General features: G+C 38.8%; 2 protein-coding genes across 4 annotated transcripts; one reads left to right on the forward strand and one right to left on the reverse strand.

The window, feature by feature from the left end:
• Nucleotides 1-7,050: 7,050 nt before the first annotated feature.
• UBE2D1 (ubiquitin conjugating enzyme E2 D1) lies at nucleotides 7,051-44,748 on the reverse strand. Of its 3 annotated transcripts, XM_061402647.1 has the most exons (8): nucleotides 44,491-44,737; nucleotides 35,595-35,880; nucleotides 17,964-18,027; nucleotides 17,839-17,870; nucleotides 15,742-15,819; nucleotides 14,239-14,344; nucleotides 9,819-9,912; nucleotides 7,051-9,100 (listed from the first exon to the last, which is right to left on the reverse strand). In XM_061402647.1, exons 2-8 carry the CDS (start codon nucleotides 35,766-35,768, stop codon nucleotides 9,055-9,057), a joined length of 594 nt encoding a protein of 197 aa, XP_061258631.1. In that variant the 5' UTR covers nucleotides 35,769-35,880; nucleotides 44,491-44,737; the 3' UTR covers nucleotides 7,051-9,054. The 3 variants fall into 3 exon arrangements, with proteins under 3 accessions (XP_061258631.1, XP_061258632.1, XP_061258633.1); XM_061402648.1 differs by lacking the exon at nucleotides 35,595-35,880 and having other exon boundaries at nucleotides 44,491-44,748; XM_061402649.1 differs by lacking the exons at nucleotides 35,595-35,880; nucleotides 44,491-44,737 and adding an exon at nucleotides 38,397-38,583.
• Nucleotides 44,749-56,154: 11,406 nt separating this feature from the next.
• LOC133239648 (aldo-keto reductase family 1 member B1-like) lies at nucleotides 56,155-57,404 on the forward strand. Its single transcript, XM_061404004.1, has one exon. The coding sequence runs from the start codon at nucleotides 56,179-56,181 to the stop codon at nucleotides 57,127-57,129; it is 951 nt and encodes a 316-aa protein (XP_061259988.1). The 5' UTR covers nucleotides 56,155-56,178; the 3' UTR covers nucleotides 57,130-57,404.
• Nucleotides 57,405-72,089: the final 14,685 nt, after the last annotated feature.

Consider the following 72,089-nt stretch of genomic DNA (forward strand, 5'->3'; position numbering starts at 1 on the left):
CTTTTGAATATTCTATCTAGGTTGGTCATAACTTTCCTTCCAAAAAATAAACGTCTTTTAATATCATGGCTGCAATCACCAGCTACAGTGATTTTGGAGCCCCCCAAAAATAAAGTCTGACACTGTTTCCGCTGTTTCCCCATATATTTCCCATGAAATGATGGGACCAGATGCCATGATCTTCGTTTTCTGAATGTTGAGCTTTAGCCAACTTTTTCATTCTCCACTTTCACTTTCATCAAGAGGCTTTTTAGTTCCTCTTCACTTTCTGCCATAAGGGTGGTGTCATCTGCATATCTGAGGTTATTGATATTTCTCCCAGAAATCTTCATTCCAGCTTGTGCTTCTTCCAGCCCAGTGTTTCTCATGATGTACTCTGCATAGAAGTTAAATAAGCAGGGTGACAATATACAGCCTTGACGTACTCCTTTTCCTATTTGGAACCAGTCTGTTGTTCCATGTCCAGTTCTAACTGTTGCTTCCTGATCTGCATACAAATTTCTCAAGAGGCAGGTCAGGTGCTCTGGTATTCCCATCTCTTTCAGAATTTTCCACAGTTTATTGTGATCCACACAGTGAAAGGCTTTGGCATAGTCAATAAAGCAGAAATATATGTTTTCCTGGAACCCTCTTGCTTTTTCAGTGATCCAGCAGAAGTTGGCAATTTGATCTCTGGTTCCTCTGCCTTTTCTAAAATCAGCTTGAACATCTGGAAGTTCACGGTTCAGATATTGCTGAAGCCTGGCTTGGAGAATTTTGAGCATTACTTTACTAGCATGTGAGATGAGTGCAATTGTGCGGTAGTTTGAACATTCTTTGGCATTGCCTTTCTTTGGGATTGAAATGAAAACTGACCTTTTTCAGTCCTGTGGCCACTGCTGAGTTTTCCAAATGTGCTGGCATATTGAATGCAGCACTTTCACAGCATCATCTTTCAGGATTTGAAATAGCTCCACTGGAATTCCATCACCTCCACTAGCTTTGTTCGTAGTGATGCTTTCTAAGGCCCACTTGACTTCACATTCCAGGATGTCTGGCTCTAGGTGAGTGATCACACCATCATGATTATCTTGGTCATGAAGATCATTTTGTACAGTTCTTCTGTGTATTCTTGCCATCTCTTCTTAATATCTTCTGCTTCTGTTAGGTCCATACAATTTCTGTCCTTTATTGAGCCCATCTTTGCATGAAATATTCCCTTGATATCTCTAATTTTCTTGAAGAGATCTCCAGTATTTCCCATTCTGTTGTTTTTCTCTATTTCTTTGAATTGATCACTGAGGAAGGCTTTCTTATCTCTTCTTGCTATTCTTTGGAACTCTGCATGCTTATGTCTTTCCTTTTCTCCTTTGCCTTTTGCCTCTCTTCTTTTCACAGATATTTAAGGCCTCCTGAGACAGCCATTTTGCTTTTTTGCATTTCTTTCCCATGAGGCTGGTCTTGATCTCTGTCTCCTGTACAATGTCATGAACCTCCGTCCATAGTTCATCAGGCACTCTATCAGATCTAGTTCCTTAAATCTATTTCTCACTTCCACTGTATAATAATAAGGGATATGATTTAGGTCATACCTGAATGGCCTAGTGGTGGTCCCTACTTTCTTCAATTTAAGTCTGAATTTGGCAATAAGGAGTTCATGATCTGAGCCACAGTCAGCTTCCGGTCTTGTTTTTACTGACTGTATAGAGCTTCTCCATCTTTGGCTGCAAGAATATAATCAGTCTGATTTCAGTGTTGACCATCTGGTGATGTCCATGTAGAGAATTCTCTTGTGTTGTTGGAAGAGGGTGTTTGCTATGACCAGTGTGTTCTCTTGGCAAAACTCTATTAGCCTTTGCCCTGTTTCATTCTGTATTCCAAGGCCAAATTTGCCTGTTACCCCAGGTGTTTCTTGACTTCCTACTTTTGCATTCCAGTCCCCAAAGAATGTACTAGGAGTTAAAAGACTAATGTGGAGATCTAACACTAATGATCTACAGCCTCCCTTTTAACCTGGGGCACTTAATCTGGATGTGGTATAAGGCTGAGAATTCAGGCTTGATCTCTGAGAGTGGCTGTTCATAACAGAAAAGCTAGTAGTACTTTTGATGACTGTACTGAGCAGAAGTGACAAAATGGTAGATTTGAAAGACTTCAAACATATGGTTAGTCCTCCATCAAGATATTTGCCATATTCTGTAAATCTTAGAAGCAAGAGGCTAAACCTCTGAATCAAAAATACCATTGAAAAGCAGAATGAAATTTCTTGTAATTTCTCTGGTCTAAGGAAAGCAAGAGAATCCTAGAGGGTTGTGCACTATGCACAAGGGTAAACTAGACATAGACTGAATCTCATAAAACTGCAACCAGCTTCAACTAAGCACAGACCCTGATTGCCTTACAGTGATCATCTTTGCATACTATTTGTCTGGCAGAGGAGAGGGTGAGCCATCTCTTGTTGAAGAGAACAGTGTCTAGACTCTACAGTTTCTATACACAGTATATTGTTTCAATAAAAGCATGAAAGCACATTCACACAGGTGATTCATTTTCTTGAAGTTAACAAAGACTTAAAATAATGGTAATTAAGGACTTCAAAAACAGAAACATGGACAAAATAAACAATTTTGGAACAAAATAGAAAACTGAAATATGTTAAAAAATCAAATGATAGTTCTAGAACTGAGAAAGACAATCTGCAGTTAACTACAATATCTGAAATTGAGGAGATAGTTTTAAGAGCAGATTGATATGCAGGAGACAGGATTAGTGAACTGGAAAAGAAAAGATGAATACAAAATTTTGAAACAGAAACTCAAAGGAAAAAAAGAGAAAATATAGGGAAAAGGTTAGGAAACAGATCTAGTACATTTTATACTGGAGTCCTAAAGGGGAAAAATAGAATGGGACAGAGGCAATATTTGATGAAATAAAGGCCAAGATTTTGCAAAACTCATGAAAATGTATCAACCTATAGATCAAGAAGCTCTATGAACCTCAAGCAGAATAAGACAAAGAAAATTATATGTTGTAACATCACAATAAACCTCTTAAGTAAAAAATATATATATATATAATCTTAAAAGCAGTCAGAGAAATTAGATACTTTTTAAAGCAGCAACAATAAACCTAATAGCAGATTTCTCAACAGACTTGTGGGATCCGAAGACAATGGAATGATATCTTTAAAGTGCTGAAAGAAAATAGCAAGCTAAATCCTGCTTCCAAAGAAAATATCCTATATAAATTATAGCAAAACAAAAAAAAGAAAGAAAAAGAGTATTTGTCACCAGAAGACTCGCACTAAAAGCAATACTAAATGAAGTTCTTTAGTCAGAAAGCAAATGATCTCAGATAGAAACATGAAAATTCAAGAAGCAATGAGGACCACTGGAAAAGTATATATGGAGATCAGTATACTGGCAATAACACACACAAGAAGACTGTCTTGTGGAATTTAACATATATGTAGAATCAAACTTCATAATGATAATGCAAAATGTGGGAAAGGAGTTAACAGGGCCCAAATAGCTCTTACATTATGGGAAAATTGTATAAGTAATAATTTACATTAAACTGAGATAAGACAAAGATGGATCTTTTAATTCATGGTAATTACAAAAAAATAAAAGGATGTCTAATAAGTTATTAGAGGGAAAAATGGGAGTATTATAAAAACTGAAACAAAGGAGGACAAGAAAGGAGGAAAAAATAAAACATGATTTTAAATATATCAGGAACATGGGAATTCCCTGGCCATCCAGTGGCTGGGTGCTTTCACTGATGTGGCCTGGGTTCAATCCCTGGTGGGGAAGCTAAGATCCCACAAACTGAACAGCACGGCCAAAATATTAATTTATTTTAAAAAATCAGTAACATAGTAGGTAGAAACCAAACTATATCAAATGCAAAGGACTAAATATTTCAATTAAAATACTAAGATTGTCATGTTGGGGACTTCCCTGCTGGTCCAGTGGTTAAGACTCTCAGCTCCCAATGCAGGGGACCCAGGTTCGATCCCTGGTCAGGGAACTAGATCCCACATGCATGAATAAATAAAATAAATAAATAAAATTGTCATGTTGGATTAAAAACCAAATCAGAGAAAACAAAACTATAATTAGTACAGGAGACACACGTTTTTTTAAAAAGACACAGAAAGGCCCAAAATTAAATAACATAGAGATACACTACAAAACTAACCAAAAAGAAACTGTATTAATATTAAAGTAGACTTTAAGCTAAAAGCATTATTAGAGATAAAGACATTTCTTAATGAGAAAGGGATCATTCTGCCAGTAAAATATCATGACTTCACCTATGAGTGTAGTGTGTGTGTGTGTTTCCAACAATATGACTTCAAAATCTTTACAGCAAATATAAACTAAAAAATAGACAATTTCACAATCATAAAGGGGAAACTTGGGACTTCCCTGGTTAAGAATCTGCCTTCTAACTCAGGGGACATGGGTTCAATCCCTGGTCCCTGGTAGATGAACTAAGATTCCACCTTGCATGGGACAACTAAGCCTTCACTCCACAACTAGAGAGAAGAAACCAAAATGTGATGCAGTCAAATAAATATTTTTTTAAAAGAGGGGGTAAATTTGCACACATCACCCATAATGGCTGTGAGAACAAATATCATCAGCACAATTGACAAACTTGACCTTTCAAGAAGAAAGAACAGTCTTGTCAACAAATGGTGCACCAGGTTGGCCCTCAGCTGGCATCTAGCTTTTGAAACTCTTCCTATGCACTGTGAGGTTGTATCTGCTGTGCTGGCATCATTTCAGTGAACACCTGCTTACCTTCTGGGAGCCTAGAATTTTGGTGGGCCACGTATGCCTACATGGTTTAGCCCCCAGTAAAGCCCCTGAACACTGTGCCCATGTTCCTGCATTCACTGCTGGAGGAAGACTCCACTCTGTGTGGCCCCTTCAGAGGGAGCTTCATGGTTTCCTCTAGACTCTGATCTGTCTTTTCTCCTTACAGATGCAGCTGCATACCTCTTCTGTGTTGCTGAAACAAATCAACAAATCTTAGCTGTGAGTATGAGCATACGCTTCATCTTGTGAATTCTTCTATTGGCACATTGAATGTGTGGATGGTCATGGGACCAAGACGAGTGTATTGGAAGTGCTTACACAAACAGCATCACAACTGTTCCCCAAAATGTATATTAAGAGTTTACAATAAAATACTGTACACACTGCTCATAGTGTTATTTTGCACTAAAAAGATTTCAACAAAAGCAAGCAAAAGATATGAGGAAAGCATAGCTCAGAACTTGGACACATGACAGCATAATAAAAACAACTTCCTCCTGGGGTGAGAAAGGCATGCCCCTCCCTCTGCAACCACAGAACCTAAGAGAGTGCTGAAAGTAAGTTTTTAAATAAATATCCTATTATATGAAAATGCCTTCAACTGCTAGAACTTTTAGGTGAATATTCCCTCTTCCTATTAATATAAAACCACATTCTTACATAATGAGAGCAGAAATTTAAATGTAACATGATACAAATAAGTGATAGAACACTATTTTAGGTTATCACCCAGACACTATTGCATCACAAATTATTTCTAGAACCAAAAATGTCAGCTGTCCACAAATTTTCTACTAATTTCTACTACAAAATTATTACTACTACAAAATTATTACTATTAATGAAAAAATTCCTGGTCAAAGTGTATCAATATGAAGTTTAGGAGTTTGCAGATCTCAGTACAAAAAAAAATTTTTAGAAATGACTAGTTATGGGCTTCCTTAGTGGCTCAGATGGTAAGGAATCTGCCTGCAATGCAGGAGAGCTGTGTTCTATCCCTGGGTCAGGAAGATCCCCTAGAGAAGGGAACAGCAATGCACTCCAGTATTCTTACCTAGAGAACCCATGGACAGAGGAGCCTCATGGGCTACAGTCCGTAAGGTCGCAGAGTCACACATGACTGAGAGACTAAGCAGCAGCAGCAGCAGCAGCAATCTACACATAGGAATTTCTATTAGTGAAATCAAATGAATCTCTACCTGCTATCTTGTCTGTACAACACAACTGTCAGAGCAGTCAGAGAAGTACTATAAAAAAATGAGAACTGTCACAAATAATCGGCATCACATTTTAGGGCCATTAAACTGCAATTAAACTTCTGCTTTAAGAAAAATTTTTGGAAGTCATAGTTAACAGTTGATAGAGTGATGGAAATAAACTTTTAAAATCTGGATTTGTCATTATTTTATTATATTAATAGTCACTTCAATAGCTTCACCAAGAATCTCTCTTAATCCAAGGAGAAAATAAATTTCCCTAATCTTCCCACATTAAAAATACACAACTGTGACAGAGCAGGATTCTGTAAAACATCAATGACTGAATCATGTACAAAGCAGGTCATTGTGATAAAACAATAAAGGAAATGAAAAACTACATATGGTCATGTTTTTATCATTTTTTAAAAAGTTACTCTTTTGAATACTAACTCAGCACAAGTTACGCTTGTGCAGTTTGTTTCTCACCTAACCCATTTTGATTCTTTTGAAATTGACTAAGTAACTTTAAAAATTCCCCTAACAGAATTCATGGAGGGGTAGCAAAAATGAATAATCATATATGGTTCACACAGGCATGTGTAAAGCTTGTTCAGGAATCGTATGCTTTTGAGATAGTTGGGGGATAAGGGTTAGGTTATCCTGCATAGCCTGATAAATATACAATAAATCATGGATTTATTGTATATGGCAGTTGTCAGTGTCCAGAATCCAATTTCAATACGGTTTCTAACTGTCTCAAAGCACTGAGGACCTTAAAAGGTGGGATTCAAAAGACTACCCATTTTCCTCATTCCCAAGAAGTCCTTAAATTAATGGCTAATCTATGGAAGAAGGTCCTTGTCTTCAGATTTAGTTAGGTACTAATGTACTCTTTTTTAGAATTAAACACATCAATAAACCCAAAATAGTGATCTGACTGATCATTATGCTGCTTCTGACTTTTAATTAATGATGAGAATCTGTGCTCACTCAAGAGAGTGGCTGTACATTTCATATGTAAGCAAAGGCAAACAAGAGTTAGGCAAGCTTCAAAACTTTAATACAGAAAAAAAGACACTTCCAAAAATAAATGTCACACAAATAAAAGGTTTTTAAAAAGTGAAAGATTTCATGGAACAAAACCCTTTATTATCAAAATATACTAAATACTTAAATCTAATGATGTTGAGGGTTCAAATTCTGGGCCAGTGTAGCTTATAATAACATAGTAAAGTAGTGTTTTTCATGATAAGGCTGTTTTAAGACATCACTTAATATAGTTACTTTTTAAACGTATATTTTCTTAAACATCCATTTCACAATTCATTTATTTATTTTACATTCATTTGTAAAACACATTTGCTAACACTGGGTTATTTTGTGCTTAATAATAATGAACCATGGTAAAATACTTCAGTGATTTAAAATCTTTGCTAATGACTATACCCATTACAGATTTTTTGGATACTTATACAGCTACTGCAATAATCAGAAGACCTACAATTCTTCTTAAAAATGGCACTCAAGTTTGGTAAACATGCTAATAATTAGAGATGTATTTTTTTTCTAAGTTAGATCATCAGGATTTTCTAGTTTTTTTTTTTTTTAATCTGCAAAGATAATCTGCTCATTTAAGTCACTTTAAACTGACAAATTATAAAACAGAGGAAAGGTGTCATTTTAGAATTTTCTTTATAATTTCTATGGTTAAAACATGGATGTCCTCTTTCAAACTGTGATAGCACTAAAATTCTGTTTTTGAAATTCTAGATTTTAAAATGTTAAGAAATACAATGCTAGTTACATCTAGAGGGGTATTTTAATGAATTAACCTAATTACTCTTTAAGTCTATAAAGACTTTTTCTTCAATGTGGGTGACACTGCCTTATATTCATCTCAGTACTCTAGAAAATAATTCATTTTATATGTGATCCAAGACAAACTCCGACATATTCTAAATTCTATTCTATAACAAAGAACTAATGTATATCATCCTTTAGATTGACAATTTAGTAGACAGATACAAATCTAAAGCAAAATTTATATAATTAATGGTGCTTAAGTTGGACACAACTGAGAGACTAAGCACGCACTCAATACCAAGTACAACAGACTTCATCCTTACAATTTGGAATTAATTTTCATGCAAAATTTTATATAGAGTATTGATCCTTACTTGTAGATAAGGCAAATTTTTATCTTTCAAAGTAATCAAGACAAATAGTAGAAAAAGCATTTTATTTAAATGGAAAAAGCTACATTAAGATCTGTAAAAGGTGTCAATATAATATTGCCTATACAGAAAAAAATTCAGATGTGAATAGCAACAAATAAAAGTTATACAGCTTTCTACTTAGCAGTGCAATTAATTCACATTGTAATAAAGTTAAGTCAAGTATAACAAAATCAAAACGTTTTACCATAATCGGTATACTGAGAATTACAGTGTAAAGATCATTTCAGGTTTAAGAAATCTGCAATCAATCTACAGAATACCCCAAGACAAGGGAGACAGTTAATTCATTTCATTATCAGATGTTGGGTTTTTTCAATACTGTTCACAGGAAAAAAGTAACAAGTTGACATACATGTAAATAGAATATATTTAGTCTATACAGTAAAAAAATACAAATTATAAAGTGAGCTAACAAAGAATGAAATCTGAATACAGATTTATAAAACTGACAACATCTTAGATAACACATACAGTATTTTTCATGTAAAAACATCTAGTTTCAGCAAAAAATAATTTGGTTGCTTTTCAGATGCATTGTAGATCTTGTAAGCTGAAAACGCAGACGTCCACGTATCTTAAAAACCATAATAAATGTCTTTCTCAATGCATACAAAATGATAAATGCTCTCATCACAGTCTCAAGAATATTTTTGGAAGTTTGTTTTGTCTTGCTTCAGAAATACATTTAAAATGGGTAAAAATCAGGATTTCATGGTACAATGAAACAGTAAACAGTGCTCAATTTACTGCTAATGTTGAAAAAAACCTAGATTTTACAGTACTCTGGTATATATGAAATTTTTTTTGATTTTACATTGCATATTTCTGAGTCCATTCTCTTGCGTGTCTGTTGTATCTGTAGATATACAAAAGGGATACAGTAAAAACATACAAATTAAATGTTTTAGAAGATCTGTCTATGTAAAACTGTCTAACTTTTTACATTTAATCACAATAATCATACATATACCAATTATTGGGTCAATGTGACTTTGGTTCATACATAAATAAAACAGAAAACATAAGGGATTTCTTAAACTAATAGATCTCTTTACAACCTATATGAAAATGTACCTAAGTTATAAATAACAAAATAAAGAAATCAATTTCTAATACAAATCCATAAAAGCCAACCCTGAATGGCCATTATCTGTAAAATGCGTATGAATCAATGGTACCAGCAAGATGTAGGTCAGTTTAGGGGTAATTAGGGATAACTTCTCTTCCTGGAGAAAGTAAGGAATATGATATTCAGTAGTTTCCAATTACCAACTTCTTAAGTTTTAGATTTACTACTTAGAATTATATATAGCTTGACAGTTACTATCAAAAAACATGCATATTATGCAAAGGCAAAATAAGTACTATTAAACAGTAAAGGATGAAACAATAAGTGGGAAGGGGTGAGATTTTTTGTAAAAAGAGTAACAGTTTAAAAAGAAAGATTTACTCCTTTGGAAAGATAAACAACAAAAATACTAAGCGTAACTAAATGTACTTAAATACACTGATAATACTTATGTTTTGGCAGACTACATAGAAATGCATAGAAACCAATGTAAGCAAACACTTACTTTTCTTTGTCTGATTTATAGATTTGAGCAATATCTGGTACTAAGGGATCATCTGGATTAGGGTCACAAAGCAGAGAACATATGGACAATAAAACTAGATTTAAAAGAGAACACCATATTAGGTAATGAGTTTTCTACTTTATACAAAAGTACATATGTAAAAATAATTTTAATGAATACACAATAAACTTACAAAGAAAAAAAGCAAAATGAACACATTAAATTACATTTGAGATTAAAACATACAGACTCCAAATACACAGTTGGAAAATATTAGTGTAGCATCTTAACCTCAGATGTTTCTTAGAGATACTTTTTTACTTTAACAAGAAAACTGTCCACTTTTTATTCTATTTTAATGCAAAAAATCTGTGTTCTAATCAATTCAAGGTAAAACAATCAAATTATAGTTAATAGTTCAAACTATTTTGGGAGACTGAGCTCATGCACTTTTTATTTGAGCTTAGAGCTAAAGAGGGAAGATTTGTAAATTATTTTCAATGAAATTTTTTATTACATGTACAGTATTTGTATCAAATGCATTTAAAAATAATATGCACAGCTATCATTACATAACTTGTATATTTTACAATGTAAATTAAAATTGAAAAAATATAGTAGTTGTTTCTTGCCATGTTGAATCCAAATACTAATGCAAATAGCTATATTTTAAAAAGCAAAAACAAACCAACAAAAAAACTAAGTATCTGAAAAAGTAGGGATCAAGGACTCTGGTTCCTCATTGTCTGCTTCCATGCCACCACTTCCAAGGGGATACATGGAGTCTTTGGAACAATCTTCCATCTTCACCTTCCTCTACTATGTTCATTTATCTTTTTCTACTGTTACACATCCAAAGGTGAATTTATAAGGCAGAGGTGATCCTTAAATGACCTGGAAAGGGGGCGATAAGGGCTAAGAAAAACTAACATTTCATTCTTCTTTTATCTTCCATCTACCCAAAGAAAATTTAAGTCTGTATATTAAACAAACAGGGTAAATTATCTGGGCTCATGTCTCCAGAAAGTTTCCAAACTTAACTCATGATAAAAAGTGAAATAAAACATTTAAAATATTAAAAAGTGAAAAATGAACACATATAAGGAAAATACATGCTACTTTATAAACTAAGCAAGAAGGAGGTTCCTCATCTCCTCCCTCCTGCTACCAAGAGCCCTGTACCCTGATTTCACTATTATGCATACAAAACAAATGTTTTAAGGGAAAAGGTAAATATAGTTAACGTTCATTTGAGGCCACAGGATTGGAAAAGGTAAGTTTTCATTCCAATCCCAAAGAAAGGCAATGCCAAAGAATGCTTAAACTACCACACAATTGCACTCATCTCACACGCTAGTAAAGTAATGCTCAAAATTCTCCAAGCCGGGCTTCAGTAATATGTGAACCGTGAACTTCCAGATGTTCAAGATGGATTTTGAAAAGGCAGAAGAACCACAGATAAATTGCCAACATCCACTGGATCATCAAAAAAGCAAGAGAGTTCCAGAAAAACATCTATTTCTCTTTATTGACTATGCCAAAGCTTTTGATTGTGTGGATCACAATAAACTGGAAAATTCTGAAAGAGATGGGAATACCAGACCACTTGACCTGCCTCTTGAGAAATCTATATGCAGGGCAGGAAGCAACAGTTAGAATTGGACATGGAACAACAGACTGGTTCCAAATAGGAAAAGGAGTACATCAAGGCTGTATATTGTCACCCTGCTTATTTAACTTATATGCAGAGTACATCATGAGAAACGCTGGACTGGATGAAACACAAGCTGGAATCAAGATTATGGGAGAAATATCAATAACCTCAGATATGCAGATGACACCACCCATATGGCAGAAAGTGAAGAGGAACTAAAAAGCCTCTTGATGAAAGTGAAAGAGGAGAATGAAAAAGTTGGCTTAAAGCTCAACATTCAGAAAACTAAGATCATGGCATCTGGTCCCATCACTTCATGGCAAACAGATGGGAAACAGTGGCTGACTATTTTTGGGGGCTCCAAAATCACTGCAGTTGGTCACTGCAGCTATGAAATTAAAAGACGCTTACTCCTTGGAAGAAAAGTTATGATCAACCTAGACAGCATATTAAAAAGCAGAGACATTATTTTGTCAACAAAGGTCCGTCTAGTCAAGGTTATGGTTTTTCCAGTAGTCATCTATGGCAGTTGGACTATAAAGAAAGCTGAGTGCAGAATTGATGCTTTTGAATTGTGGTGTTGGAGAAGACTCTTGAGAGTCCCTTGGACTGCAGGGAGATCCAACCAGTCCATCCTAAAGGAGATCAGTCCTGAGTGTTCACTGGAAGGACTGATGTTGAAGCTGAAACTCCAATACTTTGGCCACCTGATGCAAAGAGCTGACTCACTGGAAAAGACACTAATGCTGGGAAAGACTGAAGGCAGGAGGAGAAGGGGACAACAGAGGATGAGATGGTTGGACGGCATCACCAACTCAATGGACATGAGTTTGGGTAAACTCCGGGAGTTGGTGATGGACAGGGAGGCCTGGCATGCTGCAGTCCATGGGGTCGCAAAGAGTCGGACATGACTGAGCGACTGAACTGAACTGAGTGCTTTACTATGTGCTAGTTGCATAGTGACCATATGTGGTAATACTATTATAATTTCTTATTTGACATATGAGGAAACTAAGGTTACGTGAAACTGTTCTTAAAGGACAGCTTCTAAGCTAACTAATGAGAATCGACTGTACAGCACAGGGAATTCTACTCAATGCTCTACGGTGACCTAAATGAGAAGGCAATCCAAAAAATAGGGGATACATATATATGTAAAGTTGATTCACTTTGCTGTACAGCAGAAACTAACACAATATTGTAAAGCAAATATACTCCAACAATTTTTTTTAAGTTTCTAGAAGTTGACAAAATGAATTGTTTTTTATAAAAAGCTACCAATATCAGAAGGTAAGTATTTAACACCTGACAGTCTGCACTTTCTCTTGTAATTATTTAGCTGCATAGTTCAGTCAGTTCAGTCGCACAGTTGTGTCCAACCCTTTGCCACTCCATGGACTGCAGCACACCAGGCTTCTCTGTCCTTTACCAACTCCTGGAGCTTGCTCAAACTCACGTCCATTGAGTCGGTGATGCCATCCAACCATCTGATCCTCTGTCATCCCCTTCTCCTCCTGCATAAGCTAACTGAATTTCATTTTGTGATACTATTCCAGGAAAGTTTATTAATCTGAATAACTTTATGACAGTTATCTTTCCTATATCTAGTATGTAACAGTTATGTGAAAGATTTTTTTAAAAACACTAGCATCTACACAAACATTTTATAGGGACATTTTAGGTCAGAAAAAATGCCATTCACAAATAACTAACTCATCTGAAGGGCTGTTACTTGTCTAATACTTGAAATAATCATGGCTGTAGACACTGCTTCCTATAAAGCTTATCAAGTTTTACACAAGTTATGTAATCAGGTAGCATTTATTTAAATTTTTTTTAATGATCATCAATTCTTCCTCTAAATTCTTCAAGAGAAATAGTTTCCTTAAATTTTATAAAAAGGGAAAACTACCAAGTTACTTTGAGGGGCAGATGTTTCTATATCAAAATAGTAACTCAGGCTCTCTTCTGTTAGAGACAAGACAAGAGGGTGGCAAAGCAAACAGCACTAGTGAATGAAACAAACAGCTTCAGATGCCCTATATACACATCTCAAAGAATAATGCTATGTAACTGTGAAAGTTGAGAATCTGTATGGAGTATTTATCAGTCCTTACAATGATGCTATTGATTGCCTAAAGTTTAGACTAACATGCTATACATACTGCATTATTCTAAAGTGTAAATATGTCTTTCTTTTTTTTTTTTTTTTGGCCATACCATGAGACTTGTTCCCAGATCAGAGATTGAACCTGGGGCCCTTGGCAGTGAAAGTCTAGAGTCCTACCCATTGGACTGCAAGCAAATTCCTGTCTTTTTAAATCATTTATTTTATCTGCCTAGTTTGCCATTACTTCTTAGATGAAGTAAAAGAGAGGTAAAGCTTTATTATGTCAATAAATAATTCCATTTAGTGAACAGGACAACTGGTCCTAAAATCTTATTTTTACTTCTGTGTGTGCATCTCTTTCTGTGTCCCTGTCTGTTTTTAAAGATAAAGCCCAAACTAAAGGAATGAAATGTCAACAGGCTTATCCCCAAATTTCTAGTTCTACCGTTTTAAATTTCTCTCATTTCATCATTTAGATCAGCCCATCAACACCCCTAAGCATAAGTAATACAAAAGCTATGAAAGGAAAGCAAAAGCAAAGCAGAAGAAAACAGTCGATTGGTTTTTTGTTTCAAACTTAGGTCCCTAAGACCTTTTTGCTGTATTTTTTCTGTCTCACTGTTATTAACTGTTTTAAATCTGATAAATGAAATTACCTTTTGACACAGTCAGAGCTGGTGACCATTGTGACCTCAGGATATCAAGACAAATACTTCCATTACTGTTTATGTTTGGATGGTAAATTTTTGTTGTGAAAGCAATCTAAACATAAAACAAAAAAAATTGTTGATAATCCATGAACTATGAAAGCAAACAGAACCAATTTGCTCTAAGGTAAAATGTCCTCAATTTCATATGACCTTAGAGGAGAAATGTATTCAACACAAACTAGATGAGCATCTACTTTATCCGAATGTAGCTTTAGCTACTGATAATACGAAAGCAAATAAATTCAGTTTCCTGTTCTTCCTAACACCAAGCAATTGAGAAGTATTTTAGAAATTGTAATAAATAGCTGGTATGACTAGTTGAGTAGCACCTGAGATAATTAACCATGGCTTTCATCACCCCTCAAAGCGACCCTTTCCTTAATTTAATGATCAATTGACACCTGAGTCTAGAAATAGAATGCTGACCCTATTCTGGAGGAAAGTTAAGGGGTCCCAGCTTATTACCTGTGCTAAGAAAGCTACCAAGAATTCCAATCTTTCACAAGAATTGTTGTATCATTTCATATATAATCAGATGTTTTTAAAAATCTAAGGTAATTATCTCATGAGTGATAGAATTTGTTAATGATTCGCTCCCTCACTGACACCCCATCATTTGTTGGTTTCCTTTTTAGAGCTAAGCTAAATTTAATAATAATGTGTTTTAACCTTTCCTATTTTTGTGCTTAGTTGCTCAGTTGTGTCCAATTCTTTGTGACCCTATGAACTGCAGCTCTTCAGGCTTCTTTGTCTCTGGGGATTCTCTAGGCAAAAATACTTGAGTGGGTTCCTATACCCTCCTCTAGGGGATCTTCCCAACCCAGGGATCAAACCCAGGTCTCCTACATTGCAGGTGGATTCTTTACCACAGAGCCACCAGGGAAGCCCAAGAATACTGGAGTGGGTAGCCTATCCATTCTCCAGGGGAACTTCCCAGCCCAGGAAGCAAACCGGGGTCTCTTGTATTGCAGGCAGAGTCTTTACCAGCTTAGCTAGCTACCGAAGCCCTTAATCTTTCCTATACTAAATATAATAAAAGGACTGTATCTTATTTATTATATTTTGTATTCCCCGGTGCAACAGAATATGGTAGGTGCTCAATAAATGTTGGTTGAATACTTAAAAATTGAGAAAGAAGGATCAGCCTTGGAAAGAAAATCCCCGGAATGGAAAAATCTAATTCTTGACCATAAACACTTCCAAACTACACATATGTAATGAGGAAGGTAAGATAGGTTAGGGAAGCTAATTTCTAACCTAACAGATACTGCTTTTTGTTTACAGACATAGTAAAATATTTGATGAGGAAACATATTTTAGATTCAGTGGCTTTATGTAAAAGTTTGGACACGCCAACCCACCCACAGTCTTTTGACATCATGAAAATATCTCTGGATAGAAAGTAAATTCCCTGACATAGGGGTGACATCAATGATAAAATAAAAATACCTTTGGTGGTTTAAAAGGATAGTCTGTCGGAAAATGTACAGTGAGAAAGAAGACTCCACCTTGATATGCGCTATCAGGCTGAAATTACAAAATAATTACATCAGTGTCTGACTGCTGTATTTATTAGTAATCCAAGATGATTCCCTCCAAATATAATGGTTTGAAAAAAAAAATGTCATCCTTTTGTCTTAAGTTCAAATCATTTACCTTGAAAACAGGTTTCTCTTTGTAGGCATGAAGGAGGATTTTCCAGCAATCATGCCAAAATCATAGTTTAAAACAAAACAAAAATAGGACACACACAGTAGAGTGGTATGACTTGACCAAATAAACCTGTTTGTGAGTACCGGTTGTTAAAGATAAGTATACACACAAGACTTTGTGAGAAAAGAATGATGATTCGCAGCAGTAATCAATATCAAAGAAAAGGGTTGAGGCTAGTATATTTCTTCTTAATTATAAAACCTAGGTTTTCATGCTCCTTCCCTTAAAGGGGCAAGAATAGAGATAAATTGAAATGACCGATTTATGAAAAGAAAAGGCTAAGTGACACTATTACATAATTTAAACCTCAAATCTTCACTTAGTAACAGTTTACAAAATAATGTGGAAAATGCGAAAAAGCCACTAATGAAACTAGAGAAATTCAGTTTCATAGAATTATCAAATTAGGAATCAATTTTATAAGAGGAATTTAAATTTCGCCATATGCCTTTATAGCAATTAGGAAATACTTATGTTACAAGCAAGAAAAAAAAAAAGGATGATGTAAAAAAGGAGGAAAGGGGAAAAAAGTAGCAAAAATACCTTTAAATTCTATTTTAATTCATTTATTTTAATTAAATGTATCATGTTATACTCTGTCAACATGTTGGTAAGAACAGAAGGCTATCATTACTTCCTACTTAAGTTTCTACATAGATATTAGAGGACCATACTGTATAATTATTCTTACTATATACATTGTTTAATTCTAGTTTAGCAAAAATTATAAGGAATATAGAAAATATAAGTTAATTACAATCAACAGATATGATCTTCTTACTCAATTATACTATACAGTGGCATATTTACATTACTAAAATAAAGGGGGGTATGAGTAACATAAATTGCTACATGTGATTCACCTGCGAAATATTTGTGGAGGGCTATAATTCGTAAGGGTGAGAGGTGATGTTTTGAAAGTTCTTGGTAAGCAATGAAAAAAGATTCCTATCAAAGTAGTTAAATAAATATGATGCACTTCACCCTTTAAAAAAAGAACTTAATGTAACAATTTAGTGATTTTAAACATTTGCCCAGGACCCTTGCTCTGAAAATTCAGTAACTGGTGTATGTTTTAAAAGCTTAGCATAAGGCAATTATGATTAAAAACTCTATGGCTTCCTGGATAAAGCTCTTTCAAAGGAGGGAGGACAGAATGATGCTCATGGAAACATGTTACTAACATACTCTTGTCTAGAAGCAGACCTGAGGTGTCAGTGCCCATTCTCATACAATCAGATTTTTGCCCACAAAAAGAAAAGTCACAACTGCTTCTCAGGTGTAGAAAGAAATAAGCTTAACAAAGGCAATGAGTATAATGAGAAGCCAGTTACAGAACAGCAGGTGATTTTGAATTCAGGACAATGCAACAAGAGGCAAGCTCATGAGATGCCAACAGAGCCACTGCAAAATTGTATCTGATCTCTCACACAGTGATGAAACACTGCAGTGAAACTTACTGCTTGTTACTTGTAGGAATTCCATTATTGGGTTAATTAGACTTATATCTAACCTACTAAAACGTTGAGAGTAACTACACTTAGTTCCAAACAACTTTCTGTATTTAAAGAAAGATAAAGCAAACACGAAGCCTGGTTGCAAACTATGCATAATGATCAGGGATTTGGTAAAGCACTGTAAATGTGTTCCAAGCAAGTATTTGCCACCAGAGCACTAGAAAATCATCATAAATCCTTTACTCATATTTTGCTTTCTGAGTGACTCAGAGTACAAGAAAATTCAACCCTAGCCACAAACATCTGATCAAAGATGAAATGGTAAGAATGAAGGATGGTTGAAGGGATTAATTTCACATATATGAATCATACTTACAGGCCCCATAATAGTTGCTTGCCAGTGGAACACTGAAACAAACAAAGGAGTTTTGGAGTCATTAATAAGAGTTCAAACCTGTACTATTAATGGTAACAAAATCCGAGCAAGAGAGTAAAGCTTACAGTCATCTCCCACAGGTCCAGCCGAACAGTGAGCAGGTGGGTCACGTTGTAGATCACTTAACTCCTGAAGCAAAGCAAAAATAGTTCAGATTAATTCTTTTCCAGTGAAACAAGTGCAATAATCCATGAAGACACAAACAATTCATTTAAATATCATTTTAGGCAGTTCTATTCAAAATATGGACACATAAAATGTACTACGTCACTGATGGATAGAAGAATATGGAATAAGATATTAAATTCCTTCATGAGACAGCTCCAAATTTAAAATAATTAAATGAATTAAAATACTGTTTTTCTTTAGCATCCCTAATACAAAATATTTTTGAGTATCTATTATATGCAGTGTAACTTAGAATTTTTTTTTCCCTCAAATCAATATTATACACCTAGTACTTATATAGGTACTAGGTGTATAATATAGATTTAAAAAAAAAAAACACACACAGATCCTACTTCAACCAGTTTATAATCTAATTTGGGAGAGTGAAGGCTCACGGACAGATGGATATTTAAGGAACAACATGAAGGTTAAATGGAAAGAAAGGAGAGCAGCTGGGCCATATCTTAAAGCCTAGCACATTGATTCATATGCTCTTTTCTGCTTTCAAGGAAGCAAAAGATCATGGAAATGGCACAGTTGTAGTTGGTCAGTCCTAGGCTGGCATTCCAGTCCTACCATAACTAACGCTATGACTGTGGGGAAGTAATTTACCTTCAGTTGGGAAGGAAATGACCACCACCAACTTTGAAAGGCATAAATTCAATATAAAAGACTGTAAATTAGGACTGAAGAACCTAATTTAGTTAGGCAATCAGTTAGGGGATGTCTTTGAGAAAGTGACATTTCAGCTTGAATCTAAAGGGATGAGTAGAAGTTAGTTTTGGGAGAACTGATACTGTCAGGCACAGCAGCATAAGATGAGGTTGAAAGAGCAGGCAGAGGCCAGGCAGAAAACTGAGAACAATATACATCATATTAAGGATTGGGGGCTTTATACCAAGTGCGTTGGGAGGGGTTTTAAGAAGTGGCATAATCTGATTTAAAAGATGGCTCTGACTATGTACTGAATGGATCAGAGATGGGAAAAAAGGGAAGCTACAAAATTAATTGCTACAGGCAATAATAGGGGCTTGGACTAGAGAAGAGGGAGATAAAAGAGGATGAATTTGGGATATTGTGAAAACACTACTTATGACAGGATTGATGATGAATTACGTGTATAGAGGAAGGAGAAAAGTCACAAATATACATGATGAAAACAAGCAGCAGCTAATATTTACTCAATGTTTTATCATCTTAATAATCCTGTCAGGTAGGTGTTATTATGCTTCCCATTTTACAAACAAAGAATAAAAGTGACATGGTTCACTATGTGCTCACAGAACTAGTATAGTGTGGAACTGGGATTCAGACCCTGCCAGTAGGCCTTCTACAGGTGTAGATACCAGTTACTGAGATGTGGGAATATACTAGATGATGTTGATCTGGAAAGTAGATATACCAAATCTGTGATCCCAGTGATATCAAAGAAAAATTTATTCAACATACAAGGCTAGAGCTTAAAAGAGGATGATACTAGAAATTAGAAAATCATTGTATATACTCTGTATTTGAAAACTGTGGGGATGATGTGAACAATTTCATGGGAACACACGTAAACAAATATTGCATTCATCAAATCTAAGATGCTGTCAATGGTAAATCACATCCTTATGTACCAATAATTAAGCAGAAATGTTGCTGATTAATTTTAAGACACATCAATTACAAGGCACATCCAGATTTTAGAAATGTTAAAATGAAAAAGATGGGCATCTTAGCATCATTGCAATGAGTTTAGTGCTCTAACAGAGACAAACAAGAAAGAGGATGTGGTAGGGAAAAGAATCTAATACATGATTAGATTTCCTAAGAACTTCTTTCTTTCCTAAGAATCTGATACATGAGCTAAGTAACCAAGCCAAGTGCAAACTCAGGTCTCCTTCCAAGTTTTCTAGTCCCTTCCAGTGTAACTCGGTACTTTCCTTTTTGTTTCTGTTGTTTCTTCCCCACAGCTTGTGCTGTGCTTCTCTTCCTAACAAGAATTAACTAACAGAGTTAGCAACTTCTTTGGTCCCAGTACAGTTCAACGATAAAGTGCAAGATGTCAGTGATAGTGTTAAAAAAGCAAGGCTTTGAAGTTTAAGTCCAAGTACCATCACTTATTTGCCACATGATCTTGGGCAAAATCTCTTTTTCCCTCTCCAAGTGCCTTGAGGAATCAGTTCCCCAACCAGGGATCAAACTTGGGGCCCCAAAAGTGGAAGCACAGAGTCCTTACCACTGGACCGCCAGGGAATTCCCCATAGCCTCATTTTAGAATGACCGCTTTATTTAACGATTTTCTAATTTGGACTTATAGGAGATTGCTTTTAAAAAGATTCATCATGTTGTGTTTTCTAAACATTAGTGTAAATGAATAAATGGAACTTCTTGGCCCTTATTTTAACTAGAAAACTAATTAAGTGAAAAATGACAGTGTCTTATGAAACTGAAACAGAATCACACACATAGCTGGAGGAGGGGTGGAATGGGAGGCTGGGGTTAGCAGATGTAAGCTTTTAAATATAGAATGGATAAACAACAAGGCCCTACTATATACCACAGAGAACTATATTCAATATTCCTATGATAAACCATAATGGAAAAGAAAATATACATAAGAATGTGTGTGAGTGTACATGTATATATACATGTATAACTGAAACACTTTGCTGCATAGCAGTAATTAACATTGTAAATCAACTATACTTTAATTTAAAAATAATTTTAAAAAGGAAAAGTCTCTAATTGAGATTTAAAAAACTGTTAATGATTTGCATGTATATATTTTACAGAGTAATGCATATGTGAGTAAATCATACAAAATTAACTTTACTAACAAAAAAACCCAAACCATATTTTACTTGGAATAGCCTTGAATAGCATTCAAATTTCAAATGTCAGACTGTTCTTTCAAATCCCTTCAAAATAGTATAGAAAAATACTCGTTATCACGTTCTTAAATTTTTGTGCCCTGATTCTACCTCCTGCTGGAAGTTAGAGCTAAGGATGAGAAAGATAAAATCTAATAAGAGAACTCCTGCAAAAGCCAGGTTCTTAAGTTGTCTATTTAAAGCTGACATTATAGGAAAGCTCACTTATTATAGAAAAGAGGCAGCTGATGGTACATCAAACATTCTTAATAGTCACATCAATCATTAGTTACTACTAAAAATGACACAAGTGCTTTGGTGAGATTTACACATTCTAGAATTTTTAGGAGGGTCTTGAGAGTCCCTTAGACTTCAAGGAGATCCAACCAGTCCATCCTAAAGGAGATCAGTCCTGGGTGTTCATTGGAAGGACTGATATTGAAGCTGAAACTCCAATACTTTGGCCACCTGATGTGAAGACTTGACTCATTTGAAAAGACCCTGATGCTGGGAAAGATTGAGGACAGGAGGAGGAGAAGGGGATGACAGAGTATGAGATGGTTGGATGGCATCACTGACTCAACGGACATAAGTTTGGGTAGGCTCCAGGAGTTGGTGATGGACAGGGAGGCCTGGCATGCTACAATTCACGGGGTTGCAAAGAGTCGGACATGACTGAGCGACTGAACTGAACTGAACTGAAATTTCTAATGTTCTATCCCTTTATCAAAATATGTATCTGGTAGCTAACAAACACATGAAAAGATGTTCAACATCACTCATTATCAGAGAAATGCAAATCAAAACCACAATGAGGTACCGTTTCATGCCAGTCAGAATGGCTGTGATCCAAAAGTCTATAAGCAATAAATGCTGGAGAGGGCGTGGAGAAAAGGAACCCTCATACTGTTGGTGGGAATGCAAACTAGTACAGCCACTATGGAGAACAGTGTGCAGATTGCTTAGAACACTGAAAATAGAACTGCCTTATGACCCAGCAATCCCACTACTGGGCATACACACCGAGGAAACCAGAATTGAAAGAGACACGTGTACCCCAGTGTTCATCGCAGTACTGTTTACAATAGCCAGGACATGGAAGCAACCTAGATGTCCATCAGCAGATGAATGGATAAGAAAGCTGTGGTACATATACACAATGGAGTATTACTCAGCCATTTAAAAGAATACATTTGAATCAGTTCTAATGAGGTGGATGAAACCGGAGCCTACTATACAGAGTGAAGTAAGCCAGAAAGAAAAACACCAATATAGTATACTAATGCATATATATGGAATTTAGAAAGATGGTAACGATAACCCTGTATGCGAAACAGCAAAAGAGATACAGATGTATAGAACAGTCTGTTGGACTCTGTGGGAGAGGGAGAGGGTGGGATGATTTGGGAGAATGGCATTGAAACATGTATAACATCATGTATGAAACAAATCACCAGTCCAGGTTTGATGCAGGATACAGGATGCTTGGGGCTGGTGCACTGGGATGACCCAGAGGGATGGTACAGGGAGGGAGGTGGGAAGGGGGTTCAGGATGGGGAACACGTACACCCATGGCAGATTCATGCTGATATATGGCAAAGCCAATACAATATTGTAATTAACCTCCAATTGAAATAAATTTATATTAAAAAAAATATGTATCTGGAAATATGTCCTGTTACACTGTTTGGAAATAAGTGACTGAATCTATGGTATATATGCACAGACAGAGTGACCCACAAAAAACACAATATATACCCTCCCCTGCCTGCAAAAAGACAGACCTCATATTTGGAAAAGGAAAAATTCTGAGATATCCTAGGGAGGTAAAAATATAAAACAAAATACTATAACTTGACATATCAAAACTGTACCTTTTTGCTCTAAGTCTGTTCAGAAGCCAGTGTACTTTTAAACACAAAAAATCAAAGACTACTTATACTTCTCCCTTTTGATTTAATTTACTCAAAGTTTTCCAGAAACTGCCCTGTTACCTGATTTATGCTTTCTCTACCATAACTGGAATTCTTATGTATCTACTTCAAGCATCACAGCCACATATGGAGTATTAAAAATAATTTAATGATTCTTATTTTAAAAAGCAATGCCAGGGTCAGTAATCTCTTCCTTTGCTCTTCTCTCCACTCTTTAAGAATTAATACTGAGCTACCGTCTTGTGAATTACACAAGCTGCTCAAGTCCATAAGATCCCCATAAGACCCAATGTATTCCATGCTGATCAAAAGCAAAAGATCTCAAAGACAAAGCATTCAGAATCATTCATTTTAATTATTGTGTGTGTATGTATACAAAAGCAAAACAAAGCAAAATAATGCTTTGTAGGGAAAAATAAGATAAAGCAATGTATAAACTGTGAGACACCCATAAGGTTATTACCCAAATCAAACCACTATCACCCTATTAGAATTATGACTTTGGCAGGAAAGCATGTCACTTGCTGTTGGAGGGAGTATAAGCTGAGATTTATTTCCCTGGTGGTCCAGTGGTGAAGAATACGCCTTGCCATGCAGGGAACATGAGTTCAATCCCTCGTTGGGGAACTGAGATCCCATGTGTGGAGCAACTAAGCCCACATGCCTCAAGGAAAGATCCCAAATGACTTGAGCACTGCAACTAAGACCTGATGCAGCCAAATAAATAAATGTTTAAAAAAAAAAAAAAAGAATGAGAGGACTTCCCTGGTGGTCCAGTGGTTAAGGCTCTGTGCTTTCACTGAAAAGGGTATAGGTTCAAATCCTGGCCAGGGAACTAAGATCCCACATACTACAGAGCCAAGAAAAAAAGAATGAGATATGTATGATGCATGTTGACATCAAACAATGTTGTGTGAAAATAAAACAGTTTTTGAGTGAAAAATATATGTGGCAGAAGTATGCCCAAAAGATCCCATAATACTATACATGCATAGAAAATAAACTAGAAGAATACACACCAAGCTCTTAATAGTAGTTATCTCTAGGGGTGGGTTGTCACCTTTTATTCTTTTTACATTGTTCTAAATTTTCACAATAATTTTTCAATTTTTTTTTTAATTTTAAAGACAACTGCTTTACAATGTTGTGTTGGTTTCTGCCATACAACATGAATCAGTCATAATTTTATATATATATATATAAAATTTTACATATACATCCCCTCCCTCTTGAGCCTCCCCTCCCACCCTCCCTAATTTTTCAACTTTTTAGAGGAAAAAAATGCTGTTTTTCTCAGCTTCTTGTGCATTTTAAGAGAGATTAAATGACACTTTTCTCCCCCACTACATATAAGCATCTTCTTTTTAAGATCACTTTAACTTATTTATTTTTGGTTGCCCTGGGTCTTCGGTGCTGTGCACCAGCTTTCTCTAATTGTGGTGAGGCAGGGCTACTCTGTTGAGATGCGTGGGCTTCTCACTGCACTGGTTTTTCTTGTCATGGAGCACAGGCTCTAGGCACACAGGGTTCAGTAGTTGCAACATGCGGGCTCAGTAGTTGTGGTGCATGGGTTTAGATGCCCTCTTCCTGGATCAGGGACCAAACTGTGTCCCCTGCATTGTCAGGCAGATTCTTATTCACTGTGCCACAAGGGAAGTCCTTCTGTCATTTATTTTTAATTAAAAATTTTTACAAGACAAGGAAAGGCTGAGGAACTGTCACAGATTGAAGCGCGTGCGCACACACACAAACACACACACACAAAGGGGATACAACCACTAAATCTGGGATCCCAGACTGGATCCTTGGACAGGAAAGGATCCCAGACTGGATCCTTGGACAGGAAAACAATAGTGAAAAACTGAATGGTAAAATCTGAATTAGGTCAGTGGCTTAGTTTACAATATTGTATCAATGTTCCTTTCCTTATTTTGATAACTGTACTATAATTGAAGTGAAAGTCGCTCAGTCGTGTCCAACTCTTTGCGACCCCATGAACTATACTGTCCACGGAATTCTCCAAGCCAGAATACTCGAGTGGGTAGCCTTTCCCTTCTCCAGGGGATCTTCCCAACCCAGGGATCAAACTGGGGCCTCCTGCATTGCAGGCAGATTCTTTACCAAATGAGCTATATCTATGGTTATGTAAATTGTAAGTAATAGGGGAAATTAAGTGAAGGATTTATGAGAACTTTCTGTACTAATTTGGCAAATTTTCTATATGACTAAATTATTTCAGAATAAAAAATAATGAAAAATATTTTTTACATATTCTAAAATTTAATTCACAATTTTCCTTCCCAAGCTTCCTTCTTTTTATGTGTTCCCTTTATTTATTAATGGAATTATTAGTCTCCTAGTCACCAGGCTCATTTTGACTCCCCTTTTTCTTGTTCACCTCGTCAGACAAACAAAATAATATATTCTACCCCAATACCTATTTGTTGTTGTTGTGTAATCACTAAGTTGTGGCTGACTCTTTTGTGACCCTATGGACTATAGCCTGCCAGCCTTCTCTGTCTGTGGGATTTCCCAGGCAAGAATACTGAAGTAGGTTGCCATTTCCTTCTCCAGGGGATCTTTCTGACCCAAGGATTGAACCCTGCTTGCCAGACAGAGTCTTTACCACTGAGCCACCTAGGAAGTCCCCAGTAAACTATTACCTCAAAAACCTATTACAATTCAACTATAATTGCTTCCCAATACTCTACCAATTACTTGCATAACAATCTTCTAAAAGCACAGTTTGATTTATTTCATTTTTCTGTTTAGAAAATGTCAGTGGCTCCCTATTACTTATTAAAAACCAAATTCAACCAATGAAGGTCTTTTCATTTTCTAGTCCTAACCCTACTCTTTCAATAGGGCTCCCATTCACAAACATGTCCAATAATTCTCCAAAGAATGCCCTTGGGCTTTCTAAAACACGTTGGGGAGATCTGTGAAGTCAAAATTAATTTCATAATAAGACTAAAAGATTTGTATTTTTCACTCTCAATTATCTCATGGGTATACAGTAGAATTTTCCAGGTTAAAGATAAGTAATACTGTGACAGACTGAATGCATGAGATGTGAGAATTCAACTATCATTTATAAGCCGGACTATAATGAGGTTTGAACATGTATAAAACAGTGGCACTTTATTTTTGTTGTTGCTGTTTTGGAATATATAGTTGTTTTTAATAAAAATGTTATTTATGTTAATACATATTGTTCAGTTCAGTTCAGTCGCTCAGTCATGTCTGACTCTTCGTGACCCCATGACCTGTAGCACACCAGGCCTCCCTGTCCATCACCAACTCCCGGAGTTTACCCAAACTCATGTTCATTGAGTTGGTGATGCCATCTGACCATCTCATCTTCTGTTGTCCCCTTCTCCTCCTGCCTTCAATCTTTCCCAGCATCAGGGTCTTTTCAATTGAGTCAGCTCTTCACATCAGGTGGCCAAAGTATTGGAGTTTCAACTTCAACATCAGTCCTTCCAGTGGACACCCAGGACTGATTTCCTTAGGATGGACTGGTTGGATCTCCTTGCCATCCAAGGGACTCTCAAGAGTCTTCTCCAACACCACAGTTCAAAAGCATCAATTCTTCGGCGCTCAGCTTTCTTTATGGTCCAATTCTCACATCCATACATGACCACTGGAAAAAGCATAGCCTTGACTAGATGGACCTTTGTTGGCAAAGTAATGTCTCTGCTTTTTAATATGCTGTCTAGGTTGGTCATAACTTTCCTTCCAAGAAGTAAGCATCTTTTAATTTCATGGCTGCAATCACCATCTGCCGTGATTTCGGAGCCCCCCAAAATAAAGTCAGCCACTGTTTCCCCATCTATTTGCCATGAAGTGATGGGATCGGATGCCATGATCTTAGTTTTCTGAATGTTGAGCTTTAAGCCAACTTTTTCACTCTCCTCTTTCACTTTCATCAAGAGGCTCTTTAGTTCTTCTTCACTTTCTGCCATAAGGGTGATGTCATCTGTATACCTGAGGTTATTGATATTTCCCCTGGCAATCTTGATTCCAGCTTGTGCTTCCTCCAGTCCAGCGTTTCTCATGATGTACCCTGCATATAAGTTAAATAAGCAGGGTGACAGTATACAGTCTTGGCGTACTCCTTTTCCTATTAGGAACCAGTCTGTTGTTCCATGTCCAGTTCTAACTGTATGAGTTTATTGATATTTTTAAATTGCTAAATATTTTTATATTTCTGTTTTAATTTCCCATGTGGTAAATACTAATAGATACAGCCTATACAAACAAAAGCTCATTGAGGCACTCAATGCTTTTAATATAAGGGGCTCCTGAGACCAAAAATTTGAGAACCATATAGTCAGGTCTGGCCTGAGTACCTGAATGTTCGCTGAACATGGCTAAGTTTTCTGGCCTTCAAAATTTTCCCTCCCCTAAAACAACCTTCCGTCTATCTCCCTATGCCCAAATTTTACCCCTTCTTCTTAACAGTAACAGTGCTGTCTTCTCAATGGGCACTTTAAAAACAAGAGGTTTGGAGACAGATCTGGCCTTACTACTGACCCTTACTAGCTATGTGACCTTGGGCAACTCCCTTAACCCCTTGCTCAAAGGCCTCATATGAGGACATCACTGGAAGAACTATGCTGCTGCTGCTGCTGCTGCTGCTAAGTCGCTTCAGTTGTGTCCGACTCTGTGCGACTCCATAGACGGCAGCCCACCAGGCTCCCCTGTCCCTGGGATTCTCCAGGCAAGAACACTGGAGTGGGTTGCCACATTGAGAATTAAATGAAAACATGTAACTGAAGTAGTTTAATGCCTAGCATGTATAATAGAACCTCAAGAAATACTAATTTTCTCCTTTCCTCTCCTCTTCTACCAGAATATTATTTTAAAACTAGAAATTTTTTTGCATTTATTCATGATCTCCTCCACTATACTTAGCACAATGCCTTTCACATAATGTGCTTGATATTGTTTGAGGTAATACAGTTGAAGAAACAGTGTGATCAGAAGAGCATAAATCTCTCAAATTTCTATTTTTTCCAAAATGCAACTAACTAGATTTGACAACAGAATCAGAATCAATGCTCCCTTATGTAGATTGCCTATAATAAAAAAAAAAAAAATCTTAAAAACAGGTGTTAGAGAACAGTGCAGGTAACTTAAAAAGGCAGGGGCAGCCTTTTAAATAACATATAACAACATCTAGAAATGCATCTCTAAAGAATATTCATCATTACGGTATCAAAAACATATGCTGCCATGACAACTATTTTCAATTTACAGAATATATCATATTCTAGTGAAATGTCTAAAGCCACACAAAATTTTTGTTAGACATTTTTTGTTGTGGTTCTTCTGATTTGGAAGACCTCAAAAGTTTAAATATTCCATCCTTATTATTTATTTAAGATGCTGCTGACCTACTTTGAGAACATAGCTTTGGGCTGCCTTTCCAAGATGAGTTAGGGTTTTGTGCTGAGCTGACCTAGTCTCAAAGTTAAGCTGTCTGCCAGTCACCAGCGATCCTTGGTGGCAGAGATACCCACAGCAGAGCTACAGTCTGTGGCACCAACAGAGGTTTTTTTTCTTACTTGTACCAAGGAATGAAGTTCTGAGCCTAGCAGGAATGAAGCACTTCCATATCCTTCCTAATAGGGGTCATGATTTTGATTTTACATTCTCATCCCAACTCCACTCCCAATGTTTTCAAGATTTCTTTTAATGGTATAAGATTATGATGTTAATAAAAAAAAAATCCTCACAAGTCACTGGTCAGGCACATTTGCTGATGATTAAAACCGGGGCATGAAATTTGAGGAGAACTTATTTGTGGAGAAAAGTAACTTCATTAGATATAGCTTAAAAGATATATAAAAGAGGTCCTCTGGAACCTTACATGTCTCCAGGAAAATATATATAAGAGTAGCTACAGGCCTCAAGGGTCACCTCCGGAATGTGTCCATTAAAGTTTAGATCACTCAAGGGAGTCCTGGAAAGTTTCTCCTAGGACACAAAGTGTGATCTAGAAAGGAACTGGTATAAAATATCTTGTCTGACACAAACTATTTTCTAGATAAAAAATAAACTCAAATGTGAAACATTAAAAAAGTTATAAGAGCTAGTAAATTCTGAACAGCCACACGAATCACCTCAGAGTTTTGTTTTCTTTTTTCATTCCACTTCTTTAAAATTGTGGCACATCACAATACTTGAACACAAATAATGCTTATTTGTTAAAAATGTGGATTGCTGGCGCACAGAAAAAGGTAATAGTTTTTCTTTTTTAATTTGCCAGTTACTAAACACAGCACTCAGGGCTGCTGCGTTTTGTCCCATAGGCCATGTGCACCAACTCTAAGTGGCACCATTCACATAGATTTCAATGTGATTGGTGTTCCCCGGGGCTCTACAAAACTTCACTACAGAAAGCTGCACGTTTAAAAAATGGAAAGCATATCTTTTAAACCCAACTTAGGATATGATCTATTTTGAATAAACAAATAACACTTTTGATGTAGAAGCAAAAGGGATAGTGTTTGACATCTGAGTGGTACTACTAGCATTTACTTTACTTCAACAATGTACTGAAAATGGAAAGAAAATAGCAAGCTTGGAATTCAAAAATTAAAAGTGAAGACAGTGACATTTTAGTGGAGGGAAAAGGAAAGTTTTTTTTCTGATAAACGCTGCCAGGTCAACTTGAGGAAAAAATGTAGGGGAAAAAAAAAAGACTTGATCTCCTCCATTTCAAACTTATCAAAAAAAGCCAACCAATTCTAAATAGGTCATAGATTTAAATATGGAAGGTAAAGTAGTAGTACTTTAAAAAGAAAACATAGAATGTATTCATGGCCTTGGGGGAGACAGAGATTTCTTAAATAAGACACACAGAGCATTAACTATAAGAAAAAAAGAGAAAAACATGAACTTGATTAAAATAAACAACATCTATTTGTTCACAGAAAAGACACATTAAAAGTGTGAAAAGGTAAACCATGAAATAAAAGATACTTGTAATACATATATCTGACAAAAGGCTTGAATCCAGAATATGTTTAAAAAAATATATTCCTACAGATCAATTTTTCAAAGACAGACAAATAAGCACGTTACAAAAGAGAGTATCCAACTGGCCGACATGCACCAGCTTCATTTGTCATCGAGGAAATGCAAATTAAAACCAAAATATTATGTCACTATAACCCTCAAAGGATGGTGAAACTATAAGAAAAGTACAAATGATAGCAAAGATGTGAAGCAACTGGAACTCTCACATGCTGCTAGTAAAAAAGTTTGACAGTGACCATTAAAGGTGAACACAGGAATATACCATGATCCAGAATTCTACTGCTAGTTACACAGAGAGAAATCACATAATGTAAAAGATGGTCACCAAATAATGAGACTATATATATAGCTGTAAGTCTATATATGAAAAGAACTCGTTATAGTTAACACACTGTGTATACATATGTTTTGTGTGTGTATCTTTCATTTCATTTCTGGTGGCTTTTTAAATTGAAAACTGAAATACATAGTTTCATCTTTTGTCTTCTTTGAGACAATGTAAGCTTAAAACAAACTGCTGCTGCTACTGCTAAGTTGCTTCAGTCGTGTCTGACTCTGTGCGACCCCATAGACGGAAGCCCACCAGGCTCCCCTGTCCCTGGGATTCTCCAGGCAAGAACACTGGAGTGGGTTGCCATTTCCTTCTCCAATGCATGAAAGTGAAAAGTGAAAGGGAAGTCGCTCAGTTGTGTCCGACTCTTAGCGACCCCATGGACTGCAGCCCACCAGGCTCCTCCGTCCATGGGATTTTCCAGGCAAGAGTACTGGAGTGGGGTGCCATTGCCTTCTCCTAAAACAAACTAATGTTATAATTAAACAGAGACTATGCAATAAATATCAAAGTGGTGAATGTATACCCCAAAATAGTCCAAGTCAATGAAGCAGTTTTCTATTCCAATCTGACACTCAAATTTAAAAAAAAAATTAATTAGGGTATTCAAATTTTGAAAAAAAATACCAGATACAGCAATGAAAGGCAGATTACAAGATACTGTTCCTGAATTATGACTAGCACTATAAAAGCACTATGAGTCCACAAAAACATGTACTTAATGAATTTATACAGCCTTACACGGCTAAGCACCTCTACTTTAGTTTAGATTTGTACATCCAACCAGACACAAAGAAAAGTACTGAGAGGCCTGAAACTGAATTTTAAATTGGCACAGATGGCATGTTTATAATATCCCTACAATATGCTGAGTGTTCTCCATAAAACCAACCTAGACACAGTCCCTGCCTCGAAGGGACTTAAAATCTAAAAGTAGATGAGGCAGCCTAATTCAAAGAGAGTAAACAAACAAAAGGAAACAAAGAAGGGAATGTAAGAGAAGAGAAGCCTCATTAATCTCTCAGCTCTCAGAAGGGTAAGAGCCCAATCTGAACAGTGGAGAAGGAAAGCTGACAAGTCAGAGTTTCCTTATTTACCATCATCCTTAATATGACAGGATGCAGTAAATATTCTCCAACAAATTGTGCTGACCATACTGAAAATGCTTTGTTGTTCTCTAGTCTCAACATTCAGAAGGTCTCAATCTCCATAATAGATAAAATATATACCCCAATGGGTATGCATAAAAGACATTAGCAGCCCATGCACAGGAACTGATTAACAGTCCAAAATCTAAATTACTGAACCCAAAGCATATGAAAGTGTTATTTTAAAAATCCTGGCTCAACAGGCAATTAATTAATGTGACACAACCATCTTTATCTCAAAACTCCTAAAACAAGACAGCAATTCTTACTGGATTGCATTTTTGATGTTGTCTCTAAAGGGATATATGAGCTATATTTGGTTTGTCTGTAAATAAACAATTCATGGGCTTTCAGTTCAGACTCTGATCTCCTTATCCAGTTGACTAGAGCTATTTCAATAAGGAGATGTCAAACAATTCTCAGAAATGTCTCTGAATACAGAACCTCTCCAAGCCCTTGAATTTAAAAGAAAAGAAAAAAAAGTATTTTAGACCATGAAGATTCCTTCTGGAAGACTTCAAAATGCTGACGACATCCAATTAATTAAATTAGAGGAACCAAATTAATTTCAATAAAAAGGTCCTGGCTGCTTCACTGTCTCTTTGGATCAGGTATCTCTGGCAAAGACTGTCTATTAAAAATGATGATATCACAGCCAAATCCCACACAAAAAGATGATGAAGAAAGAAATGACACTATTGACTTTGCTGCATCAAAGTATTATTTATTGAGTCTGAACTATAAAGAGCACAATTTAGAATAAATGTTGGAGGTCATTTAGGGACATTATCTAGCCAGTGTCTCAGTCAGATCTGTAACCACTTTCCCCCAGTGCTCTCTACAGTACCACAATATGATGACTTTCAATTTCCCAAAATGTTATTTTGCCTCTAGTTTAAAACATGACTTCCTTTTAAAGAAAAGACTCAATAATCTTCCTTTATACATATTTCCCTGGTAGCTCAGCTGGTAAAGAATCTGCCTGCAATGAGAAGACCTCAGTTCAATTCCTGGGTCAGGAAGATCCACTGGAGTAGGGATAGGCTACCCACTCCAGTATTCTTGGGCTTCCCTGGTGGCTCAGCTGGTAAAGAATCCGCCTGCAATGTGGGAGACCTGGATTAGATCCCTGATCCCCTGAAGAAGGGAACGGCTACCCACTCCAGTATTCTAGTCTGAAGAATTCCACAGACAGCGGAGCCTTGCAGGCTCCAGTCCACAGGGTCGCAAAAGTGGGACACGACTGAGCGACTTTCACTTCATACATAATATTTTCTCAGGAAGATCTCCTGGAGAAGGGAATGGCAACCCACTCCAGCATTCTCAACTGGGAAATCCCATGGACAGAGGAACCTGGCAGGCTACAGTCCATGGGGTCCCAAGAATCGGACACAATTTAGTGACTAAACCACCACCATACATAATATTTCCACCATAGGACTTACATAAATAAAAATATATCTTGACAAATTCAAGGTATCCCAGTAAAAACTGTGTTTGAGTCCACCTTATGAAGATTATGGTAAAAATGCACTTATTCCAGTAACTTGAACTCTAAACCTTGGGATCACCATGATTCCTTCCTTCCTGCACACCCCATCCCCCTCTACACTAACCAGTACCAGGTTGTTCAGATTCCCCTTTAGTCCAAATCCTCCCAATGAAATGTCCCAGGAGGAGGCCCATCATGTAGAAAAACTGAGATCCAAAGGGCAGAAGACTCTGAGAAAAGTCAGAGAGACATTTCAGAATAACAAGCCAAAGGTCTGAACCAGGGAGACACTATTAAAGAATCTGGGATCAGACTGGGCAGTAGACCAAAGAGTCTGTAGAGACTCTAAGGCCCAGAGCCTGAGATGTGACTAGAAGGGCCAAGCACAGGAGGTGTGGTGGGTCAGACCAACTCAAAAAGGCCGGGTGGTACAATCATCCTACAACTCTTCTCATATATCCCTCTTTCCAAATGTCCTCTGCCATCAGGCTAGCTCAGACCCTCCTGGACCTCACTTGAACCAGTGCAATAAAGTCTTAACTAACCTATTTCTCTACCAACACTCTGTGGTCAAAGTATCTTAAAGTACCCTGTCAAACCGTTTCAATGTTTTTCATTAGCCTTAATAGAAGATTTATAAATCCTTAAAATGACTTTGAGGATCTGTTCCCTCTCTAGCCCCACATGTGCAACCACTTTCCCCCAATCATTCTCTGTATCAGTCATAATGACTTTCACTTCCCCAAAATGCTGTCTTGTCTCTAGTTTCAAACATGACTTCTTTTTAGACAGAAGACTCTTAATCACGACCCACCCCTCTTCCGCCCACACACACAATCACTTTGTCACATCTTAAATATCATTTCCTTAAGGGGGCTTTCCCTGAACCCTCCAAAGGGTCCCTGCTATATTCACATGGCACTCTATACATCCCTTTTTGTGACAAATCTATAAATGGTAAAGAATCTGTGTTCTATGAGGGCAAGAATGTATATCTAGCAATAGGATTAAGAATGTTACTTTCTTACTTAAAAACCTTCAATGGTATCCACCAACTTCTGCATTAAGAACACATTTGTCCACATGGTGGCTCAGACGGTAAAGAATCCACCTGCAATGCAGGAGACCTGGGTTCGATCCCTGGGTCGGGAAGATCCCTTGGAGAAGGGAATGGCATCCATTCCAGTATTCTTGCCTGGAGAATCCCATGGGCAGAGAAGCCTAGTGGGCTGCAGCCCATGGGGTTGCAGAATCAGACACAATTGAGAGGCTAACACTTGTCAGTACAGTATTCAAGGCCCTCCACAGTGTTAAGGTCGTACTATTTTCTGACCCCCCAAAACAGGATTATCTATTCCTTTCCAAATAAGTCATGTACTTTCTAGTGCTTGCATTTCTGTAGCTTCCTCTATGAACCTGGTTTCCATGTCTTTGTTAACCAACACCATCATTTCACTTTTTTTTTTTTAAATATTTACTTATTTATCTGGCTCTTCTCAGTCTTAGTTGTGGCATGTGGGATCTAGTTCCCTGACTAGGGAATGAACCTGGGCACCATGTATGGGGAACATGGATTCTTAGCCAGTGGACCGCCAGGGAAATCCCATTCTACTCTTTTTTAGTCTGCAGTTTGAATTTTCTACAATAAACATGGATTTCTTTTATAATAGGAAAAAAAATGCTACCCAATCTTCCAAACCTATATCTAATTCTATCCTCTCCATAGACTTTTTCCTGATCTCCCCCAAATAAATTTGGCCTCTCCCACCTTTGACTCCCTTTATGCTCAAGTATGGTGTATTTTCCTTAGTACCCAAGTTGTTGTGATACATCTCATATCTTTATTAGTTTAAAAGTTTTTAGATAATACTGCTCATACCTTGCTTTCCCATACATCTTCTTATCATATTTTGCATATGCCTTATATACATAAGGTGCTCCATAAATGCATTAATTTGAATCTAAAATATCTACTATATGTAAAGCAGTTGTGTAAGGCAGTTGTCTAAATATATGGATAATCTTTTTTTTTTTTTTTTGGTTGTACTGGGTCTTTGTTGCTATTCACAGGCTTTCTCCAGTTGCAGTGAGCAAGGACCATTCTCTACTTGCAGTGCATGCTGGGTTTCTCATTGCACTGGCTTCTCTTGCTGTGGAGCACAGGCTCTAGGTACAGGGGCTTCAGTGGTTGCAGCTTGTGGGCTCAGTAGTTGTGGCACACAGGCTTAGCTGCTCTGTGGCATGTGAAATCTTTCCAGACCAGGGATTGAATCCATGTCCCCTGCATTGGTAGGATTCTTATCCACTGTACCACCAGGGAAGTCCTAAAATTATCTTTAAAGTACAAAAGATACCTGTGAAACAGATGGGTGCTAAATGGAATGAGAAAATCACATTATGTTACAAGTATAAAAAGAGAAATAAATCTTATTTGCATCTCAAATAAATGCTCTTTAATCAAAAGGTAATATATATTTAGAGACTCATTAATTTTGTATTATACACAAAGCTAAACATTCAGAAAACTACGATCATGACATCTGGTCCCATCATTTCATGGGAAATAGATGGGGAAACAGTGGAAACAGTATCAGACTTTATTTTCTGGGGCTCCAAAATCACGGCAGATGGTGACTGCAGCCATGAAATTAAAAGACGCTTACTCCTTGGAAGGAAAGTTATGACCAACCTAGATAGGATATTAAAAAGCAGAGACATTACTTTGCCAACAAAGGTCCATCTAGTCAAGGCTATGGTTTTTCCAGTGGTCATGTACGGATGTGAGAGTTGGACGGTGAAGAAAGCTGAGTGATGAAGAATTGATGCTTTTGAACTGTGGTGTTGAAGAAAACTCTTGAGAGTCCCTTGGACTGCAAGGAGATCCAGCCAGTCCATCCTAAAGGAGATGAGTCTTCAGTGTTCATTGGAGGGACTGATGCTGAAGCTGAAACTCCAATACTTTGGCCACCTCATGTGAAGAGTTGACTCACTGGAAAAGACCCTGAAGCTGGGAGGGATTGAGGGCAGGAGGAGAAGGGGAAGACAGAGGATGAGATGGCTGGAAGGTATCACCGACTTGATGGACATAAGTTTGAATGAACTCCAGGAGTTGGTGATGGACACGGAGGCCTGGCGTGCTGTGATTCATGGGGTTGCAAAGAGTTGGACACGACTGAGAGACTGAACTGAACTGAACTGAAGATCCCCACATTTATTTCAATTCTGACAATTTAAAATACAATTTTAATTCAAGTTTCATGTAGCAGCAAAACAGTACCACTGCTCTGTATTTATTTTTATGACCATTTTTGCTGTTTGCAGGACAAAAGGAAAACAGCACATAACATTAGTTAAATGTGATGAAAATTACCAGTCAGAAAAGGCCACTGTAGTTACCTAGTTCAACCCACTAAATTTCTAGATAAAGAAAATAAGGACTATGAGTTTCTTGGCCAAGGTCACAAAGCGAAAGCCAGGACAAAGGCTCAGACCATCTGACTTCCACTTTAAGCACTCTTCCTACTGCAAAACAATACTCATCTCAAGGCTGTAATAACTAGAGCACATTATTTTCAATCGACACTAAAGCCAACAATGCTCCAGTACTGAATTAAGGCCATTTGCACATTTCAGTCATGCTCAAGAGAAACCAAAGTGTGACGAATGAAGGAATGAAAAGGAATTCTTATTATCTTTTCCCAGGAGGCTTCTCCCTTATAAACGGATAGAAATGAACACTACTTTACAAGCTTTGAGAGCGTCTGTGTTCAGACACTCTGAAAAGCAAGAAAAACATGATAGGAAATTACATACATAATAGAATTTTGACACATGATGGAACATGCAACACAGAGCATTTTAAATGCTACATTATCAAAAGTTATCATTTATTTCATAGTAACCAAGAAAGATATGCTTCAGGGAAAAAGAAAAAAAGGCAGCAGCCTATTTCTCAAAGCCTACTTAAAACATAAACCTATCTACCAATATTTACATTTTTACAGTTTCATCCCTAATAACTGGCACATAGTAGGCACTTAATAAGCATTTTCATAATAAGATAAGAAATCTCTCTTAGTATCACCCAGTACTATTCTTGAATACTGCAGCTGTACCTCAGTGACTATAAAATGCTGCTACTTGTAGTAGAAAATAATGAGCACTGACAGTTTGTTATCAGAAATGTTCCAAGACTAGAACATTTTACGTGTTGTGTACGTGTATGTCTGTATGTGTGCTTGTATGTATGTATATGGGTTCATTGGCTTTCTCTCTATATATATGTACACATATAGGTATATGTATGAATATATGGTAGGCTTCCCAGGTGGCTCAGTGGTAAAGAATCAGCCTGCCAATGCAGGAGACAGGAGATCCAGGTTCGATCCCTGGGTCAAGAAGATCCCCTGGAGAAGGGAATAATAGCAATCTATGCCATTATTCTCACCTGGGTAATGCCATGGACAGAGGAGCCTGGTGGGCTAAAGTCCATGGGGTCACAAAGACTGAGCGACTAACCATGCATGGATGCATAAATATATGGCATGTATTTCCGACAATAGTGATCTTACCTAAAGATCTTATGCTATGGGACAGTGATTTTGAAACTTTAATTACAGCAATTACTAATAAAAAAAAAGGATTATACACCACAACCTAGTACATATAACACACATGCACAGGAACACACATACATAACTAAAACTAAGGTCTCAAGAAACACCATTACTATATCCAAAGCACTAATATTTTCTATTCTATTTTTAAAGCTGCTGTTTGTGATCCACTAAACTGATTTTGTCACCCCTGTTCTGAAAGCTCATAAAAGTGCAAGAAAACATTAAAATATCAGCAAGGTGCATTCATTCCTTAGACCATAGCCTAGAAGCCAACCAGACACTGGCAAAATGAAGACTAGAAATCCCTGGTAGCTCAGACGGTAAAGAGCCCGTCTGCAATGCAGGAGACTGGGGTTCAATCCCTGGGTCATCAGGAAGGTTTCCTGGAAGGAAATAGCAACACCCCACTCCAGTATTCTTGCCTGGAGAATCCCATGGACAGAGGAGCCTAGTGGGCCACAGTCCATAGGGTCACAGAGTCAGACACAACTGAGCAATTAAACAAAAGATGCCAACCAGAGATGGGCAAAATTAAGACTAGAAATCACTAAACACTATTCATTCCAAAATCTATGTTGAATGCCAGAAGGATGTTATTATTGTGTAAGTAAAAAATAAAGACCATAAAACAGGTCAAAAATTTTAAAGGCATCAAATAACATATATTATGATCACAATGGAATTAAGTTAGAAGTAAGTAACAGAAAGCTCTGTAACATCCCAATTATTTGGAAAATAAATCATGTTTTTTAAATAACTCAAGGACCAAAAAGGAAATCAAAAGGTAAATTAGAAAGTATTTTTAACTAAATGAAAATATAACACATTAAAACTTGGGGGAAGCAAAAAAACACCCTCAAGAGTTTTACGGGTTTAGAGAAGAACAACAGGCCCAGGTCACCACCTCAGCTGGGTTCCCTCTCAGTTCAGTTCAGTCGCTCAGTCGTGTCCGACTCTTTGTGACCCCATGGACTGCAGCACTCCAGGCTTCCCTGTCCATCACCAGCTCCCGGAGCTTACTCAAACTCATGTCCATTGAGTCGGTGATGCCCTAGAGCAATCCAAACTGCTCACAAAATGAGGGTGGCAACCTGGAGGGAAAACCGTTGGGTTAATTTTACTGCTAATAAAGGTGAAGGAATCAACCCCCACCTCACCCCAGATAGAAAGGCTTTCCTAAATCTGAAAAGAGAGTAGGAATCTAATAAGCTGTCAGTGAAGGAGAAGAGCCACACAAACAGGATAATATGAATAGAGAAGAGTGGGGACAACATCCAGGAAAAGGCAAGACAGGAAGCTGCAGAGCATGGTGGTGATTCGACCCACAGTGGTAGATAAAGTGTGTCATGGTGGTTTCCTCCCCATACTGAGGACAGCTCCTGGAACATAAGAGCCTATCTATTACTACTGTCTAATGTAAGTAACTGAACCTTCAGATTCTGCCCAGAACCAAGTAAAATTTGGGGGGGAAAACCCTCAGCTTCTCAGAGGCCATCTAGACCAACAAAAATAGAAACTGTCTTGCCTTCAATTATTCTGAGGTGCCCTGAGGCTCCCTCCAATACCCAAACCTGCAAATCTGGATTATATTAAATATTCAGTTTTTTTGTGTTTTTTTTTTAAGATTTATTTTGGCTGTGGTGCGTCTTTGTTGCTGTGAGTGGGCTTTCTCTGGTGGCAGTGAGTAGGGGCTACTCTTCATTGTGGTGCATGGGCTTCTCATCATGGTGGTTTCTTCTGTTGCAGGCACTGGCTCTAGGTGCATGGGCATCAGTAGTTGTGGCAAATGGACTTAGTTGCTCCAAGGCATGTGGGATCTTCCTGGACTAGGGATTGAACCCATGTCCCTTGTACTGCAAGACAGATTCTTAATCACTGGGCCACCAGGGAAGCCCTATTCCAGTATTTTTTAAGCCAGCATACAGGGTTAAGAGGAGACAGGATAAGTATTTAAATACTTACTTTTAATTAAACATACTCTCAATTTATCCAGTGTTCAAAAAGGGGAAGGGGGAGCCAATTCATTATAGACAACCATTAGCTCAGTTTGATGGAAAGTATTACTAACTGATCATTCTGATTAGTGGTGTTCATTAAATATGTTTTCTACATGTATTTCGGGGAAATAAAATGAATAAGGATGCTACTTTGCTTTGCTGGAGGCAATCCCACATCCTGCTAGGTTTAGTTTTTGTATGTGCCTGGCTTCCTAAAATAGGCATAAACTGCCATATTTAGATCTATGCTATTTATTTCCACGGAGAAGGAACCTCAGAACTTTTAAAGTAGGATAGGTTATCTAATCTTTTTACACCTTTGTTGTGATAAAGGAAGAAAAAATACATGATCCTGGAGGCAAAAGAAAGACTGAACTTAATTACAAAGATTTAAAGGCAGAAAAATTCATACAGTGTCTTTTTAGAAAAAGCATATTTTCTTCCTTTCATCTCAAGGCAAACCATTTATCTACCAAGAAGCACAAATACTGTGTTCCTTCTTTTTAAAACTTTTTAAGTCATATCCTTTTTAATGGAAGAAACCTGGAGTCTTAATCTTATAATCTGAAAATCTTTCTAACATATCTGAACTGTTGACTACTTTTCAAAGCCATTATAGGAACTAACAGCTAGATTAATTCATAAAACATTTTCTCAAAAAAAACTTCACAATGAAATTTTCTTTTGACAGAACATTTATGAATTACAACCATTTTTTCCTAAATTCTTTCACAGGGGAAAAATTTTAAGTTATGGAACAAAGATAAACAAAGTTATATTATTCTTTTACCATGTTAACTGATCTAGTGCACATCACTTTAAAGCTGAAATTTACAATGCACAGTCAACACACTGAGTGATGTATCTATGAAGATGATTAAATATTCCAAGGTATTAATTATAACACCACTTTACATTTGTATAGAATGTTTCAGTTTGCAAAACATGTCCATAAATTCATTTGACTCTATGTCCTTCAATTTAAGTACAACAGATAGAAGATGTGAGTCCATCTGGATATACCGAAATAGTTAAGAGCATGGATTCTGGAGCCAACTGTCTGGTTTGGACTCCTAGCGCTGCCACTTACAATTACAGAATGTGATTCTGAGTACATTACTCAACATCTTTGTGCCTTAGTTTCATCATCTGTAAAATGGGGATAATAATCATTTCTACCTCGTGGGTCCACTAATGATTAAATCAACTAATATATGTCAAGTACTTAATCCAGTGTTTAGCAGACAGTAACCATTATATGTCATACATGCCAATTTTACTTATCAGCAGCATAACTGTATGGATAGGGAAACAAGCTAGTAAGTCACAGAGCCAGGAATAGAAACCATAGCTTCTTCTCCCATTTGATGTTTCATCCACAAAAGGCTGGGGTTTTGTTGTTGTTGGGGCTTGTTGTTGTTGTTGCAATTTTGAAGTATCAGAAGGTTTTCTAGACTGACAAAAATCAGTGTAATCTGAAATTGTACAAATCAAAAAATTCAACAGCTCAAAACACTTATAAAGTTGTATTTTAATCTATATTATATATATACATTTTAATTTAAACTGAAATTAAATTAAAAATATAAATATTCCATTTTGTTGACATAAGTATATATACAATGAGGAACAGTCATCTGTGTTGCTATATTTGCAAAGCAAAACTCAAATCTAGAAGGAAAATACTAAGATGATAACTGTGTTAGAATTTCCTTTTTTTTTTTCTGGTTTTCAAGACATTTAGGACTATGATATTTGCAATTTAAAAAATGATTTCCAAAATATGTTTACAAAAGTTGGTATTGATAGAAGAGAGAGAGAGTGTCCAACTCTTTGTGACCCCATGGAATGTAGCCTGCCAGGCTCCTCTGTCCATGGGATTTTCCAGGCAAGAGTACTGGAGTGGGTGGCCATTTCCTTCTCCAGGGGATCTTCCCAATCCAGGGATCGAACTCTGGTCTCTCGCATTGCAAGCAGATGCTTTAGCAAGCAGACACTTTACCATTTGGGCCTCCAGGGAAGCCCCACTGATAGAAGAAAAACTTCAAAAAAAAAAAAAAAAAGAAAAGAATAAAGAAGAAGAAACACTTCAGAATTAATTCCGGAAAATAATAAATGTCCACCTGAAAAACTATACTCCTTTTTCAGACATGTTTGAGGGTATCCTTCCTCAGACTTTCTTCGAATTTTTTCCCTTTGGTGATTTAAGTGACTGTGACAACATCTTCCACTGTATCTAAAAATAGGGAAAGAGTGTGTGAATTTATGAGCTGAAATGCAAAACTGGCACTGGATGTCTAAATTAGAGTATTAAATTACTTAGCATACTCTTAGCATAGAAATATATTTTAAGCACTCATATCCACATGCTTTGTATATTCATACAAATACATTTAATTCAACCATCTTTCATCTTTTCCTATGAAGTGAAAAACCGTGAAGTCATGACCTTTTTAAAACACGCCAAATCACTTCTTAAGAGATTAACTTGGACAAAGCACTCCACTCCAGACCTCAAGCTCCTTCTCTGAACAACAGTGAGTACACTAGAATGTCAGTCAGTGGTTCACGACCTTTTTTCCACAGCAGCCCATCTGAGGGACTCACCAGCATCTCTCCATTTACAGCAGTGGTTCATTCAGTTCAGTGGCTCAGTCGTGTCCAACTCTTTGCAACCTCATGGACTACAACAGTGGGGATGGTCTGAAATGTCCCATGGTTGATTCTGATGTACTACCCTAGAAGCTGTTCCCCTGCCTTTCACTCCTGAAAGTTCTTTAAGGTTCTGCACAGTTCCAAAGCCTGCCACTGTAGGCCCAGGAAAATTGCAACCCAATGACCTTACCTGACAGTGTTACTTTAATACATTTTAAAAGAAAGGCCAGAAGTTAATAACATGGATTCTTTTGTTGAAGCACGGAAGATTCAAAAAGAATTTATATATTGATGATATCAAAGAGGGCTCTGTAACTTAACTGTTTATATGGCAAACAGCACACCTCCCCTGGAATTCACTTCTCATCAAGAAGGTAGTAAAGAAAGAGAAAATGTGGAGAATCAAACAAAATACTTCCTAAAGTTGAGAGTGGTCTGAACAAGTGATTAATGGGAAAGAGATCTGTACAAGTCACTTTTTTTTGGTAACAGAGAAGGGAAGCCAAAGATTGACACACAGAGAAATGGGATGCTATGTCATCCCCGTTTTGTTTTTTTTAACCAGACAACTCTGTTATAAACTAATAATAATAGTGACTAAAAATATAATTTGGGTATGTGCCATATTTTTATAAGCCAAATACATTGGCTCAGCAAGGAGATTGATAAACTGCCCAGGACACTTAACAGTGTCCATTTTCTTTGAATGTCCACTTACTGTCGACAAATTTTACACTATTTGAAGCTACTGTACATGCAGTCTTGCAAAAAACTCTCACAACTATGGAAGAAGGAAATGGAATTTTAAGACTTGCTTGGAAAATGTGTGTTTACCTCAAATGTGAGCCAACATTACATCATCATTTAAAAGTACACAAGGCATGGCAAAGATGCTGAGTGGGGTTTCAAAATTAGAATCATGTATATGAAAAAAAGTGTGTAACTGCATTATCTTCCAATCAGAAAACATATTAATACATGCTGATTTTAGCTATGTGCTTTACAGTGAGAGTAACCTTAACAGGCACAAAAAAGAACAGATTTTTCAGATCTATCATTTGACCCCTCCCCTTCACCACCACCAAATTGGCTGGGTCAGAAAGTTGCTGTCCTCTGTACCAGAAGATGACATCAATGGTGACTGAGAATACAATGTATACTTGCCTATCACTGCCCTATTGATTCGTGCCTGAAAAAGTTGATAAAAAAATTTTTTGGTAGTATTTCTTCTGAAATCCTTTACAAAATATGCTGTCCATTGCTGGCTTAACTTGCTGAACGCACTTCCCATTAAAAAAAACAAATTCTCAGTGTTCTCCACGTGAACCATAACAGTAAAGCCTAAAACCTGTGAAAATGAACAGACCAAATAACCCAACAAGAAACAAAGTGAACAGAAAGAAAACGCCCCAACCTCAGGTCTGTAACATGTTCACATTAGAGACGGTAGCAAAAAACATTTAAGAGAAAACAATTCTTTACACTGAGTTGGGACGGACACATATTTGTTTAATGTATACACACATTTCTTCCTCATTCTATACCCATGTGTCAAAGCATGTAACTATTAAATTTGTGACAGTTTCTGTTGTGTCTCAAACTTTACATATAAGTTTATCATGGCGAGGAAAAAAAAAAAAACTTGCTTGGCTTGACTCACCATGAATCACAGCCAGGAGGTCATCTTGTTGTGTATCAGCAACTATGTTTTCACTACAGCTATGTGACCTCAAGTGGCAGCAGCAGAGGCACCAAAATAGAAAGGGCAGGAGGCTTCTCCTGGTTTCTCGGCCCCAAATGGTCTTTCCCAGCCCATTCGGGCATCTGAGCAAGAGCCAACCGCAGAGGAGAGAAAGAACAAACCCAACAGCTCCGCAGAGAAAGGTTGCAGGCCCACCACACCTTCCATGCCCTCCCGGGAGCACGGGAAGGCAAGATCATAAAAGAGGACAGGCTTCAGAAACAGCATGAAGAAAGCAGCATGACAAGGGCCAAAGCTAGCCGGGTGTGAGGCAAAATCCAACAGTAGCCGAGCGGCACATATTCTGGGAAGGTCTGGAGACAGAAAAGGCTCTCTTGACAGGGATCCCCGGGCGCAGCTTCGGCATGAGCGCACATCGGGCCCCCTGCCTCCAAGCACCTCCAGCACCCGGGACCTGTCGCTGCTCCCACCTCACCTGTCGGGTGCCCGCTGGCCCCGCCGGCATCTCTGGCCCCCGGTCCCCGCCCTAGCCCATTCTCCCTGCACGCTCCCTCCCAGCGCGTCTCTTGGGACCACCACTGGGGTCAGCGTGGGCAGCGAGCCGAAGCCCGCCCCGCTGCCCCAGGCCCGGCCCCGGCACTCACTTTCTGAATCCGCTTCAGCGCCATCGGTCAGGGAGGGCAGCGGGGACACCGGCCGGCGGGGCACGGCTGCAGGGCTCGGGGACGTGGGGTAGTGCGGGCTCGGATCGCCGGCTGCTCGGCTGGCTCAGCCGGATGGGTCCCCGGTTCGCTGCTGTCTAGCTAGCTCTGGGCGCGGGCGCCTGCTCCGAGTGCGCCCGAGCACTAGTGTGCGAGTGTTCGGGCGGGGACGCCGGCGAGACTCTTTTGTTTCCGCTTTTGCTTCTGGGAAGGAACCTGCGGCCGCCCGGCCCCGCCCCCTCCCGCCGAGCATACTGGGAAATGTAGTTCCTGCATCCTACTCGGCCACTGCCCAGGTCGGAGATCTTCACCCACTGTCTGGGCTCAGAGGTGCCAGGTCTGGGTTAGTCTCTGCAGATGGATTTTGATCAAGTAACTGAAACTGGAGTTCCCAATCTGTAAAATGAGAATAACAAATTAGCTCGAAAAACATGTACCGGATTCTAATGTGTGCTACAGCTAGCTCATCTTGTAATTTTTTTTTTTTTCATCTTCCCCTTTTCTGTTACCAAATCCTCTTCTCAAGAGTTAGAGTGCCCTGGAGTTCCAATCTCAGACCTCTCGCCATTAATATCTTCCTAGACGATAGACCTTGTATCCTCCCGTGAACTGGAAGGCCACCTAGCATAGCTGGAGAAGCATGGGCTTTGTGGACTGACCCCTCTCCTGGGATAGAATCCAAGCTCTGATCCCTATCCACTGTGTGACCTTGTAGCACTTAAATTCTTTAAGCCTCAGTTTCTGCGAGTCCAAAGAAAAAATAATCTCCATATATTATTGTAAGAATTAACTGATATTAATATAATGTGCTAAACACACTACCTAATATGTTGAAAGTGCTCTATAAAAATTATTTCCTTGTTTTTATGTATATGATAATGATTTTAAGATCTCTCTTTCCAGCCAAACTCTTACCCCAGTTTCAGCATTTCATGTCCAAAAACCTCCTGGACATGTCCACATTTATTCCCTGTGGCCAGGAATCAGAATGTGTTACAAGGCGAGGGTTGGAAGAAAGCTTTCCAGGAAAACCTAAACAATAGCCACCGTACCATTCTAAATGCTTACAAAGAGCAAGGAACAAAAATCCACTCAGGTAACTTAAAAGAAAATGTTCAGGGAAATAAGATAGTGAAAGAATGATAGAAATATTAATAGAATCTGAAACTTAATTTAGAAGCCTTTCATTCTCCCTTCTCACCACCCCCTACATCCAAAATAAACATAAAAACTAAAACCAGTCTGGAGTCTGACTACTCTCTTATTTTTCTTTTCCTGAGATCTTGGTTCTCTCTGCATGCTGGCCCACCCTCCTTTTTCCAGCTCCCCCTTAACTTCTCTTGTACAGGGTATGAGCTCACACCACCCTTACTCCACTTTCTGACACTCTTCAAGCAACTGTTTCTGCTGCTAAATGGCCAAGCCTTTTGGTACTCCCTATTTATCTCCCTAAAGGGAAGAATCCCATTGACACAATTCATCTTTTTACTTCAGGCTATACATTTTCAGCTAATGAGCAAAGTATAGATTGACCACTCTTGGATTAGTTTGCCAACCATGGTCCAATCAGCTGTGGGAAATTTAAAGTACTTTGGGGCAAACAGGTTTCTGAAACACGCCAGCAAGGTCATATGATCCTGCAGAGAGCTGTACTGGGGCTAGCTTGATGCACCATCTTTGGGCTCCTGAAAGTGGGACCCTACAAAACATTGCTCTTCCTTTTCATAGGGCAAGTGTGAGAATGTCCTTGTAAATAGGGGAGAAACAGTCTGGGTTTGGGCACCAGCTGCGTTGGAGAGTTACATTCTCAAGCTGATAGAATCTGGATATAATGCAGCAAGTGAGGCCATCCCCAGCCACTCGCACTACGGGAAGCACTAATTCCAATTAAGTGCTCATTACCAGAAAGCCCAGGAAAAAACCCTCCAGTGTTGTTAAATGGACAGTCCTGATAAGTCAGTCTATCACCACTCTATAGATAAAAACACACAGTCAGAGATGACAATCAGGGCAGTTTCATTCAAAAGACACTGAGAGTCTAAGACATTGGCATTAATTTCTCCCTTTTCAAGGCTATTGTGTGTGTGTGTATGTGTGTTCAGTTGCTAAGTCATGTCTGACCCATTGCAACCCCATGAACTTCAGCATGCCAAACTTCCCTGTCCTTCACTGTCTCCCAGAATTTGCTCAAATTCATTACCATTGAGTCGGTGATGCTATCTAACCATCTCATCCTCTGCTGCCCCCTTATCCTTTTGCCTTCACTCTTTCCCAGCATCAGGGTCTTTTCCAAAGAGTTGGTTTCCAGGTTACCATGCTGCTGCTGCTAAGTCACTTCAGTTGTGTCCGACTCTGTGCGACCCCATAGACGGCAGACCAACAGGCTCCCCCTGTCCCTGGGATTCTCCAGGAAAGAACACTGGAGTGGGTTGCCATTTCCTTCTCCAATGCATGACAGTGAAAAGTGAAAGTGAAGCTGCTCAGTCGTGTCTGACTCTTAGCGACCCCATGGACTGCAGCCCACCAGGCTCCTCAATCCATGGGATTTTCCAGGCAAGAGTACTGGAGTGGGGTGCCATTGCCTTCTCCCCAGGTTACCATACATACTACTAAAAGACATACTATTCATATCACTCCACCGCTTAAAAATTTTCTATTGAAAGTTCAATGCCTCAGTGTACTGAAAAATACCCATCCCGATTTGTCCCTAGATGCCTCCTTTTCATCTATTAGCTCACACATGGTCATGTGTCTATGCACAATGTATTCTCTTTGCATAGAATGACCTCCCACCATGCACCTGACAAACACATCCTTCATGACCCAACTCAAATGATACAGACTTTATGAGAGGGATTGTGCTTACTTTCAGAAACTCATATTTCAGGATATGAAACAGTCATTCTTAGCACTTGGAATATGGAATGGTTGCCAGATGCTGTTTATCAGGAAAAAGCATGATCCTGGGGAAGAAACTGAAATAAGGAATTAAACCATTTGGAGAAGTCTCTGGAGAGGTTTGCTCATTGAGTAAAAGAGATGAATGAAGAGCTTCTTGAGACCAAGAGGAGAGTGCTGACTCTTTGATAGGATCAAAGCAACAATCTGGGCAGTTTAATGAAGACCCTAGAGAAACTAACACATTGTTCTAACCAGAAATTTTCAGAGTAGAGTGAAAAGGAAGGGTTTGATGAAAAGATTCAGGCACTCCTGATGAGTGTGGCATGATGAAACAGGGCATGTGTCAGGAGTCCAGAGTCGATAGTTCCTGAACTTAACCATGAATAAGTTAGGCAAGCGGAGTGACTGCCCTGCTAGGAATATCACCACCAGCTCTGCCTCTTTGGAACAGAAGTTACTTGTTTCCTAGGTACTTCTGGGAACAGTCACTGATTGCCAATTTTGCTTCTCTTCCACCTGTTCTCCATGAAAACACATTTGTCTTTGCAAATATAAGAGCTCTCTTTGGTTTCTTCTTTGTGCCTCTTTGTGGCTGTGCTGTCAAAAGTCTTTGCAGGGCTTTTCTGGTGGACTAATGGTTAAGAATCCATCTGCCAATGCAGGGGACATGGATTCAGTCCCTGGTATGGGAAGATCCCACATGCTGTGGAGCAATGAAGCCTGTACACCAAAACTACTGAGCCCACGCACCACAACTACTGAATCCGGAGCACCTAGAGCCTGTGCTCTGCAACAGGAGAAGCCACCAGGATGAGAAGCTGAAGCACTGCAATGAAGAGTAGCCTCAGCTCTCTGCAGAGAAAAGCCCATGCAGCAATGAAGATCCAGTGCAGCCAAAAATAATTGAATAAATAAAAGCCTTTGTGAAAGACCTCCCCACTCGAGTGCTCCCCTTTCTTTTGACCTCTGTGTGCTCTTTTGGGCTGATGAGATCTCTCATTTGTCCTAGGACAGTCGACCCATGGTATGGTCTTCAGACACAGCAGGGCCTTTTTCCCTTGTGAGTCTATTGTCCCATAACTGAAAACCAGAATCATCAGGAGCCGAAACTCAGTCAGGAGAGTTGGGATGGCTCAGAACAGGTGTTTGGCACACATATAATTCAAGCATTCTTTCTTGAATACCTTCAAAAGTATTTCCATAATATCTGTCTGGCTTGTTGGCTCACAGATTCTATCCTTACACCCTCCCTCACTAACTCTCTCTAGCTAAAGGCCAGAAGATTCAAGGGGACCATTCCGCAGTTGGGGCTTGGGCTTGAAGCACGAACTTCCCTGTGCGCAAGTAAATTTCCATAGGGTCAGGACCCAGTGTTGACTGAGCGTCTGCTTGAAACTAGGCCAGAACCATGGATTAAGAAGGGCACGGTGCAGACAGCCTCAAAAGTTGTGAAATCAACTATAAACTTTTCAGGAGTGACAGGCAGGTATTTCCTTTACGGGTATTTTCTGTTACGTGTACCCTTCTAGGGCCTTTTGTCCTTCAAAACTGTTTTTGTCCATTTTTTAACATATTTTTTAAATAGTTAATTAAAACCAACTGAATGATGAACAGCAAGCACAAGAATGTTTATTTTTTGTTTTCTGTTTGATGAGGTCTGAAAAGGAAAGTGTTCTGTGGTTCCAGTCATAATCTATTTTAATAAAGTTTTAATCAGCCCTGTGTATTAGGCAGGACTCTCAGGAGAAACAGAACCAATAAGGTGTATGGTACATTGATAGGTAAGAGGAGATTTTTCATGGGGATTGTCTTACATGATTATGGGGGCTGAGAAATGCCATGATATGCTGTCTGCAAGTTACAGAACCAGGAAATCCAGTGGTGTCCAAGCCTGAAAGTCTAAAAATCAAAGAAACCTATAATATAATTTTCAAACTTAGGCCAAAGGCCTGAGACAGAGGAAGAAAAGAGAGGGGTGTTGGTGTAAACTCTGGAGTCTAAAGGTCCCACATCAGGGACTCTTGTGTCCTCCTATGTCCAAAGGCAGGAGAAAATGGATGTCTGAATTCAAGAAGAGAGAGAGAGAATTTGCCCTTTCTCAGCCTTTTTGATCTATTCGGCCCTCAAAGGATTAGATGACACCTGCCCACATTGGTGAGGGTGGATCTTCTATATTTTTATTTTATTGGATTATAATTGCTTTACAATGCTGTGTTAATTTCTTCTGTACAGCAAAATGAATCAGCTTTACATATACATATATCCCCTCTTTTTTGGATTTGCTTTCCACTTAGGTCACCACAGAGCACTGGGTAGAGTTCTCTGTCTATACAATCAGTTCTCATTAAGTGAAAAGTAAAAGTGGAACTTGCTCAGTTGTGTCTGATTGACTCTTTGTGACCCCATGGACTATACAGTCCATGGAATTCTCCAGGCCAGAATATTGGAGTGGATAGATGTATTCCTTCTCTAGGGGATCTTCCCAACCCAGGTCTCCCACATTGCCTGTGGATTCTTTACCAGCTGAGCCACAAGGGAAGCCCAAGAATACTGGAGTGGGTAGCCTATCCTTTCTCCAGGGGATGTTCCAGACCCAGGAATCGAACCATGATCTCCCGCTTTGCAGGTGGCTTCTTTACCAACTGAGCTATCGGGGAAGCCCCCCCGCCCCAGTTCTCATTAGTTATCTATTTTATACATAGTAGTGTATATATACAGGTCTTCTCAAGTGGCGCAGTGGTAAAGAACCTTCCTGCTAATGCAGGAGATGCAAGAGATATGGGTTGATCCCCTGGGTCAGGAAGATCCTCCAGAGAAAGAAATAGCAACCCACTCCAGTATTCTGTCTGGAAAATCCCATGGACAGAGGAGCCTGGCGGGCTATAGTCTATGGGGTCGTAGAGAGTCTGACACGACTGAGTGAGCATACACACACACACACAGTGTATATATGTGAGGGTGGCTCTTCTTTACTCAGTCTAGTGGTCACTGTCTCACATTCACCCAGCAGCCTTGACATCCATTAGTTCAATCAAGTGGACACATAAAGTTAAGCACATCTGGGTAGCTAGAACTCTTCTTAAACAGAGCAGCTGAGTCACCTTATTCTTTAGCACAGTGTCCAGCAAGCAGGCTCCAGACTGTTCTCTCTGAGGCAGAGCAGTGTTTCACTGAAGTCCCAGACGCTAGGACTAGGATTGTGGAAGGCAGGACAAAACAGGGGTGAGGGCAGATGGGTAGATGAGGCTCTAGGCCTGGCTTCTCTCAACCTCAAAAGGAACTGGAGCACTTGTTTTTCTTGTTTTTCTAAACTATCTTAGTGGACGTGGGTAAGTTTCCTCATATAAACATGGGTTTAATAGCACCACCTCATATAATAAAACGAGGTAATGCATGTGATGCGCTTATCACAGTGAGGGGATCATGGCACTTTTCAGAAAAATGTTAACTGCTATTGTGTTTGGATTCTATTTTAGACTTGGTTAGAAGATTAGCTTCTTTGTACTTGAAAAATGGGTTAGGGACTCACTGATGTGGCCCTCATTTAAAAAGTGTTTTGATAAATTATATAAATAGTACATGAATTCATTTGTGTAAATTTTTTTAAAGAAGTAACAATGACCATACAGCAGTCTCCCCTCATGTTTTCTTCTCTAAAATGAGGGGAAAAAAATCTCTGTAAGAAAATGTCATGAATTAACTCAGTTCAAATTTTTAATGTAAAACAGATTAAGGCAGTGATAGTCCTAGAACGGAAAGCTATATGTACAGAGAATTTTATTCCGATTAGATGTGCTCTACTCTTTTGAAGAATTCTTCCTTCTCAGATCTCTCTCTTATTTATTGCAATTCCATTTACCAATTCTCTCTCTATGCCAGGACATCTCTTGCCTCTCCACAAGTATTTTCATTAACTTAGTTTTTTCATTCTTTGATACAACTTGTTATATTAGGCTATGATATAAATATTATGGATGCAGCCTTTCATCTTCACCCCTACATTTCATTGCTCTGAGAATTTTCGTTCTATTTTACAACAGTTCCTTTTCCATTTTATATTACCATGTAGTGGTAAAGATTATTCTTTAGAGGCAATATATGACTGCTCCACTGTAAATTCTCCAAATAATCCAGGACAATTAATGACAATTTACTGAGAAAGGGATGTTAGTAACTTTTCTCCCCAGTTTAAACAATATTAAGCATGTTAATGCTATAAAAACTATTTAAAATGGACTTCCCTGGTGATCCAGTGGTTCAAAATCCATCTGCCATTGCAGGGGACACCAGTTTGCTCCCTGGTCCAGGAAGATTTCACATGCCCCGGGGCAACCAAGCCCACATGCCACAACTACTGAGTCCAGGTGGCTGCAACTATTGAAGCCTGTGTGCCTAGAGCTGCAACTATTGTAAAACTTAAAAGTAAAAAGAAGTCAGCCGCTTGGCAAACAGTGAAGAGAAAACATATTTGTCCAGGAGAAAAAGCCCGAGACTTTTATTTGTGAGAGAACTCCACCCATTGCTGGAGTTATGCAACAAGAGAAGCCGCTGCAACGAGAAGCCCATGTGCGGCAACTACAGAGTCCCCCCCCGCTCACCACAACTAGAGAAAGCTGGCACGTGGCAATGAAGACCCAGCACAGCCAAAATTAACTAAAGGAATAAATAACAAAATTTTAAATAGTTGTTAAACAAGTCTACATGATATAGCCCTTTAACAAACAAACTCATTTCCAGGTGCCCTGAATCATGGCAGGATGTGCTTTTCTGCAAAGTCTAACAGGATCTAATTATGTGCAGTAAATGCAAACCCAACTGCATAAGCAATTTAAAACTGCAAGGACTCCAAAAATCAGTCTGGCCTGGAAGACCTTTCTATATATAAATATATATTTCTGCCTTCTGAAAGGCAGAAAGGGGATTACTTCTGACTTCCCAGGGGAGTTTGGGAAGTTTGCTTACCTTGGGCAAAACGGGATAAAGTGTGTATTCCTAATTCCTTCCTGTACTTCTTTCTCCTTTTCAGAAACTCTCCTCCAGAATATCCTTCTACTATCTTCCTTCCTCTTTTCCTTCTCTTTCCCCTTCCCTCCCTTGCACTTAAGACTGCACAAGAGACTTTGCTTAACCCTCAGGATGATAAATGCTCCTTAGCCTTTAAAAATTCATGCCTTCAACCTGAAAAGAGAAGGAATAAATCTTGAGGACATTATGCTAAGTGAAATAAGCCAGTCACTAGAAGACAAATACTATGTGATTCCACTTATATGAGGTATTAAATTCATAGAGAAAGTAGAATAGTGGTTTCCCAGGGTATAGGGAACAAAAAATAATAAAAGAAAAGAAAATATAAAGTAAAATAGATTGTCAGAAATCCTAAACGACATCCCAATTGTAAATATTTAAATCCAAAAAAAGTCCACATTTAAATTAAGTCCAAATTTAACTTTTAGGCCCTTTTTACATATATAGAAACTAAGATTTAAAGAGAAAAAGTTATTTTGTGAGGTCATATAACCTGTAAGTAACAGAGCAAATATTCCATGTTGTTAGCCATGGCACTTTAGTCCCTTCCACCCCACTAGAATACACTTTTTCTAAATGTATAATATATGCTCTCTCAACAAATAACCCCCGTCTCTTGAGAACAGTTGATCTCTCAGTGTGGGATGTGGCATTCTTTCTGCCAACCCTTCTATTAGAGAGACAGCAGATGGGTGACTCAACTTGGAGCCAATCCCTTTTGCACACTGTCTCTGGCTTTTATTTGTGAGAGAACTCCATCCATTGCTGTCCTAAAGAAAAGAGACATACTCTATCATTAGATGATCAGGAAATGCAAGAGATGAGAAGAGACTGAAAATGAGGGAACAATCTACCTTGTAAAACTTGAAGTCATCTGCCTAGCAAACAGTGAAGAGAAAACATATTTGTCCAGGAGAAAATGTGCAAGACTTTGGGCAGAGGCCCTCTGTTTGCTAGGAGACAACTGTGCTGTTTTGATGCTTGCCTGTTGGGAAATAATTTTAATTCAGTTCAGTCGCTCAGTTGTGTCAGACTCTTTGTGACCCCATGTACCGCAGCACGCCAAGCCTCCCTGTCCATCACCATCTCCCAGAGTTTACTCAAACTTATGTCCATTGAGTCGGTGATGCCATTCAACCATCCCATCCTCTGTCGTCCCCTTCTCCTCCTGCCTTCGATCTTTCCCAGCATCAGAGTCTTTTCAAATGAGTCAGTTCTTCACCTCAGGTGGCCAAAGTACTGGAGTTTCAGCTTCAACATCAATCCTTCCAATGAATATTCAGGACTGATTTCCTTTAGGATCGACTGGTTGGATCTCCTTGCAGTCCAAGGGACTCTTAATAGTCTTCTCCAATACCACAGTTCAAAAGCATCAATTCTTCAGTGCTCAGCTGTCTTTATGGTCCAACTATCACATCCATACATGACTACTGGAAAACCATAGGGACATGGCAATCATATAGAAATGGGAAAATGTCTGGCTTTTGACAAAAACATCCCATAAAGGTGCACTTATGTAAGTGACTGCTATTTGGTTAATTTCTTGTCTCCTCTGCCCACCACTCTAGTAGGGGATGGGAAAAAACTGAGTCACCTCTGAACATTAACATCCCACCCACCCCCAAATAAAATAAATGTTTGGCATCTGGATTGAAGTTTCTTTTGCCTTTGCAGGAAAAAGGAGGTGGAATTAGTGAGGATGTAGGTGTTGTAGTCGGAGAAGGCAATGGCAACCCACTCCAGTACTCTTGCCTGGAAAATCCCATGGATGGAGGAGCCTGGTAGGCTGCAGTCCATGGGGTCTCTAAGAGTCAGACACAACTGAGCGACTTCACTTTCACTTTTCACTTTCATGCATTGGAGAGGGAAATGGCAACCTACTCCAGTGTTCTTGCCTGGAGAATCCCAGGGACAGGGGGGCCTGGTGGGCTGCCATCTATGGGGTCGCACAGAGTTGGAGACGACTGAGGCGACTTAGCAGCAGGTGTTGTAGTTACATAGCTACTGTAGCCTTCATACCTTAAAAAAGAAAATCACCTTATTCTGCTGGTGTTAAAATGTCTCAGAAAACTGACAGGTTTAAGAACATTAAGCCTCTTGGAATAGTTTTCAGATATTTCTAACACCGAATGCTGGGGAAGGGAGAGGGAAAGAGAGAGAGTGTGGGAGAGAGAGACACAAGAACCACAAGACAGAAAATTCATTATCAGAGGCAGGGAAACTGCAAAGTCATCCTGAATGTCATTTAATACTAGATTCCACAATCCCCTGGATTACTGTGTGGTTTAGCATTTGGGCAGCCATAATACAGCTGCCCTGAGTTTAGAGTATAAAGGAGTAAAATTTAATGACAATTACATTACATAGAATTATGAACACATGAACTGACCCAGTGGCATGCTAAGTGAGCTGTTCACCCTGGGTACAGACTATATGAGGCTCATTGTAGAGAATTTAAGAATAATATAAAACTACCAGTGATAAAATTCTCCTACCCACAAAAATCTCTCATTGATGTAAATTCTAGACTATTGCTGCCGCTCCTTTTGAGTTTTTAAAAGTGTCTTTACTGTGATATAATCCACCTACTGTAAAATTCACCTGTTTATACAATTAAATAATTTTTAGTATATTCACAGAGTTGTTCAGCCATCACCACAGTCTGAGTTTGAAACATTTTCATCACCTATTGGGTTTTAGTAATACATATGTAAGCTTCAAATTAGCATATCTTTATTACTAATCCTTAATAGCTGTGCATAGTACATAGAGGTTAATCTGGAGAATTCCAAATATACTGTTGACTTCTGACCCAGTAGAATTTAGCTACATCCATTCATTTGAAAATAAGTTCATAACAATCAAGAATTGTTAGGTCTCTGGGCAGTTTTTGCCTCCAACCCATGTAATTTATATATTCTTAACATTTTAACTGCAGATTCAAAATAAGCAACAATAGATGTAAGTTTTTTTTGTTGTTGTCTTTTTTCTGGTGTGAAAATTTTAGATAAGGTTAATCAGATATGAAAATACTTGCAAACAGTGAGAGCCAGACTTGAATATCTGACGAAATACCACGCCTTGAAATTGCTCCCTGAAGAGCTATGAATAGAAATTGAGGAGTAAGCTATACAACAACCAAATGTAAGGAAATGGTACATTTACATTAAGAAGAAGAAGAAGAAGAAGAAGAAGAAAAGCTCAAAGAATGCCAAAAGGAACAATGAAAGATTCTGGTCTTACATTGCTAAGAGAAATCAAAAGTCAATGTTTGAATCCCAAGCCCTGAAGACCCATTTTAAAGCAATGAATAAAAATAAATGCCAATATTTACTATTATTCATTCATTTTTTTCAGATTTTTTTATGAGATATAAAACGTTGGACATGTTTCCTAAATTACCGAGAAAGTAATCTCTGATAGAGAAAACATTTTAATAGAAAATGTTTGATTGTGGGGACATTTGAAAGCCTCTACAATCATTTGTGAAGACAAAGACATGAAGCATATTGCAATTTCTGGAATTTCTTGTTAAATCCTATTTTTATAACTCTGCCAAATTTATCCTTATGTTTAAGCCTTTCCCTAACTCTTTGTATGTCTGTTTTTTTGTGTGAAAGAAACTTGTCCAAGTTAAAATTATTAAAACATGTTGTTTGCTCTGAACACGGTTCTCTGATCCTGGTCAGCAGAGCTCAAGCAGTCATGGCCAACTACATCGTGCTCTACACCGGCGCCAAGATGCCCATCTTGGGGCTGGGCACCTGGAAGTCCCCTCCAGGCAAAGTGACGGAGGCTGTGAAGGTGGCGATTGACTTTGGGTACCGTCACATTGACTGTGCCCACGTGTACCAGAACGAGAACGAGGTGGGTTTGGCCCTCCAGGCAAAGCTGCAGGAGAAGGTGGTGAAGCGTGAGGACCTCTTCATCGTCAGCAAGCTGTGGTGCACGTATCACGACAAGGACCTGGTGAAAGGTGCCTGCCAGAAGACGCTCAGCGACCTGAAGCTGGACTACCTGGACCTCTACCTCATCCACTGGCCCATGGGCTTCAAGCCTGGGAAAGACTTCTTCCCATTGGATGAGGACGGCAACGTGATTCCCAGTGAGAAAGATTTCGTGGATACCTGGACGGCCATGGAAGAGCTGGTGGATGAAGGGCTGGTGAAAGCTATTGGAGTCTCCAACTTCAACCATTTCCAAGTGGAGAAGATCTTAAACAAACCTGGCTTAAAATACAAGCCGGCGGTTAACCAGATCGAGTGCCACCCATACCTCACTCAGGAGAAGTTAATCCAGTACTGCAACTCCAAAGGCATTGTGGTGACTGCCTATAGTCCCCTCGGCTCTCCCGACAGGCCCTGGGCCAAGCCCGAGGACCCTTCCATACTGGAGGACCCCAGGATCAAAGCGATTGCAGACAAGCACTATAAAACCACAGCCCAGGTGCTGATCCGATTCCCCATACAGAGGAACCTGATCGTGATCCCCAAGTCAGTGACGCCTGAACGCATTGCTGAGAACTTCCAGGTCTTTGACTTTGAACTGGACAAGGAGGATATGAACACCTTGCTCAGCTACAACAGGGACTGGAGGGCCTGTGCCTTGGTGAGCTGTGCCTCCCACAGGGATTACCCCTTTCACGAGGAGTTCTGAAGGCGTTTTGAAGCTGTGGGTGCCTGCCCTTGCCCAGGTGACCTGCCGTCTCCCACCTCACTTTTCTTGTGTGTAGCGTAATTTGGCCCGTGTCCCTCAGTGGTGGGTCAGCGACTTCTAGACAAACCCGTGAGGGCTCGGCCAGCTTGGTGTCGGGTCCAAAGAGCAGAATCAGTAGATTAGTAGAAGTCTCTTCAGTTTTCCTTTGCCCTTCTAGTCTGGGGATCTGGGGAACATGCAACCCAAATACTCTTTTCTAAATTGAATTCACAAAATCAAAATAGTGCCTCTAACAGTGGGGTTTTGATTGCTTGGAACTGTAATCCTTTCAGCTAGGCTTTTCTTTGCCTCAAATAAAAAGTGCTCTTATGAGTTAAAAAAACAAAACAAAACATGTTGTTTTCTCTAAAGATAGATCGACAAATCTATTGAATGTGAAGATGTGAATAAGGTCTGCTTTGATGAAGTCACTGACAAATTTCTCTAAGTCAACACCCCCAAAACTGAAAATGTAATGTTAATTATTTCCATCACAGACAAATATGTACATATTTTTCTTTTCTTTCAAGAAATACATGAATGTAATTTTAAAACAATGCTTATTTTTCCTTTATTTTACTGAAATATTTTAATGTTAGTTTTTACCAGCATGCTTTTATATATATAAAGCTAAATAAAACAAAAATTTCTCCATCTCTATTTCTTTTCTGGCCACTATTATTACTTATTCCCTTTTACAATCTTACTGGGGTTTCCTGAGTAACACTAGTTGTAAAGAATCCACTTGCCAAAGCAGGAGATGTAAGAAACTCAGGCGGGTTCGATCCCTGGGTTGGTAAGATCCCCTGGAATAGAACATTGCAACCCACTTCAGTAGTCTTGCCTGAAAAATTTCATGGGCAGAGGAGCCTGGCAGGTTACTGTCCATGGGGCCACAAAGAATCTGACATGACTGAGGGACTGAGCACACATACACAACACAATATTGCTGAAGCTAATTTTTTCTTGTAGAATAGAACGTGTTTAAAAGCAACAACAATAAAATAATCTGCTCTGTCAGGTAAGCAAGCTATTTGATCACTACATTGATCATCTTTGAAAATTACTTTTACATTTGGTTTCTTTTTTTTTTCAAACCTATGTTATCATAAATAAAGATAAACTAAGCTGGGAAATTCCTGGCAGTCCAGTGGTTTGGACTCTGTATTTTCATTGCCCTGTGGGGTTGGGTGGGGGGGGATGGGAGTGGTGGGGAGATAACATTAATCACTTCCTGAGAGGACATCTGGTACTCACATGTGTGAGATGCTAAGACAGTTTCTCCTGTGCTTAAATCAATCATCCCAACTCAGTGGGGTAGGTCTTACTGTTTTCAATTTACAGATGAGGTTTAGAGAGGTTTAGCAAAGTAAACCCGAGAAGGCAATGGCACCCCACTCCAGTACTCTTGCCTGGAAAATCCCGTGGATGGAGGAGCCTGGAAGGCTGCAGTCCATGGAGTCGCTGAGGGTAGGACACGACTGAGCGACTTCACTTCCACTTTTCACTTTCATGCATTGGAGAAGGAAATGGCAACCCACTCCAATGTTCTTGCCTGGAGAATCCCAGGGACGGGGGAGCCTGGTGGGCTGCCGTCTATGGAGTCGCACAGAGTCGGACACAACTGAAGTGACTTAGCAGCAGCAGCAGCAGCAAAGTAAACAAGGTTACATAGTAACGTGCTTTCTAACTAGTGGATTTGAATCCAGGTCTACTTGGATGAGAGGACTTGTGTTGTTGGTGTTTACAGACTAACTGGGAATCAGAACCCATAATTGAAGACTAAAAAGATAAAATAATATAAATAGTACATGCCAAGTGCCTGACCAACAACTTTACTGAGTCAAAAAATGGAGCCATTAAAAAAAAAAGGAACCATCACTAGGAGCTCTCGCAATTGAGAAGGTTTCATGGGGAGAAGATGGAGCAGGGCCTGGAGGGAATATTTATATACAGAACTATAAAAGAAAGAGGAATCTGCCTAAATATACACATACAAAATATACATTTTCACAGAAAAGATAGCTATGGATAAAGCACATGCATATTCTTTTACACCTTTTTAAAAATTTAGTATCAGCACATAAAGGTCTGCCTTAATTTTCTTTAATATTTATTCATTTATTTTTGGCTATGTCCAGTCTTAGCTGCAGCACGTGGGATCTTGCCTTGTGGCATGTGGGCTTAGTGGCCCCTTGACATGTAGAATCTTAGTTTCCCAACCAGGGGTTGAACCTGTGTCTCCTGCAGTGGAAGGTGAATTCTTAACCACTGGACAGCAGGGAAGTCCTGAATTTTTTATTTTTAAAAATGGTGAAAAAATTTCCTTCATAGAGGTTGGCATTAATAGTTTTTAACTTACCTAGAACCAAATTATTTTCTTATAGAAACAAAAGATTGATCCAGGCTTTCCTGGTGGCTCAGTGATGAAGAATCCACCTGCCAATGCAGGAGACACGGGTTCGATCCCTGGTTCAGGTACATTCCACATGCCGCAGAGCAACTAAACCTGTGTGCCATAGCTGTTGAGCCTGCACTCTAGAGCACGGGAGCCACAAATACTGAAGTCCACGCACCCTTAAGCCTGTATTGGGAAACAAGAGAAGCCACCATAGTTAGAAGCCCGAGCACCAAAACAAACAGTAGCTCCCCCTCTCCATATCTAGAGGAAAGCTCTTGCAGAAACTAAGAACAGTCAGCCGGGGTGGGCGGAGGTGGCGGGGCGGGGCAGGGGAGTGGAGGTGGGGGTAAGAAAGATTGATGCATTAATGTTTGTACTGTCTTCTGGGTCCACTAAAGCAGCCTACCATGCAAGTGCAGTCAATTCATTTCAGTCCATATTTCTGGAGCCTGTGCTACATGCAAAGCATAACTTAAAATAATGAGCAAAGAGAAAAAAAAAGACTGAGGGGGAGAAATGGGAACATATTGTAAGTACTAAGAGAAGAAAAAAAAATCCTTCACCAAAACACCCACTTTCACACAGGTGTAAAGTACAGAGAAATCTTGAAAGAAGAGCCCTTTCATGTTTTTTTCTAAGGCCCCTCTCACAGCCTTGAGAAGTCTAGGACAGGCAAGGTGGGGGGCTTGGCTGTCCCAGTCTTCAGACAGGCAGGAAACTCTGGCAACAGAGGTCAGGCTTGAGTAAATACACTGAGAAAATGGATACCATCAAGGTGCTCAGCTAAGAAAAAGTCTGGGTGCTTGGTAGTGGAGAGGAGGGAGAAGCGTTAGAAAGGGAACCAGTGGTGAAGATGGATTGGGCCTTTTGAGAGGCAGAGAGGAAAGAGATTATATAGGAAAAGGTAAGGGGAAAGGGTTTGTTGAAAATAGGTTTATTATAATCTCTTTCCTTCCATTATCTCTTGAGTTTTTTTCTGTTTAAAGCTGCTTCAGTACCAACCTAGACTCAAAACCACTGTTTTCCTTCCACTGAGACACAAGCCAAAGCATCTGGTGGCTTCATCTTCCTCTTCTTGCCTCTTTCCTTCTCTGTACCAAATGGTTGGTGTAAACCCAGGCAGATGGTTACCTCCTTTGTAAATGGGATCTTATCCCTGAACTCCTCACCCACTGCGACAGACAGGATATGTAATGTAGGGTCAATCATTTATCTGAATGCAGACAGGATTTGCTTTGCTGAAAAACTCTGAGCTCTTTCTACTTCCAATTCCTTCACCAAGTCCTCCAGAAAAGATCCCCTCAGGAAGAAAATACAGATAAGATGCTAGTGGGAACTAGAAGTTCAGTAAATTTATAAAGTCATAGACTGGAAGTTTGGAAAGAATGTTAAAGGGTCACTTGGTCCCATCATTCAACAAGTATGGGAATTTCCAGACCAGTGCTCTCTAATGACAAGAAACTCTAGTAAGTTTGGGAACAGACAGCTCTGGGGATAGTTTCATCATTAACATTTCTCTTTACAATAAGTCTAAACTTGATTTCCTTGTACTATTCACCTTGTAATATCTATAGTCATGAAATACATTTAACTTATCTCTCCTTTGAATGCTTATAGTACTTACTGTCTATGTAATTTCTGTAGGACTTATAATTTATATTGAGATATTTAATATGACAATTTATCAGGGAACACCTATTGCTGCTCTATAATGTAGCAGGCATTTGCTTACATCCTGTTATTATTTCAATGACTAAAACAGGTTCATATCCTCGAATCTGGAAGTATGTAAGACCATAAACAGATAATAATAATTGTTAAGTGCTATTTCTACTAGAGGTTTGAAGAAAATACTATGGAACAACAAAGGAGGGAATAATAGAACAGATGGATGGGGTACCATGAAAAAACACTTACTTCATCATTAAATAAATATTTGATCTAGGTTTTGAAGGTTTCATTTGGCAGGTGAAGGAATGGGGAAGTGATTTTAGGAGATGTTGGTTTCAGAGATTTCTTTTGGGGTTATAGAAAGGCAAATTAGATCTTGGAGACCTGCAATTCCTTGCTCCTTGTGGTGGACAGACTTTAAAGATGGCCTGCACTGATGCTTGCCTTCTGGTATTGATGCAATTGTGTAATCCCTTCCATTTTATTGTGGGTGGGGCCTGTATTTTCCTTCTAACCAACAGAACATTGCAAAGGTGACAGTCTGTCACTTCTGAAATTTTACTATACAAGGAATAATGCCCATCTCAATAGCATTGATGATACAAAGGCTGTGTTGGGGAGGCTTACATGGTAAAGAACTAAGGGTGGCCTTTGGCCAGCAACCAGCCAAAACTGAAGATGGCATCTGCTGATAGTAAGAAACTGAAGATCTCAAAACAACTGGCCACACAGAACTGATCTCTGCTAACAATCACCTGAGTTTAAAACAGGTCCTTGCCCAGTCAGACCCTGAGATGAAATGAAAGACTGGCCAACACTTTGATCTTGGCCTCGTGGGGCCCTGAAATAAGGAGTCATGACCCACAAAAGCTGTGAGATAATAAATGTGTGTTGTTTTAAGCTGCTAACTTTCTGATAATACTGTTATGTGCTGCATGACAGTATTGCTATAGATAAGTGATACCTCGATGCATTTTCTCTTCCTGTTCCGTTTCTTCTTCATTATCTTCCTTTGTTTTAAAGCATCTCCTTTCTTCACTCTTTCTTTCTTTCAAAGAGATGAACTAAGCTGACTTTTCTGCCAGTCAGTCTGAGTGTTCTCTCTCCTGTTTATTTATTTGGTTACACTGGGTCTTCGTTACTGTGTGTGGGCTTTCTCTAGTTGCGATGAGTGGGGGCTACTCTTTGCTGTAGTTCACAAGCTTCTCATACAGTGGCTTCTCTTGTTGCAGAGCACAGGCTCTAGGTGCATGGATTTCAGTAGTTGCAGCACGTTGGTTTAGTTGCTCAGCAGTATGTGGAGTCTTTCTTTCTGGACCAGGGATCAAACTTGTGTCCTCTGCATTGGCAAGCAGATTCTTATCCATCTGGGGGAACTCGTCTCTCTTCTTTAAATACAGCATGTAATAACTTTAGCATTCATCTTTATCTAGGAGTGAGTGAAAAATGGAACTGTGCCATTGGGTTTGTGGAGACAGAAAGATTTGGGTTTGAATCCTGATCCATCCACATAACACATATGAACTGAGGCAAATTATTCAACCTCTCTGTGCTTCACTTAAAGTAAAATGGGCATAAAATTATTGAACCAGGGTGGAAGATGTAAATTTTAGGAATTTCCCTGTAGTCAAGCTGCTTCTTCTATGGGCATCTCTAAATATTATGCATTCAGTTGAGCAGCATAAGCACTAGTAGCTAACAGTTCTCCCTAGCAACACCAAGTAGCATTAACTGCTGCTGCTGCTGCTAAGTCGCTTCAGTCGTGTCCGACTCTGTGCGACCCCATAGACGGCAGCTCACCAGGCTCCCCTGTCCATGGGATTCTCCAGGCAAGAACACTGGAGTGGGTTGCTATTTCCTTCTCCAATGCATGAAAGTGAAAAGTGAAAGTGAAGTCGCTCAGTTGTGTCCGACTCTTAGCAACCCCATGGACTGCAGCCCACCAGGCTCCTCCATCCATGGGATTTTCCAGGCAAGAGTACTGGAGTGGGATGCCATTGCCTTCTCCAAGCGTTAACTAGTGTCCAATATAAAACAGGTCCTGATTGTACAGGAGTCCTTCACTCTTATATCATCTGGGAAAAATACCATTAGATATTAAATTTTAAGTCCTGATTAGTTCTTCTAAGAAAATGTACTTATTCATCTGGTGATGAGAAAGACTTTGCATATTTCATTTAATCTATTGAAATAATGGGAGATGTCAATTTTGCTTTTATTTTACCTTTATAATGATTTAAACAGAGACAACTCCATTTTAGCAGGCTCTGATGGAACACACACCATTCACTTAAAGAGTATTCCTAGTGTCTATTTTGGGCAAAATGCATTTTACAAAATTCACCTATCCTAGAAATGAGAAAATATTTTATAGAGGAAAGTAGTCAAATAAATTAGGAAAAAAGAAACCATTCCTTATATTGTTTAAAAAGAGAAGAGAAGACAGAAGAGAAGTGACAGTATTCCTACTCCCAACAGACACAGGAGATGAAAGGACACTTTAAAAACCAGGTGTTCAGAATGTCCTGGTCTCTACCCTAGGGCTTGTCAGTCTCTGTATTTATAGCTTCTGCCTAGTGGAGAGAAACTGAGGAATAAAAGGAGGAAAATAAGGCAGAAATGAGAGGACAGGAAGGAAAAGGACTGGGAGGAGAACAACTTTTTTTTAGAAACTCCACCCTCCTTTTTTAACTCAATCACTCTCAAGGGCTACAGAAAATAATCCAAGGCCTTCAGGAAACAAGATGAAGCTCATATGCTGGGCATTTCTCAAAAAGAAGTCTTAATCTCACCAGGGTCTTAGTCTCATCAACATTATCTTGAGAAGACAGGCTCGGTGGCAGTAAGTGTACAGAGAAACATTAAGTGCTAGCTACTACTATATGGGAAGTAGAAAAGGGAAAGGTGCACTGGGACGACCCAGAGGGATGGTATGGGGAGGGAGGAGCGGGGAGGGTTCAGGATGGGGAACACATGTATACCTGTGGCGGATCCATTTCGATATTTGGAAAAACTAATACAATATTGTAAAGTTTAAAAATAAAATAAAATTTAAAAAAATAAAACAAAACAAAAATTAAAAAACAAACAAACAAAATAAAATGTTTTGGATTACAATCTTAAAAAAAAAAGAAAAAAAAGGGAAAGGAACAGAGAAGTTTATCCTATAGGAGAGGCTATAACAGTGTTTGAGAAAGGATGCAAAAGCTAAAGTAGAGATAGTAGAAACTTTCTTCTGGTCATTCATCCCTTTGGACTATAACAGTTGGAACAGGACTGTGGAGGCTCTTTCATTGTTGGGTTACAGGGAAGTAGGTAGAAGAGGAGTCTGGGAGAAGATACATGAAAGCTGGGGCAGCATTTAGGGGTCATCTCTGGGCAGTAGCCATTTGCCATCTGGTTCAGAGGAACTTCAATAATTTCACATCTTGAATGCCCATCCTGGTGCTTCCTGGCCTGAGCATCAGCCCTGCCAGGGTCCCTGCCCAGGAGCCCCTCAGGTTCTTAACTATATTTTCCTGAAATCAGTGAGGCTAATAGCTCAGCCATTGGGCCAAATGCCCCTATTCCATTTTCTTTTCTAGTTTTCAGTGCCCTGGAATGAAGTACTGAAGTATCATTACTTTTCCTTCCAAACAACAATACCATCACCACACAGGTTTTAAAGGAAGTTTACTCTATGATAAATCTTCATCCATAGTTTGCTTATCCCATATAAACATTTCACAAGGATCTTCCCAAAGTTACAAACTCCAGAAGCAAAGATATACCATATATAAGAAAGAAAGGGATTTCCCTGGTGGTCAGGGACTAACATATCATGCTTCCAATTGCAGGAAGCTCAGATTCCATTCCTGGTCAGGGATCTAGATCTCACCTGTAGCAACTAAAAGATCCCACATCCTGCAACTGAGACCCAGCTTAGCCAACTAAATATATTTTTTTTAAGTATCAAATTAAAAAAAATAAAAAGGAGTGTTTCTTTGGTGCACAGACACAGCATAGAACTCATCCAACTCCACGGAATAGAATTCCTCTACCACCTACCAAAGGTTCCCCAAAGTCCTCCATTTGAAACCCTCTGTCAATACGTATGGGCTTCCCTGGTGGCTCAGATAGTCTCCTGCAATGCAGGAGACTTGGGTTCAATTCCTGGGTCAGGAAGATCCCCTGGAGAAAGGAATGGCTCCCCACTCCAGTATTCTGGCCTAAAGAATTCCATGGACAGAGGAACCTGGTGGGCTACAGTTCATAGGGTTGGTTGCAAAATGTCGGACACAACTGAGTGACTAACACACACATCACTATGTATAAGTTGCATGTCCTGATTCCAGTATTGTCACTGGACTTGGTGCTATCCTGCTGTTACCTTTAATGCCCAGAGGAGAGCTGCATCCAATGGGGACTTGTCATATGCAATGAGCCCTGCTTCCTCTACTTTCTCCAGACGTCCCAAAAGGAACCATCCACATCCAGGATCTTACAGCCCTTTAGTGACATTGTGTTCCCTCCAGCCCTCAGTGTTCTGTGTGCGGCCCCCAGAGAGCCTGATGTATCCCTGCCTGTCTTGTCCAGAGTGCTCAGATATGGTCTCAGCTCCCACCTCTAGGAACACTCTGCAAGACTAATCTCTCCTTATTGTCCAAAACCCTCTCTCCCTTGGCATACTCTACCTTCTTCCTTCTCTTTCTTGCTTTGGTTCTTTTAAATCCCTTTGCTACTCCCTCATTCCTGGGGTTTAAATTGTTCTTATTGCTTGGGTTATAAGATGGGGCCAGGGATTTTCAGATTCTAAAGGTAGGACAGGTGGTGCTAGTAGTAAAGAACCTGCCTGCCAATGCAGGAGACATAAAAGACGTGGGTTCGATCCCTGGGTCACGAAGATCTCCTAGAGGAGGGCATGGCAACCCACTCCAGTATTCTGGCCCGGAGAATTCCATGGACAGCAGAGCCTGGCAGACTATAGTGCATGGGGTTGCAAAGAGTCAGACATGACTGAAGAGACTGAGCACACAAAGGTAGGACAAGCAACAAGGAAGAGGCACTTTCTGGACAACTGATGGAGTACCTAAAAAAAAAGCCAGCCTTTCACACTGTTAAAATTAGCCTCCTGTCAACATAGCTCCAATAGGCTGAAAGGATGTTTGTCTCCTTCTTGGCCTTGAGTTGCATTACCAAGGTTCATGTCTGTTTTCACAGCCTTAGTACATATCACGAGTCATAAAAGAAATGTGAGGAAAAAAACTTGCCCACCCATGCCCTATACCACCGTGTCTCCTAGAATTTTAAAGAAACTATTTTCAGTTTTTATTTACAGAACTTCACTCCCTCTCTCTCTCCTCCTCTCCTCTCTGCCAGAAAACTCTGGGCATAAGCCCATGGGGAGAGTAGAGACTTGGCTCAATGAAAAAAGTGAGTAGAAACATCATGTGTTACTTAAAATCCCAACTTCCCAGTGATGACTAAGGCTTTGGTACTAGATTAAAAGCTTGTCTGCTTCTCTCTTTAAATTACAACATATTTTAAGCATACAGAAATGCCAGTTATATAAAAGACCCCAGTCAATTCCTACTACTCAGATATAATGAATCTTTATATTCTGTGATGTTTAATATTACAGATAAAGACATTTCATTCCCCTAGTTCTTTCTGGAGAGGTAGCTCCTCTTTTGAAGTTTTGGTGATCTTGGTGTATGCTTTTATAATTTTATCACATTTCTGAACACATAGCTATGTATACTATTGGTTATATAATGTTAGATATACAATACATATGTATATGGATGTTAAAATATTAGCCATATTGGTTAATGATTTAATCATTATAATCAGATAAATATTATTCACAGCAGAGCCACACACATATATTTTTCTCATCCTGTATCATATTTACTTGTCCTAGAATTTATCATGCATCTACTAACTCCAAAATGACTTATCTGTTATTGGTTTGGCCTGGTGATCACTGGCTATTGGTTCATATTTAAAAGAAGGCACTAAAAGGCTGGCTTCAGCCTCTGAATGTATCAACAGGGTTTGCTGACCCATGAGGATTACTTTAAGGTTATCTATTTAAATTACAGTTGTCAGTGTTTTCTCTCAACTATTCTGAGTTGGGGTGACGCTATGAACCAGATGTTTGTGTCCACCCCACCTTTAAGTTTATATGTTGAAACCCTAATGTATTTGGAGGTAAGTCCTTTGGAAGGTAATTCATTCATGGATATGGAGATCCTATAATGGTATTAGTGTCCTTGTAAGAAGAACGAGAGGGTTAGTCCTCTCTCGGCTCTCTACCATGTGTAGATACAACAAGGACATGTTCATCTGTAAACCAGGAAGTGGGTTCTCACCAGTCGGTCACCAGATCTTCTGAGCACCTTGATCTTGATCTTAGCCTCCAGAACTGCGGAAAATAAATGATTGCTATGTAAGCCACCCAGTTTATGATTATTCATGTTACAGCATCCCAAACTGAATAAGAGTGGAAGGAGAAGTGTAAAGGAGTTATAAGCAACTCGTCAGAAAAAGGAGCTGCAGGTTTTCACATTTAATAACAGATATCAATTTAACCCTTCTGTTTTCAACCCAGTCTCCTGCTAAGTTTAGGGCCTGGAATCCAGTGTCTACTCATGAAAACCTTTTCTCAGAATAAAGTTATCTTTCAGAGAATGGAGGCATGGAAGGGACAGACCTGCCCATATGAGCCTCACAGGAAATTTGATGAGGGGTGTATACAGCTTCCTAGTCAGATGTTGAATATACTCTCTTGTTTTTAGTGCCATACCCCTTCCCCCATGTTCACAGTTATTCCAATTCCTGAATCTCTGTAGAATTCTATTTTCTTATCAACATTTTTACTATGAGATTAAAAAACAATTTTTTTAATACAAAAAGTTGACAAATAATGTAATATATGTCTGTTCCAATATTACCCACCCCCCCACTCCCAGTTTCTTGTTTGTTTTTTAATTTTATTTATGGGGTATTTGTCATGCAAAAATTTTTTTTGTTTGTTTTTAAAAATGAAGTAAAAAATGATAGCTTCTGTGTTTGTGTTATAAAGTTCTTTCCCACTTCAGGAGTTAAGAAATACTGTCATTGGAATTCCCTGGCCATCCAGTGCTTAGGGCTCTGCCCTCTTATTGCTGAGAGCCAGTGGGGGAACTAAAATCCTGCAAGTCGCACAGTGCAGCCATACAGATACACATATAGGGGCTTCCCAGATGACACAACGGTAAAGAATCCACCTGCTAACGCAGGAGACACAGAGATGCAGGTTTGATCCTTGGGTTGGGACGATCCCCTTGAGGAAGATATAGCCACCTGCTCCAGTATTCTTGTCTGAAAAATTCCATGGATAGAGGAGCCAAGCGGGCTTCCATCAATGGGGTCTCAAAGGGTCAGATATGACTGAGCACACACACACAAACACACACACAACAACAGTTCTGTCTTTTCTTCCAGAACTTTATAATCTCTCATCGTCTTTAATTTTGAGAGAGGATTAGCAGTTATTTTAAGATCTCAGGTAGCAGCAGGTATCCCACACAATTCTTTCTTCCCAGCTGGCTATTTAGTTGTTTCAGCACAGTCCTGTGAATTGTTTATTCTTTTGATGATGATTAGAAATACCACTTTTCCTTTAAGTCTTTAATTGACTTAATGTCCTTTCTAGGAGGCTTCTATTCTTTTCATAGATTTTTTTTGGGGGGGGGGGTGTAAATTCATGCTCCATTATCACACCATTTCAATTATTATTGTAGCTTAATAGTAGGTTTAACTATCTGAGGTTGCTAATTTGGGGTTTAATAATAGGTTTTGCTTTCCTCCTACAGCAATCTGGAGAATGCTCTGTAAATGCTCAGGTCAAAAGCCTTGCAGTAATCCTTTCTCTTTTTCTTACAGGCTACATTCAGTCTATCAGTAAAATCCAATCTATTCTAGTTTCAAACTATATCCTGCATCTGACCAATGTACTACTATTCTATCCCAGATGAAGCTGCCATCATTTCTCTCAATTGAGTTATTGGAGCAGACTCTGGAATGGTGTCCACAATTCTGTGCTTGGTGTCCCTAAAGTTATCTCCATACAGAAGCCTGTGTTGTATGTAAGTCAGATGTTAGCCTCCTGCTCAAAAACCTCCAGGAGCATTTGATCTTACTCAGAGTAAAGACAAATACAAAGCTCTAACCTCATCACCTCCCACTCCTTCCTTCACTCAGCTGCAGCCCCAGGGGCCTCCTTGCTATTCTTGAAACACATAAACAAAAAATACTTAGCATAATTTACTCCAGGTCTTAAAAACTGCTGATCTGCCACCCATAACTTACTTCCCTCAGATGCATATTTCAGTAGGCAGCAAAGAGGAAAGAAAGGGAGAAAGAAGCGCAAATGTGCTCATGTCATAATTTTTTAATAGATAGTAGTAAGACTCTACCTAAAGAAAAAGAGGAGAAAGTCTATTTTATAATAAAGGTAACAACTAAAATAAAAATATGAACTTCCCCAAACTGTCAGATGAAAAACATGTACCAATATAGAACAAGCATAGAGTATATAGTGAAAACCTATTGTAAAAAAAAAACTAAAAATAGGAAAGAAATCCTTACAAAAACTATGGAACTGAGACTCATCTAACTATTGTATCCATAGGTGGAAATATGTTAAGAACTACCTATTTAAATAAAAGACATAAAACACCTATTAAATAAAAGAATTATAAAACAAAGAACTTTATGCACTTCTCTATGTATATTCTGTACATAGAGAAAGTACTAAGTTAAAATTATTCAGAAACTTTGTAAAGAAAAGATCAAAAATATCCTAGGAAAATACAAATAAAAGGAAGTGAAAGTGAAAGTCGCTCAGTCGAGTTTGACTCTTTGTGACGCCATGGACTGTACAGTCCATAGAATTCTCCAGGCCAGAATACTAGAATGGGTAACATTTCCCTTTCCCTTCTCCAGGGGATTTTCCCAACCCAGGGACTGAACCCAGGTCTCCCACATTGTAGGTGGATTCTTTACCAGTTGAGCCACAAGGGAAGCCCAAGAGTCCTAGAGTGGGTAGCCTCTCCCTTCTCGAGTGGATCTTCCTGACCCAGGAATCGAACTGGGGTCTCCTGCATTGCAGGCAGATTCTTTACCAACTGAGCTATCAAAGAAGCCCAAAAGGAAGTAGGGTTTATGATATTAATATCATGAGATTGAATTCTGGAAAACAATCACAAAGATGACACTTCATAAACTATCCAACATACAATGAAGTTCTTACAGACAGTTACGCCCGACTCATATGTACAATTTGACCAAAATAGTTGGAAATTACACGTGAGGATGGGGGTGTGGTAGCAGTGACAGAGAATCTGGAGGCCCCTGCATTGCTCTCTATAGCCTGTTGTTCAGTCACTAAGTCTGTCTGACTCCGCGACCTTGTGGACTATAGCACGCCAGACTTCCCTGTCCATCACTATCTCCCAGGGTTTGCTCAAGCTCATGTTTATTGAGTTAGTCATGCTATCTAACCATTTCATCCTTGAATCATCATTTGAGTACCATGTTCACTTTTTAGGATGTATCCAGATACTGCCTGTACAGTTATTTACCTTATGCTTTTCTTTGAGGTGACATATTCTTTAACTGAAATAAGTTTATGTAATATAAAAACTGGTAAATGTGAATGTCATATCTAAGAAAGGAAGCTATTCCTCAGGTCTGAGAATGTAGTTACATATCACTAAATTATTCAAATAAAGCCAAAAATATACCTTATTCTATGAAATCTTCTGATTTTTTTTGATATTAGCTTAAAGGGGCAAACACTTGCCTATGGCACTTTGGGCCGTGCGTCCACCAGTTCTTTGTGTTCAGTAGGTGCTGGGGACACACAAAAGAAAATATCCCTCTCCGTCTCCCTCTTCTCCTTTCATCCTCAGCCACTGATAACACCACCTGTGACTATAAACTCCTTATCTGAACTGTAAATGCCTTAAGAGCAAGGATTATGTCCTAATTGCATCCCTCTCTCCTTCCCCTCCCCTCCCAGAGTTTCTGGTACTTACCAGGGGTCCATTCATTCATTTTTTTGTTCAACAAATGTTAGGTAGCAGGGAAAATATTCCTAGCTTAATTGAAAAGCTTATAAGTATAATTAGGATTCAGAAAATAAGCAGAGTTCTGTGGGCTGCAAAGAAGGGACACCTAATCCTAACAGAGAGAGTAGGGATGGTTCCCAGAGGAGTCATTAACTCTCTGATTTGATTGATTCTTATTAAAAAAAAAATTGTGGGGAGGCATTCCAAGAAGAGAAAGCAGAGTGGTATGAGATCTAAATTAGACTGGGATTGCTGATTCCTAGAGCATGCATTGGGAATGATTAATGATGGTGCTGGAGGATAGTCAGCCTTGGTCAAAAACAACTGTGTTGAATCTGTAACTTCATACGACAACTAGCACTCTGCACAACTTGATGACTATTCACTTTTTTTCTCAATGGTTTTTTTTCCCCTGAATTCTATAATTTCTTGTTATTTTCTGACTGGGAACATCTCATTTATCCTTCATGTACCAGTTCAAATGCCAGTTTTTTTGAAAAATGATCTCAACCTCTCTGTAACCCCTCTTATTGTTGTTGTTGTTCAGTTGCTCGGTCGTGTCCCTCATAATGGAATTTGAATTGATTGAACCACGGTACTTTGCACATACTTTTATTTTAGCTGTAATTATTTTGTTCATGTGAAAGTGAAAGTGTTAGTCGCTCAGTCGTGTCTGACCCTGCGACCCTATGGACTGTAGCCTACCAGGCTTCTCTGTCCATGAAATTCTTCAGGCAAAAATACTGGAGTGG

The sequence above is a fragment of the Bos javanicus genome, chromosome 26 (assembly GCF_032452875.1).
Source record: "Bos javanicus breed banteng chromosome 26, ARS-OSU_banteng_1.0, whole genome shotgun sequence".
Taxonomy (NCBI): Eukaryota; Metazoa; Chordata; class Mammalia; order Artiodactyla; family Bovidae; genus Bos; species Bos javanicus.

Excerpts from the sequence above, each read along its gene's own strand:
- UBE2D1 (XM_061402647.1), bottom strand. The coding sequence starts at position 35,768 with ATGGACTGGCTGGATCTCCTTGCAGTCCAAGGGACTCTCAAGAGTTTT. Across the intron at positions 17,871-17,963 it reads TGGACCTGTGGGAGATGACT|TGTTCCACTGGCAAGCAACT; the intron begins GTAAGCTTTACT and ends TGTTTGTTTCAG. Across the intron at positions 9,913-14,238 it reads AGCTCTGACTGTGTCAAAAG|TTTTATTGTCCATATGTTCT; the intron begins GTAATTTCATTT and ends TTTTAAATCTAG.
- LOC133239648 (XM_061404004.1), top strand. The coding sequence starts at position 56,179 with ATGGCCAACTACATCGTGCTCTACACCGGCGCCAAGATGCCCATCTTG.